The sequence below is a fragment of the Aphelocoma coerulescens genome, chromosome 3 (assembly GCF_041296385.1).
Source record: "Aphelocoma coerulescens isolate FSJ_1873_10779 chromosome 3, UR_Acoe_1.0, whole genome shotgun sequence".
Taxonomy (NCBI): domain Eukaryota; kingdom Metazoa; phylum Chordata; class Aves; order Passeriformes; family Corvidae; genus Aphelocoma; species Aphelocoma coerulescens.
Genome location: NC_091016.1, coordinates 15,184,943 through 15,253,999, shown reverse-complemented (window position 1 = coordinate 15,253,999; position 69,057 = coordinate 15,184,943). Strand labels below are relative to the sequence as shown.

The 69,057-nt window shown below is 52.2% G+C and overlaps 3 protein-coding genes across 3 annotated transcripts; 1 reads left to right on the top strand and 2 right to left on the bottom strand.

Annotated features, from left to right (window-relative positions):
- Positions 1-3,976: 3,976 nt before the first annotated feature.
- On the bottom strand, positions 3,977-6,731 carry LOC138106998 (serine/threonine-protein kinase pim-1-like; the record flags this gene model as incomplete). The annotated part of the gene is made up of 5 exons (XM_069008329.1): positions 3,977-4,826; positions 5,122-5,298; positions 5,511-5,880; positions 6,094-6,144; positions 6,237-6,731. Coding segments are annotated over 5 exons (1,233 nt in total), but the record flags the coding sequence as incomplete, so codon positions are not given.
- A 16,068-nt stretch (positions 6,732-22,799) lies between these two features.
- On the bottom strand, positions 22,800-25,028 carry LOC138106997 (serine/threonine-protein kinase pim-1-like; the record flags this gene model as incomplete). The annotated part of the gene is made up of 5 exons (XM_069008328.1): positions 22,800-23,123; positions 23,419-23,595; positions 23,808-24,177; positions 24,391-24,441; positions 24,534-25,028. Coding segments are annotated over 5 exons (1,233 nt in total), but the record flags the coding sequence as incomplete, so codon positions are not given.
- A 9,298-nt stretch (positions 25,029-34,326) lies between these two features.
- Positions 34,327-65,609, top strand: LOC138106996 (TOG array regulator of axonemal microtubules protein 2-like). Its single transcript, XM_069008326.1, has 18 exons — positions 34,327-34,457; positions 35,738-35,784; positions 44,523-44,804; positions 46,202-46,290; positions 47,237-47,387; positions 48,481-48,642; positions 50,652-50,784; positions 51,621-51,726; positions 52,461-52,696; positions 54,186-54,338; positions 55,511-55,628; positions 56,588-56,691; positions 59,440-59,644; positions 60,821-61,037; positions 62,375-62,461; positions 64,644-64,893; positions 65,017-65,093; positions 65,551-65,609. Exons 1-18 carry the CDS (start codon positions 34,327-34,329, stop codon positions 65,607-65,609), a joined length of 2,607 nt encoding a protein of 868 aa, XP_068864427.1.
- Positions 65,610-69,057: the final 3,448 nt, after the last annotated feature.

Here is a 69,057-nt window from a genome sequence, read left to right as displayed (position 1 = left end):
GAGCACAGAGGGCCTGGCCCTGGGCCAAGTCCCAGCTCCGAGGAGACCAAAGGGAGAGCTCTTAACACTTTCCCAGGTTTTTTCTCCACAGCGAGAGATTTTTATTATTTAGCATTATTTTCCTTTTCCCGTGTGTTTGTTAAAGAAATAGTTTTTATCTCTTTCCCTTTCCTTTGAGGAAAATTTATTTTTTCCTGAAGCTGGTGGGGGAGGGGTGGTGACCTGCCTTCTCTCAGGGGATATATTTCAAAATTTGGCCAAACCGGTACAACTAGGTTTGTCTTCCTCCGTGCCTTCCTCTCAGCAGCCTTGGGGTTGTTCCTATGTGAAGCCATCTGTCTCAGTTTGAGAAAACTTAGGGCAGTCTGGAATAAGTTGTCTCCTCTAAACTGTTCCAACAATCCCTTTCCAGCAATAGGAAATGAATACTAATAGATGAAAGTGGAAAAAACCCAACACTTTATTAACAAACAGAATGCCCACAAGGCAAGGAAAAATAAGTAAGTAACTTGTAGATATCAAACTGTCAGACCTCACCGTCCTCCCACTGGAACAAAGACCCAAAATGCCAGAGGAAAACCCGCCCATGACACGCGTTACAAGATGGCGCCGGCTTCTCTCTCGGGAAAAACAGGAGCTATCACGGAGTAGTTCTAGCAGCAGATGAAAGCTCGGTGGCTCGCCCAGCGTCGACTTCCCCCCCACGGCAGAGCTCCGCAGAACGGTCATGGCAGGTGAAGTGGCTGGGCTGGTGCCCCTCGGTGTCTTTTCTCCCCAGCGTGGCTCAGCTCACAGACTCTTGGGCTGGGAGCGGGGCCACTCCACTTCTGCAGGCACGATGTCCCCGGTCTTGGACAAACAGTTTTCTCCTAGGAGAGCCCTGCATACTGTTCCACACATCTTTCATAAAGGCCCAAACCAACTCCAGACACTGTACCTACAGCAGGTTTCCATAAAGGACTGCAGAAGTCCAGGACAGCTGCAAGTGAGTGTTGGAAGGGTTTTATCCTGGTCCTGACAACAGAAATCTTAATAATCTGAAGGAATTTCATTCAGATGTAGTATAGGATCGGAGTTTTTTCTATGGATATGTTTCACGATGACTAACAAGCCGGTACAAGGCTGCCATGTGAAAGCATGAGCATGTCCTCCAAAGTGACCAGATTAATTGTCCATTTTATTATTCTTCTGGTTTTTTCCCCTCTAATAAGCCAAGGCAAGCTTTTCCTGGAGACAGAACATGTGTGGGATGAACTGTGGTCCCTCGCAGGGTCACAGGGCTGGCAGTGACAAAGCAGGCAATCTGCTTCATTGGGAACCACTACAGAGCTACATCCCAGTGTGGGTTTCAGTAGCAGGGTATTATTAAGAGCTCCTTTCCTGCATGAGATACAAAAAGAAGGTCCCTGATGATCATCTTGCAGCCATGCAGTAAAGAAGTGATCCTGCTGCCCTAATTAAGCTTTGGCTGTGGCAATTACACTCTTCCCACTCACCTTTTCACACAGACACTTCAGGTTTTGCCCCACACTCCTGCAATACTGGCAGTCGCTGTTTCCTATTGACTGTTCTTCCCCAGAGAGTGACGGTATAGCTGCAGCTTGGAAACAAAATGCCCTGAGATCTGGGTATCTTGAAGGAGCATGAAATGCTAATTAAATGTTAATCTTGGTAGCTACCCAGATCTGCACTTACCAGTATTCTGAGGCACCAGCAGGAGGATCATGCGTCATTCCCGTTTGTTGGTGTTCCTGTTTCTGATGTGCAAGAGCAATGACTTAGCGGAGAGACAAAAATGCCCCTATTCAAACAGTGGGTGTGCAAGTAGACATGAAGTTTCACTGTCTTTTCTAGGATATTTTAGAAAGATCTAAGAGAATATTGCAGGAGGGAGCAGGTGCCTAATTTTGTCTCCAGAGGAATCCCCAAAGGACACATCACTCTGCTGGTGATGGCAGGAAACCCCATAAGCTCACAGACTAGTTTTCCCTGACACATACCAGCCTTCCCAGGCTTTACTAGGCTGGGATTTAAACCATAGCAAAGCAAACACACGCAGCCAAGTGACACAGAGTTTTTCCTCCAGAAATTGGAAGGAAAACCTGAGGAATTGGCAGCTAGCCCCTCAGAAACATGAGGAGCAAAAGCCAGTCTTCTACCTGAGAGCTGCCTGGGCAGGGGCAATTCTTCCGATTGCATCAGCGTGGCCGTGGCTAGAAAGGGCAGCGAGGAGAGGAATTCAGCGTCTCCTGGCAGCCCCTGAAATCCCAGCTCTCACTTGCGTGCACCGGGGATTCTGCTTCAGACTCTGAACTTGCGCAGCCGCTCCTTGGGCGCTGTTTGCCCCCAGGCACAGCGGTGGGTGCTGCAGCAGCTGTCCCGCACACAGGGCTCTGGAGCCTCCCCGAGGCCGCCAAGGACTGGAGGAGGCCACGTGCCCGGGATCTGGTGCAGCACCATGGGGCTGTGGGGGATGCTTTGGTCTCTTTGGGGCGGGGGGTGGGGAGCAGGGCAAATGGAATCAAGATGAGACAGGGATCAACCAGCGCCACGCCAGGCAGCGTTTTTTCCTACCGGGGCTCCTCTGAGTTTAGCGAGCTAATGAGGCCTGTGGAGCAAACGAGACCCGGAAGCGAGGAGGGAAGGGCTGGCTGGGAAGGAGTCAGATAAAGCCCTTGCAGGCATTTCTCTTTCTCAGGGGCTCCTGGGGAGACAAAGGAGACAAGAAGGATGTCCCATCTCGTGACACTTCCTTTTTTCCTTCAGGAGCTGTACCGCAGTCACTGCATACGAGAGTTTCCATCGTGATCCCTTTGATGCCAGGGAGCACAAAGAACTTGGAACCTTGCCGGAGTCCAGCCCTGCCTGCCTATCTTGGAGCAGAGGGGAAAGATGAAGAAGTATTTGGGCGGGGCTTGAGCCGAAATGGCATTTTGCCGCTTCTGATTTCCTCCCAGCTTTTGCAGCGGGGCGACCACTGCGTCCCTGCAAACCGCTCCCCTTTCCAAAGCACATGCGGGCCTGGCTGGCAGCTCCGGCCTCTCGAAGGGGCTGCTGCCGTTGGCAACAGGAGCTGTTGTTGAAATTTTCGCGTTGCTTAACCCCCCCTGCCAAAGGCCACCGAGTGGCTGAGGAAGGACCCAAAAAGATTACCCTGGAGGAAGGGGACCAAAAGCTTGGAAAAGGATGAAAGAAAGGCTCCGATGACAACGACAAGAACAAGATTTATTTTTGACAGCAAATTAACACCCGCCGCCCTCCAGCCCTCCCAGATTCGCAGGCCGAGCGGTGCTGCTTCCGTGCCTGAGGTGCTGGCACCCTGGGGAGAGAAACCAGAAAGCCGCGGTCAGCCGGACAGGGCTCCTGTCCCCCCTGTCCCAGCACGGCCTGTGCCCGGGCCAGGCTGCTGGCGGTGCCAATTCTCCGTTTCTAGAGGAGAGCAGCATGGCAGGCCACGTTCCACCTCCTCCACTTAAACACGGCAGAGCAGTCTCCTCAGCAGCTGCAAGAGCGGGATGCTCGTGTGCCCGCTGCCGTCTGCCGGAAGCCCTTCTGCCACCCGTTGCTGTGAAGCCGGGTACCCACCTCTGGAGACCTGCTGCCAGGAGAGGAGCCGATCCCGCACGAGGTCCTCGTCCGTCTTGAAGGCGATGGCCCCGCAGACCGCGGCCCCCCGGGGTAGCGCCGGCACCGGACGCACTCCACACACAGGGGGCCAGCGCTTCCCCACGCAGTCCGGGCACCCGGTGCAATCTTCCTGGAAAAAGCAAAGAACGATTGCATGAAAGTCAATTCAAAACAAGACCTGGAAGCAAGAAAAAGCGTCAAAGGTTATCACCGTTTCACGGGCCTGGGGAGGGTCTGAGCACTCCATGCAAGCATTAAGGCTCTCCCACGGCTGGGAAAAACCCCACCTTTCCCACGCGTAAGCCCACCCCTTCCTCAAGGGCCCGCAAAGCAGACCAGCTGGGGCACGCCTTCGGAACCTGCCCCCCTCTGCTGCCCCCCGTCCCTACGGACGGATGCTTTTGCCAGGCTGGCTCCCCCCGCCCCAGCCCGGGCCAGGCTGGGTGGCAGAAGCTGTCAGCAAGGCCGGGCGCTGGCTCCCCCTGCACAGCATCCGTGCCCTGTCCCGCCAAAAAGCAACTTGGCGGCCGGCGGAAAAATTAATATTCCCCGGTGCCGCCAAGCGGGGAAGCTCCGGCGCCTGGCCCGGCCGAGCCCTGCCACGCCTGGAACCACGAGCATCCCCCCATCCCTCCGCCGGCTGTGGACTCATCTTGATTCCGTCGGGGCGCAGAGCGTGTCCTCCAGGAAGGGGCCGCAACCAAAGCCAACCGGCTTTGCCCCGCCAGCGGCCAGCTCGAGGACGGTGTTGTCCGGCTCCAGGTCGTGCTCCAGAAGAACACCCCGGCGGTGCCTCGGCTTGCGGGGACATCACGATGCCATTGAGCTGCAGGGGGATGTTTCCCCTTTTCCAGTCCGTGGCAACTTCACCGCACTGCCACGACTTCTCCAATAGGATGGGGAGCACTGAGCCGCTTCCTCCACAAGGCGCCGAGGACCAGCAGAAGCATCTCCTCGGCTGCGCTCTCTCCTCCGTGCCACGGCCGCAGGGAAACGCTCTGCCGTTTTCTTCGAGCGCCCCGAGACGCGTGCAGCTGGTGCTTGCTGGGCTCCTGGATCCTACTGTGCAGAGGGATGGATCTCTGCTCTCTCCTGGGCCAGGTGACGGTCCTGCAGCCAAGAATGCTCAAACAGGTCTTCCAAGGACGGCCTGTGCGCGGGGTCCATGGATAAACACCACCGGATGAGGTGCTGGCACTCTGGGGAGAGAAACGGGAAAACGCTGCTCAGCGGGACAAGGCTCCTGCCCCTGCTCTCCCAGATTCCACGGCGCCCAGGCCACACTAGGAGCGCTCGGAAGCTGCACCCCAACCTTCCCGTCGATCCTCCCTTTCGGACGAGAGCAGCCCAGAGGCACACGTGCCACCTCCTCCAGCTAACCCCAGCAGATCAGCCTCCTCCCTAGCTGCAAGAGCAGGACGCCTGCGTGCCACCTGCCCTCTGCCAACCACGTCCTTCCCCCCGTCCCCCCGTGCCGTGAAGGCGCATCCCCACCTTGAGACACCCGGGGCGGGAAGAAGAGCTGGCCCCGGATGATGTCCTCATCCGTGTTGAAAGGAAGGTGCCCACAGACCAGCTCATAGAGCAGGATGCCCAGGGACCAGATGGTGGCTGGCTGGCCATGGTAGCAGCCAAAGAGGATCCACTCCGGCGGGCTGTACTCCGGCGTGCCTACGGGACACGGGCGCAGCTCATCAGGCCCTGATGAGTGCTGCTCCCTCCCAGCCAGCTCCCGTTCCACAACAGGCAGCCCTCGCCCCGCCGGAAAGCAACTTGGCTGCAGCCGGCTGCAGAAGGATTTCCCCTCGCTCCCTCCCTCTTCCCCCTCTGCCAGCAAAGGGGGGAATCTCTGCTGCCCGGCTGGGCCCCGCCTTCGGGCTCACCTGACATTCGGGTGTAGAAGGTGTCCTGGAGGACCGTGCCGCACCCGAAGTCGATGAGCTTTGCCTCGCCGGTGGCCAGGTCGACGAGGACGTTCTCGGCCTTGATGTCGCGGTGCAGGACGCCGCGGCTGGTGCAGTGCCGCACGGCCTCCAGCACCTGGCGGAACAGCCCCCGCGCCACGGGCTCCGTCAGGAACCCCCGCTCCTCCAGGAAGTACCAGAGGTCCTGACAGCGCTCTGGACGCTCCATGACCAGCGCGAAGCCGTCGGGCAGCTCGAACCAGTCCAGGAGCCGCACCACGCCGCGGAAGCCAGGGCGCGACACCATCCAGAGCAGCGCCAGCTCCAGGGGCACAAGGGCGCCGTTGTGCTGCGGGGGGGACCGCGATGCCGTCAGCGGGGCCGATGCTGCGCCGAGCCTTCGGCACCCCGGCCCGGCCCCACCGCCGCTCGCCATTGCCCGGCCCGGGACGCTCCGCGGCCCCCGCTCACTGCACGCTCGCTCCCCTCGCAGCGTCCCGGCTCCCACCCTCCCGGGCCTCGCCCTAGCCCCGCCCGCCACGCCCTGCCGGCTTTCACTCACCAGCCGCGCCCACTCCGGGATGCGATCGCGGGACACTCGCTTGATGGCCACCTGCAAGTCAAGGCGAGCGGCGGGCTGAGCTCGTCGCCCGTCGCCCGTCGCCCGCCGCCCGCCGCCCCCCTCCGACCCGGCCCCACTCTTACCGGGGCGCCGTCGGCGAGCCGGGTCCCGGAGTAAACGCTGCCGCAGCCGCCGCTCCCCAGCAGCGGGCCCTGCCGGTAGAGCTGCTCCAGGGGAGGCTTCTCCGCCCGTGCGGGCGGCACCGCGCTCTCGGCATTCTGCCCGGGGCCCCCGGGCGCTGCTGCTTCCCGAGCCGCCCCGGGGCCGGCGGCCAAGCTGACGAGCGGCGGAGTTCGGAGCGGGGAAGCTGCCGGCGATGCTGCGGACGACGCTGCCGGGGACGGGGCGGGAGCCGGGCGGCAGCGGGGCGGCTCCGGGCGGAAGCGCCGGAGGGGCCTCGTTCGGGGCCGGGGCCGGGCCAGGGCCCGCGCCAGGCGGAGCCAAAAGAGCGTGCTGCTCCGCCAGCACCAGAGCGAGCGGCACTTCCAGCGGCGCCGCTGCCAGTACGGAGAGAGCCCGGCGGAGGCGGCACCGCGGCGGGCCGGGCAGGGGCGGGCAGGGGGCGGCCCCGCCGAGGGGCGGCAGCGGGGCGGCTCCGGGCGGAGCCGCGGGAGGGGCCTCGGCCGGGGCCGGGCCAGGGCCCGCGCCAGGCGGAGCCAAAAGAGCGTGCTGCTCCGCCAGCACCAGAGCCGCTGCCAGGACGGAGAGAGCCCGGCGGAGGCGGCACCGCGGCGGGCACGGGGCGGCCCCGCAGAGGGGCGGCCCGCGGGACGCGGCATGAGCCGCGCTGGGAGAGGCGGAGACAGGGACGGGACGGGAGTGAGTGGAGTGTGAGAGGGAGAAGGGGACGGAGAGCGAGCGGAAATCCGAGTGGAAAACCGATCGAGAGAGGCGCTGCTGCTGCTGCTGCCGCTGCTGCTGCCGCTGCTGCTGCCGCTGCTGCTGCCGCTGCTGCTGCCGCTGAGCCGCCGGAGCGCGCGGCCGTTCCGTTCGTCCGTTCCCTGCGCGAGCCCACCGGAGGAGCCGGCGCGCGCCCCGCGGAAGGGAAGAAGCAAACAAAGAAATAAATGCCCGTGAAAGAAATAACCTAATAAATCAATACAGAAATAAAGAAAAGTGTGGGCTTGTAGCTTTCTTCTTCCTTGGGTGAGATGAAGCATTTCACCGGGAAGAGTTCCCTGTCCTGATGGTTGTGCGAGAGTGGACAGGAGTGGAGCCTTTAATTTTCAGGTAGAAAAGATAAATCGTGTCAGTAATGTCATCTCTTTTCATCCTCTGTTGAGACAGTTGCAGGCTGCCAAAAGACAGAGTCTGCAATGTGGAACTTGGTCCCAAGCTTCTTTTTCTGCCAGAGGATGAGGAGGGGAAGTATCCCAGAATCACGGAGTCACGGCATGGTTTGGCTTGGACGGGACCTGAAAGATCACGTCGTTGCAAGCCCCCCTGCTGTGGCTAGGGACCCCTGGCACTGGACCAAGGGCTTGTCTAGAGCTCCATCCAGCCTGGCCTTGAACACTGCCAGGGAGGGGGTAGCCACACCTTCTCCGGGCAACCTGTGCCACGAGAGTCATTTTTCTGAATACCTCATCTAAACCTACTCTCTTTCCGTTTGGATCCATTCTCCCTTGTCCTGTCCTTGCCTGCCCTTGTCCAAAGTCCCTCTCCAGCTTTCTTGTAGGTTGCCGTCAGGTCCTGGAAGGCCACGGTTCCGTCGAGCCTAAGCCTAAGTGTCTTTTGCCGGCTGAAGAAGCCCAGCTGTCTCAGCCTTTCCTTGCAGGAGAGGTGCTCCAGCGCTCGCTAAATCTCGGTGTCCCCCGTCCGCACGTGCTCCAGCCCGTCCGTGTCCTTGCCGTCCGTGCTGGGGAGCCCGGCAGAGCCGGATGCAGCGCTGCAGGTGCAGTGTCGCCGGCGTGGAGGAGACACGGCCCTGCCAGCGGCTCCGGGAGCCAGCAGTTGGCGACTGGCCGCCCGCTTGCCAGAGAGCCGGGGCCTTTGTGCCTCCCCTGCTCCCCGCGCCTTTCCCCGCCGCTCCCTCGCTCCCTCGCTCGCTCGGGGGAAATCCACCCTCTGCCGCCCCGCCCCGCTGCCCCGGGGGCTCCCCGGCGCCATCTTGAGGGCCCCAGGCCTCGGCCTCACCAGGCTCACCCGAAGGCCGTGGGGACACAAACACACGCACAGAAAGTGCCCTAGGGTTCCAAGGTCAAGCTTTTGCCTACGGCATCAGTTTGCTTTCAGACTGTGGACGAGATTATAAAATCACCAGGAGGAAAGAGCATGAAAAAGTTCTGCTTGGGCAGTACCTCAAGGCTTTGAGGGAGAGGGTTTGTGGTGCTTCCTCGCTCACAGGGAGCTGCAGGAAGTAAAACTAGAAATAAACTAGTAATAAACTAGTAAAAATAGTCATAACCCCGTATTAATTGGAAGGAAAACCTGAGGAATTGGCAGCTAGCCCCTCAGAAACATGAGGAGCAAAAGCCAGTCTTCTACCTGAGAGCTGCCTGGGCAGGGGCAATTCTTCCGATTGCATCAGCGTGGCCGTGGCTAGAAAGGGCAGCGAGGAGAGGAATTCAGCGTCTCCTGGCAGCCCCTGAAATCCCAGCTCTCACTTGCGTGCACTGGGGATTCTGCTTCAGACTCTGAACTTGCGCAGCCGCTCCTTGGGCGCTGTTTGCCCCCAGGCACAGCGGTGGGTGCTGCAGCAGCTGTCCCGCACACAGGGCTCTGGAGCCTCCCCGAGGCCGCCAAGGACTGGAGGAGGCCACGTGCCCGGGATCTGGTGCAGCACCGTGGGGCTGTGGGGGATGCTTTGGTCTCTTTGGGGCAGGGGGTGGGGAGCGCCCACTCCGGGATGCGATCGCGGGACACTCGCTTGATGGCCACCTGCAAGTGGGGAGAGAAACCGGAAACAACGCCCATATTTAATGTGACTCCTCCTGGGAAATCATAGAATCACAGAATGATTTATATTGGAAAGATCCTGAGAGATTTTCTACTTCCAAAGCCCTGGCTGTGGGCAGGGACATCTTCCACTAGACGAGGTTGCTCAGGGCTCAATCCAACCTGGCCTTGAATGCTTCCAGGCTTGGGGCATCCACAGCTTCTCTGGGTAACTTGTTCCCTGTACCTCAGCAGCCTCCCAGTAAAGAATTTCTTCCTAGAAACTTGCAAAAGAGAGTAGAACTATTTCTGTAAATACAACAGCAACAAAAGGAGGGCTGAGGAGAATCTCTGCCTTTTACTGGATGTGGGGGGAAACATAGAACAAAGCATGAAGAAAAGCCTGAAGTACTTAATGTACTCTTCCTTCCCTGGGTGAAGACTGTCAGGATGGGCGAGCCCAGGGAGTGGTGGAATTAAATGCAGTTGGTGGCTGGTCCCAAGTGGTGTTCCCCAGGGCTCAGCACTGGGGCCAGTCGTGTTTCATATCTTTATCAATGATCTGGAGGAGAGGATCAAGGGCATCTCAGCCAGTTTGCAGACGACGCCAAGCTGGGTGGGAGCGTTGATCTGCTGGAGGGTAGGAAGTCTCTACAGAGAGATCTGGCCAGGCTGGATCATGGGCTGAGGTCAGTTGTATGAGGTTCAACAAGGTGAAGTGTCCCGTCCTGCACTTGGGCCACAACAACCCCACGGAAGGCTACAGGCCGGGGGCAGAGTGGCTGGAAAGCTGCCCAGCAGAAAAGGAGCTGAGGGTGCTGCTTGGCAGTGGCTGAACGTGAGCCAGCGTGTGCCCAGGTGGCCAAGAAGGCCAATGGCATCCCGTCCTGGGATATGCTTTAGTGGTGGCCTTGGCAGTGTTAGCGGCCTCAGGTTATTGGGGGGACTCTGTGATCTTAAAGGTCTTTCCCAATGGAAACAGTTCTGTGATTCTAAACCTCCATTCCTTGTTTTGAAGGATGCAGTCCCAAACAGACCCACATTTGTGTTCTTAAGGAATTTAGCATCTACCTTTCCGTGCAAGTAAGAGGAATCAGGCTTTAAATGCTCTCGAAACACTTTTATTCCTTGATCTTAAGCTGTGTGTTTGAATTGAGGAGATTTTGTACAGAAAGGTTGGACCAGAAGATAAATGCAGGCAATTTAGCTTCAATGGCACTTGTTTCATCTGCTTTTCTGCTTCCTTTCCCCATGGGGGGCAGATTTGGGAGTATTTGTCTTGTGCTTTTGAGTTCTGGCCCAGACTTGCTCATGGATGTGCTGTAAAACCTTAGCTACCCCTTTCTACTGACAAAATCTTGCAGGCTGGTGGGAATTGCTAGAGACAAGGCTTATAAAGCAGTCCCCAGTATGATTAGCCCAGTGTCCCTGCTTAAATCCAGGCCTGCTTGTATTAAAAAGGAGCAAACTCTTCTAACCACCCCGCCTTTTATTTGTAGCTCTTGGGGCAAGTCCTGTGTGCCATTCCAACTCTTTCTTATCAAATGTGTGAAGTGATGTTGCTGCTGTAGCAGCAGCCTGAGTTCCGTGGGAACAACTCCAAAGCACTGTCCTGGGTGCCACTGCAGTGGGGCAAGGTCAGAGACTTGCCTCTGCTGCCATGGGCATCCTGCCATGGGGAGAGCAGCTGCTGGGGCTTCCCCCATTCTGCTGACAGCAGTCTGCCTCCAACATGTGGACTGTATGGCCATGATTTTGACAGAATGTGCAAAATGCATCATTTGAACATTTTTTATGTTGCTCTAACATGACCTGACTCGAGCAGTTTGGTAGGCAGGACGCCCTGTGGGCAGGGCCATGGCAGGGATGGGTGGCTGTCACTTGCACTGGCAGTGTTATTTTTCCATGCAGGCTCCTGATGCTGCGGGGCAACGCACCAGCAGCTGTGTGGGGCCCAGCGACCAGCAGCACACCGAGGAGACCCTCATCTGCACAGAGCCCATCGCCCCTTTGCTCCCCCCATGGCGGCACAAGACAATTCCGCCCCAGGTGAAGGGCTGCAGCAGACTGGAGACTCCTTCAGCCAGGACTCGTTGCAATCTCCTTCCTGCAGCTGTGCCCGGAGGATGTTGGCCTGCAGCGGCGGTGCCGATGGCCAGGAATGCTGCTCGGCTCAGGGAGGCGGAGTGGGTACAAAAGCTGCACTCAAAGCGCTGATCGCGAGACCCCAGAGCCGCTGGCAAGTGCAGCAGCTCTTCTTCATTCCGTGCAAGTGAGAGCCCAGCCTTAGAGCCTGTCCCGGGGGACAGGGAAACGCTCTGTGTATAGTTTTGAATGTTCAGGGACAGCCAAGATGAGAATTGTTTTGAGGCAGGTGATGTTAATGTTGGGTTTGGGTGTGTCTGCAGGAAAGAAAGCAGGAATGAACCCCTGCCACAAGGAAGGAGAACATTTGCATGGCCAATTTACACCCTACAGATACACGGATCATATCGGCCCGCTGAATACTGGGAGCATCTATTGCAGGGGGCAAAGCTTCCTTTAATAGATGGGAAAGATGAGATTTGAACAAATAATTTTGCTGATGCAGAAAAAGGGATGAGACCCACTGATCCCTTGCCTCAGGGTTAGTTCTGCCAAATCCTGGGCACGGCCCCTTTGGAATGATTCCTTAATTGCTGATATGCAGCTGGAATGCTGAATGCATCTGGGGAGAAGAATTGCTGAGTATGTAAGGTGGCATTTTTGCTGGATTAATTCTGGACTAGGAGTGTGTAGGTACAAAAATACTGTTAGCGAGGATTTTCTTGCTATTTTCTAAGTCTGTGAGAGACTTTTCTCTCTCACAGAAGAGGTAGCAGGGAATGTAAACACCCAAGACACCTGCAACCTTGAAAAGTCTTGTTTATGGTATAGTAGAAAAATATTTTGACAATGGATGTTTTAGGATTTTAGCCAATCACCCCCAAGGGGTGGCTGGTCCTTTGTCCAATTAGACTATGAAGAAAAAAGTCTATAAAAGACTTTGTAAAATAATTCAATGAATCAATCTTGCTGCACAATTCCTGCCTGCTGGATCTTCTCTCCTCCGCCTCCCTATGGCTGTGGGACACAGTGATATACCGTAGGAACCAGGCCTGCGGTAATAGGAGTGAGCTATCTCATTAAAGCTTATCTTTCTCTCTTTTACTATTGACTGTAATGTTCTACAGGGGGAAAAAAAATCCTGATTTCAGAAAGTTATTCTTTTTTTTTTACCGCTTGGCTGCCACATGATTTTATCATCGGTGGAGGACTGTAGAGAATGATTAGTTCTCTGAGTTTTAGGAGCTCTGTTGGAGAGCATTTCAGAATGACCTGCCCAGTGGTTTTTCCATTAGGAAGATTTTCAATTGTTAGGATTAGCCAAGATCAGAAATATTTTGAGGCAGGTCATGTTTATGTTGGGTTTGGGTGTCTCTGCAGGAAGGAAAGCAGGGAATAAACCCCTAGAAAAATGAAGTAGAGCAAAAGTGGATTGTTTGGATAGGCCAGTTTGTTCCCTACAGATATGGGCTGCTTGAATACTGGGGATATCTAATGGAGAGTGCAAAGCTTCTTCAACTTCTAACATGGGGTACCACTGTTCATGTGCCAGCCCTTCGTTTGTTGTGAACAGAAAAAATCAAATCCAAAAAGTGCAAAACCCAGCCCAGATCTGAGTGGGAGTTACAAAAATAAATGCCTTGAGAAGTAGCTTTGGAAAGTGCCTTTCCTCCTAGACAGTGTCAAACCCACAGGCCTAGCCTGCTGGGGCTTAGGGCTGGCTGCCCTTGGGAAGGGAAGGGGATGGTGTTGGGATGGGGGTTTTGCGGCCATGGAAACGAGAGAACCACGGGCGAGCGTGTCACAAAGGGGCAGCCCCGCGCTGAGGTTGTGAAGGTCGCGGGTGTCACAGGCACAGCGGCAGGAGACGCGTCCGGCTCTGCCTCTCTGCGCCGACTGCTGGCGATTGGAGTCCCCCGACCTTGTTCTAAGGCTGGGTACCAAGCTCCCGTCGCTGTCTACGCCGAGAGCGTTCCCAAATTCAAACCCAGATACTTCTGCGAGGCAGAAGCACGGGTTCGAACATGGACTTCACTGGAAAAGGAAAGACCGCTGAAGAAAAAGGTGAGGATAGAATGGAGATGAAAGGCCTCGGCCAAATGGAAAAAAATCCCAGCAGATTTCAGGGAAGACTGGTCGATGGTGGTCAGTGCGGGCTCTGTGTCAGAGTAGGTGGCTGACAGGTACAGATGATCCTGCAAGGATGCCCAAGGCATCACAACATTCTGTCCTTGGTTTACTCTGCTTTCTCCTTTTTCTCAGTAGCCAAATCACTCATACTGCCAGTAAGGACAGGGACTGTGGCCACAGCAGACCACAAAGTGGACATGGTCATAAGATGCAAGGCCTGTTTCTATCTTAGCCATCAATGTCAGGTCTCACTAAAAATAAATTTCCCCTTCTTCGTCTGCTGGCTGATCAGCTCAAACCCTGAGGATGTTATAACGGTGCTATTAAAACACCAGCAAGGCCTGCCTGCTTGCTGAGAGGTCTTGCTGGTTTGCAGGAACAGCAGTCAGGACTGTGTGGGTCTGTACTTGGTATGCACAGAAGCCCAGTCTCAAGAAGGAATGGGTTTTTTCCCCTCTTATCATTGCAGCCTTCCACCTTGCCCTTCAGGCTTGCCAGGTCCATACTGTTAAGAACAATCACAGTGATGCTAGTTTCATGAAAGATAAAAACAAAGCAAACTTCTCAATACTTAAAAAATCCTTGGATGACTTACCCATTCAATGAGTAGATAGCAGAGGCTGGAGTTCGACTAACTCACTTCTTCCCTTGTACCTGATCTACAGCTTCTTCTGGAGACAAAACCTCAAGGAAGAAGTGGATGGAGACCATGCCTAAGGAGGGCCCTGTGTGGCCTCCCCACCCTGGTGCCCTCCCGCCTCTGCCTGGCTGCAAGGATGCTGTGCAGACCCCCAGGCTTGGCAGTGCAGGTCTCCGCTCGCAGCCTGCTCAGGGGGCCTTGGCCCAGGAGCCCCGGCAGGGGCAGCTGAGCAGCGCTGCCCCCGGGGTCACTGCCAGGGAGGACACGGTGAAGGCTGAGCATGGCTCAGCCTCACAAAGAGGTAAGGCGGGAGCTGGGCCGCTCTCTGGCGGGAGGAAGGCTCTTGTGCCAGCCTAGAGAGCCTGGGCACATTGCCAGGGAACAGTTCTGCCCTGCATGTGCCCCCTGCAATGAGCTGTGCAGCTCCCAGTGCCCCGTGTAGCTGTAGGGCTGCTCAGCTGTGGGGCCGGGAGAGGAGCAGGAGGGTGCGTGTGCAGCTGAGCCATTCCTGGAAAGCACAGGGCTCTGGGCTCCCTGCTGTCCCAGGGCAGCCCGGAGGCCAGGCTGTTCCTGTGCTGGCTCTCTGGAAGTGGGTCAGGGTGTCTCCCTGGTCTGCCTCAAGTGGCTGCTGGCAGGAGCGTGTTTCCCTGTGCAGCTCTTTAGAAGTTTCCAGGTGGTCTGTCCCATTAAATACGTAGCTTCAGATGCTTTAGGTTTGCATTGCGGCCTCTCTTATATTTTGTGTCTCCACTTTGCAGGCATGACTGGTACAGTCTTATCAAGAAGTTTTCCTTGGACATTTCCTATGTTCCCTAACCGTCAAAGCCCTTGCCTCCTGTCCAGAAGAGCTCTCTTTCCTCAAGCTCAGGAAGAGGGTTCTGCCTGTCTGAAGAATGTTTGAAGATTTGGATTTTTACATTAGGCTTTGTAGTTACAGATGTACATATGTTCTGACATGTAGATGTAGGTTTGAATAAATGTGTTGTAATTTTATATTTTAAAATTTGAAAATAGATTTTCAACTGTATATCTTTTATTTTGAGGGGTTTTTTTTCAGTTTTAAATAAAATAATTTTTAAAAAAAACAAGCCGAGAATGTGAGACCTGCTGGCCTAGAGGTTGTCAGAGTGCAGCTGACTCAACAAGCCATTGTCTCACGGTATTCTTTCCTCACAGGGCCTCTCCTCTTCCTCTTTTGCCATGTTTTCTTCATGTCATTTGTGCTGCTGTTTGTTAGTTAGCATTCCAATGGGGCCACCTATTACCATGTTTGGGGGACAATGGACCCAGAAGATCCTGTGTAGTCTACAGTTTTCTGCCTCAATGTATTCTGTGCTCACAAAAGGCCTGAGCAAAGCAACAAAGAGAATGTGCCCAAATCCCAAAGCTTTGCTCCTTTGCAATCTCAGACAGATCTGGCTCAGAGGTGTCTTCAATCACAATTCCATAGGTAAGAAGAGGACGTGTATTTCACTGGCAAAAGAGGCACTGCTTTGGAAAAGGCATCTGTATGTATATTTACCCAGGACAGCAGTCCAACAGCGTTGTTTGCGACTTGTTTGCAGAAGGATGAGCGAACTGTGAGGTTATTGAACAGGTGACAAGGGTTCCTCAAATCTGTACTGCAGCCTGGGTGCCATTCAGCCCAGAGTTATGGGATAATGGCGTAGTACGTCCCACACACATTCTGCCTCCAAGAAAAGCTTGGCTTGGCTTAATCGAGTGAAATAAATAGAAGAGCAATGAAATGGACATTTAAACTCGGCACTTTAGAGTGATTCTCCTGCTTTCCAATGTCAGCCCTGTAGCTCATGCTCCCAAGGCTTGTTATGAACGAGTGTCTGAGATTGCTTAAAAATTCACTGTCAAGGTTATCAGTAAAACCAGATTGAATATGTCCTAGGTTACAGTGTAAGATGCAACCAACAGTATGTATTCTATTGTCACCTTCACAAGCTGTTAAAAGAGATGGGGCTGTGTTTGTTATCTCCTACCATGACTCATCCTTGCTAAATCCCTCTGGAGGCTATCTCTGTTTAATGGGCAAGCAATGACCCACTGCATGACTCATAGAATTACATCAGCCCCTTGGGAGATGCTCCACCCAGGGGGAGGAGCCAAGCATTCCCACCTGGATATAATCAGGTAGGATTGAAGCACAAGCAGCTCTTCCCTCCTGGGTTCCCAGAGGATAAGAGTTACTACTGGACCTTCAGCCGAAGACCAGACCCTTCAACAGGATCACTGCTTCAATAGGACCACTTCATCTGGGCTGCTACCACCACCCTGATTAACAGGGTGTCAGGTTGTATCCTGACTCTGTCAGTGTTCTTGTACTATTGCAATTATTTTCATTTTCCTAGTAAATTACAGTTCTGTCTTGTGATTTCTCACTGGTTTGCTTTCAAACTAGTGCAGAATATGAAGTAACAGCTCAACAAAATTTGTTGGCAACATTCACACTATTACTTACTAGTCCTTTAAGGCACAACAAGGGAAAAAAGCAACACACAAAATGCAGTCAATCAAACCAGACATGAACTGAGAACTCTGTGTGTGTGTGTGTTGTGTGTGTGTGTATGTTTAGACGGGTTTTGACAAAGGGAGAGAAAGGACAAGGATGAAAAGGAATGTGGCCTAAAAGCTTAACAGCACTCAAGCTTAACAGTAGTTAAACTGGAGCCGTGAGGAGTGGGGGGATTGGCCCAGGATCCATTGTTGATCGACGATCCTGTGAGTACAGGAAACTTGAGCTCGCTGGCTCTGAGAGGCCCCACTGGAGGTTGCCAGTGGCAGCTGCTGTGGTCCAGGAGAGCTTCGAGGGCTTCCTTTTGGGCCGCTGTTGATGGGCCACAAGACAGTGGGCTTCAGTCATAAAATGCTTCCTCATGGCCGCACTTTGGGTCAGCAGCCTGTCTTTGGAAGTGCGAGAAGAAGGATGTTATGGCATTCAGGCAAGAAAAGTAGTTTCCAAGACTGTTCATAGAAAACCCCAGGATCTGGTTAGACAGCACAAGTTCCTGGGAGCACTCAGTGTTTTGGGCAAGCTCAAGAGGAGCTTAGTCCAGGGGCTGTTCATCAAGGCTGAGGCCTAACAAGCATTTCTGAGATCACAGTGTGGCCTGATAAGGCCAGGGAAGATTCACCACCCCAGTGTGAAGCATGAAGTTTTGATGTAAAAAGCCATGGCCCAGTGGAACCCCGGGGCAGTTTCCTCAGGCCTGCGGGAGAATCCTACTGCAGATCCTTGTGCCACTGATTCCATCTCTCCCCACTTTTCTCAGTTCTTAGTGGCAAGGTCACTTAGGTTAGACACACAGCTCACAAGAAGTGCTCCTGTGTTTCTCTATACAATGAATTAAAGTGAGACTACACATCCCAAATCTGCGTTTTCTTTCTGGCAATCTGACTGATTGCAGGAATTTCTGGAGCAGGAAGCTTGCTTCCTCAAATATTTACTGTGCATGGTAATGAGCACAGAGAAAAGATTTAATGTTAAAAGCTTTGCCCAGGCAATGCTCCTTTGACAAGTTCTCTCCTTAGCTCTCCTTGGGAAGATCTGAAAGGTTCAATGACCCCAGCAAAAGCTCCTGCAATGGCTGCCTGCCAGCAGAGCAGGGCTGTCAGCTGTGAACCAAGTGTTGCCACAGGCAGCAGCTTAGCCAGGGCAGCAAATCAGGAGCTAGGAAGGAGCTGATCTGAAGGCCAAACCTCCTTAGCTCCTTCCAAGAGCACTGCAACAATTCCTCATTCCAAGGAGGTGCAGTGCTGGACACCAGAGCTCTGTGTGAGGACTGGACACAAGTTTGCTCCCACGGAGTGCCGTGATGGTTTCTGCAGGAGCTGTGGGCTCCTGTGCCTGCCGGACACCATGAGGAGAGAAGGAGCCGAGTACACTGACACACCTTTGCCTTGAGCATAGCCCGGCCTTGACCAAACACACTGAAAGGTTCCCCCTTGGCCCATGTCTCGAAACGCCAGGTCAGCTGTTTGATGACTCCAGTTGGTTTGGTGTAAAAAAATTTCCCTCAGAAATACTAGTGTCTTGGGGTGACTTTATGATGTGTATTCCTTATCGCTGCCCTATGCCCAGAAATTAATTTTTGTGCCTTTTTATGCCTTTAAACTGAGCCTGAGAAGGGGAAGGAAAAACTGAGCAAAACTTTTTCAAAGCAGTTTGCAGCTTGTTCAAGGTCACACAGAGATAGCGACTTTTTTTCCAGCTGTGGCAGGGGAGGGAGGAGGCACCCGGCTCGCGGCTGCCCGGTCAGTTTTTGGCCAGTTGTTCAGTTTCTTTTTCTCCAGAGTGAGACTGAGAGTTGAACATTTTTTCCTGCCCTGGCATTTCAGATTTTCTCTCTTTTCTACTGGACTGCTTCAATATCAGTGCACGTCGAGAGGACTTTCCATCGAGCACAGAGGGCCTGGCCCTGGGCCAAGTCCCAGCTCCGAGGAGACCAAAGGGAGAGCTCTTAACACTTTCCCAGGTTTTTTCTCCACAGCGAGAGATTTTTATTATTTAGCATTATTTTCCTTTTCCCGTGTGTTTGTTAAAGAAATAGTTTTTATCTCTTTCCCTTTCCTTTGAGGAAAATTTATTTTTTCCTGAAGCTGGTGGGGGAGGGGTGGTGACCTGCCTTCTCTCAGGGGATATATTTCAAAATTTGGCCAAACCGGTACAACTAGGTTTGTCTTCCTCCGTGCCTTCCTCTCAGCAGCCTTGGGGTTGTTCCTATGTGAAGCCATCTGTCTCAGTTTGAGAAAACTTAGGGCAGTCTGGAATAAGTTGTCTCCTCTAAACTGTTCCAACAATCCCTTTCCAGCAATAGGAAATGAATACTAATAGATGAAAGTGGAAAAAACCCAACACTTTATTAACAAACAGAATGCCCACAAGGCAAGGAAAAATAAGTAAGTAACTTGTAGATATCAAACTGTCAGACCTCACCGTCCTCCCACTGGAACAAAGACCCAAAATGCCAGAGGAAAACCCGCCCATGACACGCGTTACAAGATGGCGCCGGCTTCTCTCTCGGGAAAAACAGGAGCTATCACGGAGTAGTTCTAGCAGCAGATGAAAGCTCGGTGGCTCGCCCAGCGTCGACTTCCCCCCCACGGCAGAGCTCCGCAGAACGGTCATGGCAGGTGAAGTGGCTGGGCTGGTGCCCCTCGGTGTCTTTTCTCCCCAGCGTGGCTCAGCTCACAGACTCTTGGGCTGGGAGCGGGGCCACTCCACTTCTGCAGGCACGATGTCCCCGGTCTTGGACAAACAGTTTTCTCCTAGGAGAGCCCTGCATACTGTTCCACACATCTTTCATAAAGGCCCAAACCAACTCCAGACACTGTACCTACAGCAGGTTTCCATAAAGGACTGCAGAAGTCCAGGACAGCTGCAAGTGAGTGTTGGAAGGGTTTTATCCTGGTCCTGACAACAGAAATCTTAATAATCTGAAGGAATTTCATTCAGATGTAGTATAGGATCGGAGTTTTTTCTATGGATATGTTTCACGATGACTAACAAGCCGGTACAAGGCTGCCATGTGAAAGCATGAGCATGTCCTCCAAAGTGACCAGATTAATTGTCCATTTTATTATTCTTCTGGTTTTTTCCCCTCTAATAAGCCAAGGCAAGCTTTTCCTGGAGACAGAACATGTGTGGGATGAACTGTGGTCCCTCGCAGGGTCACAGGGCTGGCAGTGACAAAGCAGGCAATCTGCTTCATTGGGAACCACTACAGAGCTACATCCCAGTGTGGGTTTCAGTAGCAGGGTATTATTAAGAGCTCCTTTCCTGCATGAGATACAAAAAGAAGGTCCCTGATGATCATCTTGCAGCCATGCAGTAAAGAAGTGATCCTGCTGCCCTAATTAAGCTTTGGCTGTGGCAATTACACTCTTCCCACTCACCTTTTCACACAGACACTTCAGGTTTTGCCCCACACTCCTGCAATACTGGCAGTCGCTGTTTCCTATTGACTGTTCTTCCCCAGAGAGTGACAGTATAGCTGCAGCTTGGAAACAAAATGCCCTGAGATCTGGGTATCTTGAAGGAGCATGAAATGCTAATTAAATGTTAATCTTGGTAGCTACCCAGATCTGCACTTACCAGTATTCTGAGGCACCAGCAGGAGGATCATGCGTCATTCCCGTTTGTTGGTGTTCCTGTTTCTGATGTGCAAGAGCAATGACTTAGCGGAGAGACAAAAATGCCCCTATTCAAACAGTGGGTGTGCAAGTAGACATGAAGTTTCACTGTCTTTTCTAGGATATTTTAGAAAGATCTAAGAGAATATTGCAGGAGGGAGCAGGTGCCTAATTTTGTCTCCAGAGGAATCCCCAAAGGACACATCACTCTGCTGGTGATGGCAGGAAACCCCATAAGCTCACAGACTAGTTTTCCCTGACACATACCAGCCTTCCCAGGCTTTACTAGGCTGGGATTTAAACCATAGCAAAGCAAACACACGCAGCCAAGTGACACAGAGTTTTTCCTCCAGAAATTGGAAGGAAAACCTGAGGAATTGGCAGCTAGCCCCTCAGAAACATGAGGAGCAAAAGCCAGTCTTCTACCTGAGAGCTGCCTGGGCAGGGGCAATTCTTCCGATTGCATCAGCGTGGCCGTGGCTAGAAAGGGCAGCGAGGAGAGGAATTCAGCGTCTCCTGGCAGCCCCTGAAATCCCAGCTCTCACTTGCGTGCACCGGGGATTCTGCTTCAGACTCTGAACTTGCGCAGCCGCTCCTTGGGCGCTGTTTGCCCCCAGGCACAGCGGTGGGTGCTGCAGCAGCTGTCCCGCACACAGGGCTCTGGAGCCTCCCCGAGGCCGCCAAGGACTGGAGGAGGCCACGTGCCCGGGATCTGGTGCAGCACCGTGGGGCTGTGGGGGATGCTTTGGTCTCTTTGGGGCGGGGGGTGGGGAGCAGGGCAAATGGAATCAAGATGAGACAGGGATCAACCAGCGCCACGCCAGGCAGCGTTTTTTCCTACCGGGGCTCCTCTGAGTTTAGCGAGCTAATGAGGCCTGTGGAGCAAACGAGACCCGGAAGCGAGGAGGGAAGGGCTGGCTGGGAAGGAGTCAGATAAAGCCCTTGCAGGCATTTCTCTTTCTCAGGGGCTCCTGGGGAGACAAAGGAGACAAGAAGGATGTCCCATCTCGTGACACTTCCTTTTTTCCTTCAGGAGCTGTACCGCAGTCACTGCATACGAGAGTTTCCATCGTGATCCCTTTGATGCCAGGGAGCACAAAGAACTTGGAACCTTGCCGGAGTCCAGCCCTGCCTGCCTATCTTGGAGCAGAGGGGAAAGATGAAGAAGTATTTGGGCGGGGCTTGAGCCGAAATGGCATTTTGCCGCTTCTGATTTCCTCCCAGCTTTTGCAGCGGGGCGACCACTGCGTCCCTGCAAACCGCTCCCCTTTCCAAAGCACACGCGGGCCTGGCTGGCAGCTCCGGCCTCTCGAAGGGGCTGCTGCCGTTGGCAACAGGAGCTGTTGTTGAAATTTTCGCGTTGCTTAACCCCCCCTGCCAAAGGCCACCGAGTGGCTGAGGAAGGACACAAAAAGATTACCCTGGAGGAAGGGGACCAAAAGCTTGGAAAAGGATGAAAGAAAGGCTCTGATGACAACGACAAGAACAAGATTTATTTTTGACAGCAAATTAACACCCGCCGCCCTCCAGCCCTCCCAGATTCGCAGGCCGAGCGGTGCTGCTTCCGTGCCTGAGGTGCTGGCACCCTGGGGAGAGAAACCAGAAAGCCGCGGTCAGCCGGACAGGGCTCCTTTCCCCCCTGTCCCAGCACGGCCTGTGCCCGGGCCAGGCTGCTGGCGGTGCCAATTCTCCGTTTCTAGAGGAGAGCAGCATGGCAGGCCACGTTCCACCTCCTCCACTTAAACACGGCAGAGCAGTCTCCTCAGCAGCTGCAAGAGCGGGATGCTCGTGTGCCCGCTGCCGTCTGCCGGAAGCCCTTCTGCCACCCGTTGCTGTGAAGCCGGGTACCCACCTCTGGAGACCTGCTGCCAGGAGAGGAGCCGATCCCGCACGAGGTCCTCGTCCGTCTTGAAGGCGATGGCCCCGCAGACCGCGGCCCCCCGGGGTAGCGCCGGCACCGGACGCACTCCACACACAGGGGGCCAGCGCTTCCCCACGCAGTCCGGGCACCCGGTGCAATCTTCCTGGAAAAAGCAAAGAACGATTGCATGAAAGTCAATTCAAAACAAGACCTGGAAGCAAGAAAAAGCGTCAAAGGTTATCACCGTTTCACGGGCCTGGGGAGGGTCTGAGCACTCCATGCAAGCATTAAGGCTCTCCCACGGCTGGGGAAAAATCCCACCTTTCCCACGCGTAAGCCCACCCCTTCCTCAAGGGCCCGCAAAGCAGACCAGCAGGGACACGCCTTCGGAACCCGCCCCCCTCTGCTGCCCCCCGTCCCTACGGACGGATGCTTTTGCCAGGCTGGCTCCCCCCGCCCCAGCCCGGGCCAGGCTGGGTGGCAGAAGCTGTCAGCAAGGCCGGGCGCTGGCTCCCCCTGCACAGCATCCGTGCCCTGTCCCGCCAAAAAGCAACTTGGCGGCCGGCGGAAAAATTAATATTCCCCGGCGCTGCCAAGCGGGGAAGCTCCGGCGCCTGGCCCAGCCGAGCCCTGCCACGCCTGGAACCACGAGCATCCCCCCACCCCTCCGCCGGCTGTGGACTCATCTTGATTCCGTCGGGGCGCAGAGCGTGTCCTCCAGGAAGGCGCCGCAACCAAAGCCAACCGGCTTTGCCCCGCCAGCGGCCAGCTCGAGGACGGTGTTGTCCGGCTCCAGGTCGTGCTCCAGAAGAACACCCCGGCGGTGCCTCGGCTTGCGGGGACATCACGATGCCATTGAGCTGCAGGGGGATGTTTCCCCTTTTCCAGTCCGTGGCAACTTCACCGCACTGCCATGACTTCTCCAATAGGATGGGGAGCACTGAGCTGCTTCCTCCACAAGGCGCCGAGGACCAGCGGAAGCATCTCCTCGGCTGCGCTCTCTCCTCCGTGCCACGGCCGCAGGGAAACGCTCTGCCGTTTTCTTCGAGCGCCCCGAGACGCGTGCAGCTGGTGCTTGCTGGGCTCCTGGATCCTACTGTGCAGAGGGATGGATCTCTGCTCTCTCCTGGGCCAGGTGACGGTCCTGCAGCCAAGAATGCTCAAACAGGTCTTCCAAGGACGGCCTGTGCGCGGGGTCCATGGATAAACACCACCGGATGAGGTGCTGGCACTCTGGGGAGAGAAACGGGAAAACGCTGCTCAGCGGGACAAGGCTCCTGCCCCTGCTCTCCCAGATTCCACGGCGCCCAGGCCACACTAGGAGCGCTCGGAAGCTGCACCCCAACCTTCCCGTCGATCCTCCCTTTCGGACGAGAGCAGCCCAGAGGCACACGTGCCACCTCCTCCAGCTAACCCCAGCAGATCAGCCTCCTCCCTAGCTGCAAGAGCAGGACGCCTGCGTGCCACCTGCCCTCTGCCAACCACGTCCTTCCCCCCCTCCCCCCGTGCCGTGAAGGCGCATCCCCACCTTGAGACACCCGGGGCGGGAAGAAGAGCTGGCCCCGGATGATGTCCTCATCCGTGTTGAAAGGAAGGTGCCCACAGACCAGCTCATAGAGCAGGATGCCCAGGGACCAGATGGTGGCTGGCTGGCCATGGTAGCAGCCAAAGAGGATCCACTCCGGCGGGCTGTACTCCGGCGTGCCTACGGGACACGGGCGCAGCTCATCAGGCCCTGATGAGTGCCGCTCCCTCCCAGCCAGCTCCCGTTCCACAAGAGGCAGCCCTCGCCCCGCCGGAAAGCAACTTGGCTGCAGCCGGCTGCAGAAGGATTTCCCCTCGCTCCCTCCCTCTTCCCCCTCTGCCAGCAAAGGGGGGAATCTCTGCTGCCCGGCTGGGCCCCGCCTTCGGGCTCACCTGACATTCGGGTGTAGAAGGTGTCCTGGAGGACCGTGCCGCACCCGAAGTCGATGAGCTTTGCCTCGCCGGTGGCCAGGTCGACGAGGACGTTCTCGGCCTTGATGTCGCGGTGCAGGACGCCGCGGCTGGTGCAGTGCCGCACGGCCTCCAGCACCTGGCGGAACAGCCCCCGCGCCACGGGCTCCGTCAGGAAGCCCCGCTCCTCCAGGAAGTACCAGAGGTCCTGACAGCGCTCCGGACGCTCCATGACCAGCGCGAAGCCGTCGGGCAGCTCGAACCAGTCCAGGAGCCGCACCACGCCGCGGAAGCCAGGGCGCGACACCATCCAGAGCAGCGCCAGCTCCAGGGGCACAAGGGCGCCGTTGTGCTGCGGGGGGGACCGCGATGCCGTCAGCGGGGCCGATGCTGCGCCGAGCCTTCGGCACCCCGGCCCGGCCCCACCGCCGCTCGCCATTGCCCGGCCCGGGACGCTCCGCGGCCCCCGCTCACTGCACGCTCGCTCCCCTCGCAGCGTCCCGGCTCCCACCCTCCCGGGCCTCGCCCTAGCCCCGCCCGCCACGCCCCGCCGGCTTTCACTCACCAGCCGCGCCCACTCCGGGATGCGATCGCGGGACACTCGCTTGATGGCCACCTGCAAGTCAAGGCGAGCGGCGGGCTGAGCTCGTCGCCCGTCGCCCGCCGCCCGCCGCCCGCCGCCCCCCTCCGACCCGGCCCCACTCTTACCGGGGCGCCGTCGGCGAGCCGGGTCCCGGAGTAAACGCTGCCGCAGCCGCCGCTCCCCAGCAGCGGGCCCTGCCGGTAGAGCTGCTCCAGGGGAGGCTTCTCCGCCCGTGCGGGCGGCACCGCGCTCTCGGCATTCTGCCCGGGGCCCCCGGGCGCTGCTGCTTCCCGAGCCGCCCCGGGGCCGGCGGCCGAGCTGACGAGCGGCGGAGTTCGGAGCGGGGAAGCTGCCGGCGATGCTGCGGACGACGCTGCCGGGGACGGGGCGGGAGCCGGGCGGCAGCGGGGCGGCTCCGGGCGGAAGCGCCGGAGGGGCCTCGTTCGGGGCCGGGGCCGGGCCAGGGCCCGCGCCAGGCGGAGCCAAAAGAGCGTGCTGCTCCGCCAGCACCAGAGCGAGCGGCACTTCCAGCGGCGCCGCTGCCAGTACGGAGAGAGCCCGGCGGAGGCGGCACCGCGGCGGGCCGGGCAGGGGCGGGCAGGGGGCGGCCCCGCCGAGGGGCGGCAGCGGGGCGGCTCCGGGCGGAGCCGCGGGAGGGGCCTCGGCCGGGGCCGGGCCAGGGCCCGCGCCAGGCGGAGCCAAAAGAGCGTGCTGCTCCGCCAGCACCAGAGCCGCTGCCAGGACGGAGAGAGCCCGGCGGAGGCGGCACCGCGGCGGGCACGGGGCGGCCCCGCAGAGGGGCGGCCCGCGGGACGCGGCATGAGCCGCGCTGGGAGAGGCGGAGACAGGGACGGGACGGGACGGGACGGGACGGGAGTGAGTGGAGTGTGAGAGGGAGAAGGGGACGGAGAGCGAGCGGAAATCCGAGTGGAAAACCGATCGAGAGAGGCGCTGCTGCTGCTGCTGCCGCTGCTGCTGCCGCTGCTGCTGCCGCTGCTGCTGCCGCTGCTGCTGCCGCTGAGCCGCCGGAGCGCGCGGCCGTTCCGTTCGTCCGTTCCCTGCGCGAGCCCACCGGAGGAGCCGGCGCGCGCCCCGCGGAAGGGAAGAAGCAAACAAAGAAATAAATGCCCGTGAAAGAAATAACCTAATAAATCAATACAGAAATAAAGAAAAGTGTGGGCTTGTAGCTTTCTTCTTCCTTGGGTGAGATGAAGCATTTCACCGGGAAGAGTTCCCTGTCCTGATGGTTGTGCGAGAGTGGACAGGAGTGGAGCCTTTAATTTTCAGGTAGAAAAGATAAATCGTGTCAGTAATGTCATCTCTTTTCATCCTCTGTTGAGACAGTTGCAGGCTGCCAAAAGACAGAGTCTGCAATGTGGAACTTGGTCCCAAGCTTCTTTTTCTGCCAGAGGATGAGGAGGGGAAGTATCCCAGAATCACGGAGTCACGGCATGGTTTGGCTTGGACGGGACCTGAAAGATCACGTCGTTGCAAGCCCCCCTGCTGTGGCTAGGGACCCCTGGCACTGGACCAAGGGCTTGTCTAGAGCTCCATCCAGCCTGGCCTTGAACACTGCCAGGGAGGGGGTAGCCACACCTTCTCCGGGCAACCTGTGCCACGAGAGTCATTTTTCTGAATACCTCATCTAAACCTACTCTCTTTCCGTTTGGATCCATTCTCCCTTGTCCTGTCCTTGCCTGCCCTTGTCCAAAGTCCCTCTCCAGCTTTCTTGTAGGTTGCCGTCAGGTCCTGGAAGGCCACGGTTCTGTCGAGCCTAAGCCTAAGTGTCTTTTGCCGGCTGAAGAAGCCCAGCTGTCTCAGCCTTTCCTTGCAGGAGAGGTGCTCCAGCGCTCGCTAAATCTCGGTGTCCCCCGTCCGCACGTGCTCCAGCCCGTCCGTGTCCTTGCCGTCCGTGCTGGGGAGCCCGGCAGAGCCGGATGCAGCGCTGCAGGTGCAGTGTCACCGGCGTGGAGGAGACACGGCCCTGCCAGCGGCTCCGGGAGCCAGCAGTTGGCGACTGGCCGCCCGCTTGCCAGAGAGCCGGGGCCTTTGTGCCTCCCCTGCTCCCCGCGCCTTTCCCCGCCGCTCCCTCGCTCGCTCGCTCGGGGGAAATCCACCCTCTGCCGCCCCGCCCCGCTGCCCCGGGGGCTCCCCGGCGCCATCTTGAGGGCCCCAGGCCTCGGCCTCACCAGGCTCACCCGAAGGCCGTGGGGACACAAACACACGCACAGAAAGTGCCCTAGGGTTCCAAGGTCAAGCTTTTGCCTACGGCATCAGTTTGCTTTCAGACTGTGGACGAGATTATAAAATCACCAGGAGGAAAGAGCATGAAAAAGTTCTGCTTGGGCAGTACCTCAAGGCTTTGAGGGAGAGGGTTTGTGGTGCTTCCTCGCTCACAGGGAGCCGCAGGGAGTAAAACTAGAAATAGACTAGTAATAAACTAGTAAAAATAGTCATAACCCCGTATTAATTGGAAGGAAAACCTGAGGAATTGGCAGCTAGCCCCTCAGAAACATGAGGAGCAAAAGCCAGTCTTCTACCTGAGAGCTGCCTGGGCAGGGGCAATTCTTCCGATTGCATCAGCGTGGCCGTGGCTAGAAAGGGCAGCGAGGAGAGGAATTCAGCATCTCCTGGCAGCCCCTGAAATCCCAGCTCTCACTTGCGTGCACCGGGGATTCTGCTTCAGACTCTGAACTTGCGCAGCCGCTCCTTGGGCGCTGTTTGCCCCCAGGCACAGCGGTGGGTGCTGCAGCAGCTGTCCCGCACACAGGGCTCTGGAGCCTCCCCGAGGCCGCCAAGGACTGGAGGAGGCCACGTGCCCGGGATCTGGTGCAGCACCGTGGGGCTGTGGGGGATGCTTTGGTCTCTTTGGGGCAGGGGGTGGGGAGCGCCCACTCCGGGATGCGATCGCGGGACACTCGCTTGCTGGCCACCTGCAAGTGGGGAGAGAAACCGGAAACAACGCCCATATTTAATGTGACTCCTCCGGGGAAATCATAGAATCACAGAATGATTTATATTGGAAAGATCCTGAGAGATTTTCTACTTCCAAAGCCCTGGCTGTGGGCAGGGACATCTTCCACTAGACGAGGTTGCTCAGGGCTCAATCCAACCTGGCCTTGAATGCTTCCAGGCTTGGGGCATCCACAGCTTCTCTGGGTAACTTGTTCCCTGTACCTCAGCAGCCTCCCAGTAAAGAATTTCTTCCTAGAAACTTGCAAAAGAGAGTAGAACTATTTCTGTAAATACAACAGCAACAAAAGGAGGGCTGAGGAGAATCTCTGCCTTTTAGTGGATGTGGGGGGAAACATAGAACAAAGCATGAAGAAAAGCCTGAAGTACTTAATGCACTCTTCCTTCCCTGGGTGAAGACTGTCAGGATGGGCAGGCCCAGGGAGTGGTGGAATTAAATGGAATTAAATGCAGTTGGTGGCTGGTCACAAGTGGTGTTCCCCAGGGCTCAGCACTGGGGCCAGTCGTGTTTCATATCTTTATCAATGATCTGGAGGAGAGGATCAAGGGCATCTCAGCCAGTTTGCAGACGACGCCAAGCTGGGTGGGAGCGCTGATCTGCTGGAGGGTAGGAAGTCTCTACAGAGAGATCTGGCCAGGCTGGATCATGGGCTGAGGTCAGTTGTATGAGGTTCAACAAGGTGAAGTGTCCCGTCCTGCACTTGGGCCACAACAACCCCACGGAAGGCTACAGGCCGGGGGCAGAGTGGCTGGAAAGCTGCCCAGCAGAAAAGGAGCTGAGGGTGCTGCTTGGCAGTGGCTGAACGTGAGCCAGCGTGTGCCCAGGTGGCCAAGAAGGCCAATGGCATCCCGTCCTGGGATATGCTTTAGTGGTGGCCTTGGCAGTGTTAGCGGCCTCAGGTTATTGGGGGGACTCTGTGATCTTAAAGGTCTTTCCCAATGGAAACAGTTCTGTGATTCTAAACCTCCATTCCTTGTTTTGAAGGATGCAGTCCCAAACAGACCCACATTTGTGTTCTTAAGGAATTTAGCATCTACCTTTCCGTGCAAGTAAGAGGAATCAGGCTTTAAATGCTCTCAAAACACTTTTATTCCTTGATCTTAAGCTGTGTGTTTGAATTGAGGAGATTTTGTACAGAAAGGTTGGACCAGAAGATAAATGCAGGCAATTTAGCTTCAATGGCACTTGTTTCATCTGCTTTTCTGCTTCCTTTCCCCATGGGGGGCAGATTTGGGAGTATTTGTCTTGTGCTTTTGAGTTCTGGCCCAGACTTGCTCATGGATGTGCTGTAAAACCTTAGCTACCCCTTTCTACTGACAAAATCTTGCAGGCTGGTGGGAATTGCTAGAGACAAGGCTTATAAAGCAGTCCCCAGTATGATTAGCCCAGTGTCCCTGCTTAAATCCAGGCCTGCTTGTATTAAAAAGGAGCAAACTCTTCTAACCACCCCGCCTTTTATTTGTAGCTCTTGGGGCAAGTCCTGTGTGCCATTCCAACTCTTTGTTATCAAATGTGTGAAGTGATGTTGCTGCTGTAGCAGCAGCCTGAGTTCCGTGGGAACAACTCCAAAGCACTGTCCTGGGTCCCACTGCAGTGGGCAAGGTCAGAGACTTGCCTCTGCTGCCATGGGCATCCTGCCATGGGGAGAGCAGCTGCTGGGGCTTCCCCCATTCTGCTGACAGCAGTCTGCCTCCAACATGTGGACTGTATGGCCATGATTTTGACAGAATGTGCAAAATGCATCATTTGAACATTTTTTATGTTGCTCTAACATGACCTGACTTGAGCAGTTTGGTAGGCAGGACACCCTGTGGGCAGGGCCATGGCAGGGATGGGTGGCTGTCACTTGCACTGGCAGTGTTATTTTTCCATGCAGGCTCCTGATGCTGCGGGGCAACGCACCAGCAGCTGTGTGGGGCCCAGCGACCAGCAGCACACCGAGGAGACCCTCATCTGCACAGAGCCCATCGCCCCTTTGCTCCCCCCATGGCGGCACAAGACAATTCCGCCCCAGATGAAGGGCTGCAGCAGACTGGAGACTCCTTCAGCCAGGACTCGTTGCAATCTCCTTCCTGCAGCTGTGCCCGGAGGATGTTGGCCTGCAGCAGCAGTGCCAATGGCCAGGAATGCTGCTCGGCTCAGGGAGGCCGAGTGGGTACAAAAGCTGCACTCAAAGCGCTGATCGCGAGACCCCAGAGCCGCTGGCAAGTGCAGCAGCTCTTCTTCATTCCGTGCAAGTGAGAGCCCAGCCTTAGAGCCTGTCCCGGGGGACAGGGAAACGCTCTGTGTATAGTTTTGAATGTTCAGGGACAGCCAAGATGAGAATTGTTTTGAGGCAGGTGATGTTAATGTTGGGTTTGGGTGTGTCTGCAGGAAAGAAAGCAGGAATGAACCCCTGCCACAAGGAAGGAGAACATTTGCATGGCCAATTTACACCCTACAGATACACGGATCATATCGGCCCGCTGAATACTGGGAGCATCTATTGCAGGGGGCAAAGCTTCCTTTAATAGATGGGAAAGATGAGATTTGAACAAATAATTTTGCTGATGCAGAAAAAGGGATGAGACCCACTGATCCCTTGCCTCAGGGTTAGTTCTGCCAAATCCTGGGCACGGCCCCTTTGGAATGATTCCTTAATTGCTGATATGCAGCTGGAATGCTGAATGCATCTGGGGAGAAGAATTGCTGAGTATGTAAGGTGGCATTTTTGCTGGATTAATTCTGGACTAGGAGTGTGTAGGTAATGTAACTGTAATGTTCTACAGGGGGAAAAAAATCCTGATTTCAGAAAGTTATTCTTTTTTTTTTACCGCTTGGCTGCCACATGATTTTATCATCGGTGGAGGACTGTAGAGAATGATTAGTTCTCTGAGTTTTAGGAGCTCTGTTGGAGAGCATTTCAGAATGACCTGCCCAGTGGTTTTTCCATTAGGAAGATTTTCAATTGTTAGGATTAGCCAAGATCAGAAATATTTTGAGGCAGGTCATGTTTATGTTGGGTTTGGGTGTCTCTGCAGGAAGGAAAGCAGGGAATAAACCCCTAGAAAAATGAAGTAGAGCAAAAGTGGATTGTTTGGATAGGCCAGTTTGTTCCCTACAGATATGGGCTGCTTGAATACTGGGGATATCTAATGGAGAGTGCAAAGCTTCTTCAACTTCTAACATGGGGTACCACTGTTCATGTGCCAGCCCTTCGTTTGTTGTGAACAGAAAAAATCAAATCCAAAAAGTGCAAAACCCAGCCCAGATCTGAGTGGGAGTTACAAAAATAAATGCCTTGAGAAGTAGCTTTGGAAAGTGCCTTTCCTCCTAGACAGTGTCAAACCCACAGGCCTAGCCTGCTGGGGCTTAGGGCTGGCTGCCCTTGGGAAGGGAAGGGGATGGTGTTGGGATGGGGGTTTTGCGGCCATGGAAACGAGAGAACCACGGGCGAGCGTGTCACAAAGGGGCAGCCCCGCGCTGAGGTTGTGAAGGTCGCGGGTGTCACAGGCACAGCGGCAGGAGACGCGTCTGGCTCTGCCTCTCTGCGCCGACTGCTGGCGATTGGAGTCCCCCGACCTTGTTCTAAGGCTGGGTACCAAGCTCCCGTCGCTGTCTACGCCGAGAGCGTTCCCAAATTCAAACCCAGATACTTCTGCGAGGCAGAAGCACGGGTTTGACCATGGACTTCACTGGAAAAGGAAAGACCGCTGAAGAAAAAGGTGAGGATAGAATGGAGATGAAAGGCCTCGGCCAAATGGAAAAAAATCCCAGCAGATTTCAGGGAAGACTGGTCGATGGTGGTCAGTGCTGGCTCTGTGTCAGAGTAGGTGGCTGACAGGTACAGATGATCCTGCAAGGATACCCAAGGCATCACAACATTCTGTCCTTGGTTTACTCTGCTTTCTCCTTTTTCTCAGTAGCCAAATCACTCATACTGCCAGTCAGGACAGGGACTGTGGCCACAGCAGACCACAAAGTGGACATGGTCATAAGATGCAAGGCCTGTTTCTATCTTAGCCATCAATGTCAGGTCTCACTAAAAATAAATTTCCCCTTCTTCGTCTGCTGGCTGATCAGCTCGAACCCTGAGGATGTTATAACGGTGCTATTAAAACACCAGCAAGGCCTGCCTGCTTGCTGAGAGGTCTTGCTGGTTTGCAGGAACAGCAGTCAGGACTGTGTGGGTCTGTACTTGGTATGCACAGAAGCCCAGTCTCAAGAAGGAATGGGTTTTTTCCCCTCTTATCATTGCAGCCTTCCACCTTGCCCTTCAGGCTTGCCAGGTCCATACTGTTAAGAACAATCACAGTGATGCTAGTTTCATGAAAGATAAAAACAAAGCAAACTTCTCAATACTTAAAAAATCCTTGGATGACTTACCCATTCAATGAGTAGATAGCAGAGGCTGGAGTTCGACTAACTCACTTCTTCCCTTGTACCTGATCTACAGCTTCTTCTGGAGACAAAACCTCAAGGAAGAAGTGGATGGAGACCATGCCTAAGGAGGGCCCTGTGTGGCCTCCCCACCCTGGTGCCCTCCCGCCCCTGCCTGGCTGCAAGGATGCTGTGCAGACCCCCAGGCTTGGCAGTGCAGGTCTCCGCTCGCAGCCTGCTCAGGGGGCCTTGGCCCAGGAGCCCCGGCAGGGGCAGCTGAGCAGCGCTGCCCCCGGGGTCACTGCCAGGGAGGACACGGTGAAGGCTGAGCATGGCTCAGCCTCACAAAGAGGTAAGGCGGGAGCTGGGCCGCTCTCTGGCGGGAGGAAGGCTCTTGTGCCAGCCTAGAGAGCCTGGGCACATTGCCAGGGAACAGTTCTGCCCTGCATGTGCCCCCTGCAATGAGCTGTGCAGCTCCCAGTGCCCCGTGTAGCTGTAGGGCTGCTCAGCTGTGGGGCCGGGAGAGGAGCAGGAGGGTGCGTGTGCAGCTGAGCCATTCCTGGAAAGCACAGGGCTCTGGGCTCCCTGCTGTCCCAGGGCAGCCCAGAGGCCAGGCTGTTCCTGTGCTGGCTCTCTGGAAGTGGGTCAGGGTGTCTCCCTGGTCTGCCTCAAGTGGCTGCTGGCAGGAGCGTGTTTCCCTGTGCAGCTCTTTAGAAGTTTCCAGGTGGTCTGTCCCATTAAATACGTAGCTTCAGATGCTTTATGTTGGCATTGTGGCTTCTGTTATATTTTGTGTCTCCATTTTGCAGGACTGACTGGCTACACTCTTGCCAAGAAGTTTACCGTGGCATCTCCCTCTATGCTCCTTCCCTCCAAGCCATTGCCTCCCATCCAGAAGAGCTCTCCTTCTTCTAACACCAACAAAATATGTAGCGGAGAGCAGGAGAATGGGAAAACTATCACTGGCAATGGTGACGACAGTAGAAAACAGCAGGAGCTGAGTTCAGAGGGAAAAGGACATACGGTAAGGACCAACCTAAGTCCTGTCTGGTGGATTTCCAGTTTATGTGCTGTAGGCAGAGCTCTGAGAGCTTTTGCTGTGGTGTGAGCCCAGGGAAGCAGCTGAGCAAAGGGAGAGCTCAGCAGGACACTGCACTTCAGGCTGTCTTTGCAGTGGGTGTGTAGGGCAGGCGTCATGTCCTCAGCGTGTATCAGTAGCAGGGGAGGTCTTTGAATGGTTTTGGGGCTCTCTTGTGGCTCCTGCTCTGTCTTATGGCTGAGAAAACACCAACAGGCAGTCAGAGCAGCTGAAGTTGGCCAATCTTGTGAACCAATCCTTCTACATTTAGTGAACTACGGGTATGTGTGAACCATCTGTGTGTCTTGGTGGTGTTTTCTGTCAGCTGTGTCCTGTTTGGACGGAGAAAGGTGTTTGCTGGAACAGGCAGACCTGCAAAGTCAGTTCCAGGTTGTGTCAGCTTTTGAGTTGTACAGCCATGCCCTTGTGCCCAGTTGTCTCTGATGCTATTTCTAGACTTCATCAGCTTCTGGGCAGCTTTGTGCAATCTGGCATGGCTTTGTCCAGAGGGAAGGGATGGCAGGTGGCCATGGGGAGAGCAGTCCAGAGCCCACCCCCACGATTGCCTTTGCAGCAAGGCCAGGACCTGCAGTTGTTTTGGGTTTGCCGTGGGGTGCAGGAGGAGGCGGATGAACAACAGCTTTGGTAAACAGAATGTCCAACCCAAGGCTTGTGTACTTGATTCCAGCCTTGCTGAGAAAGGGCCCAGCGTATCCCTGACAGGAAGTGATCCTTCCGCTGAAGTTTGAACAGGGCCTGGTTTGGCTCTTTAGCTGTGCCAGGGGCAATGGGATACTAAGGAAGGGTGTGCATCTGCCCCCGCTGCCTCCACCCACCTTGCTGGACATGGCATGGGGGCCCTGGAGCAACTTGGGCCGGCAGAGGCCTTCCAGAGAGCAGCAGGGCAGGGAGCTCTGTGGATCTTCCTAAATGCCAGTGAGCCTGAGATGATGGATGTGTGGGAGCTGGAGAGCACCGAGCATCCCCAGAGCTCAGCAGCATCGGGGCTCAAAGGCTGCTGGGGAACTGTACGAGGGAAGGGAAGCAGCAGCAGAAAGGAGGGGCTTGAGAAAAGCAGGTTTGGACATCCTGCAGAATGGCTTTGTGGGGGCTTGGCTGGAGATCAGCACTGGCTGTTAGGTGCTTTAGGGACAGGGATCCAAGCCCATTCCCATACGATCCAAAAGGCCAGTGGAGGCAGTGGCACCACAGGACATCTTGGTGCCAAACATGTGGATGCCAGCTGGCAATCCAGCCATATTTCCAGAGAAGTGAGCACAGGGATAGAAGTGGCAAATGTGGGACATGGTCTCTCACTCACCACTTCCCTTTCCATTCCCTGTCCTAGACCAAGCTGCTCCATCAGTTTGACATTTCTGCCAGGTCCCAGCTAACAGCATGGCTAAATGTCTTCAGGCATGAATGGGGGCAAGGCTGGATGCTTGATCTGAGGAGTACTGTGTTCTACTCTTTGCAGGCTTCCTTGCTGTTTTCCAGCGGTGGGGATATGAAGAAGGGGTCATTGGGACCACCTTTGATCCCCCCAATACGCAAGGCAGTGAGTCCCCCTGTGAGCAGTGCGGCAGCGTCTGTCCCAAGCTCTCTGCAGCTGGATTTCCAGGAGTCCCCGGAGATGAGGTAAGCCAAGGTGTCTGCTGCTCCAGTGTGCTGTTCCTCTCGCTCTTTCAGTCTTGTGAGGTTATTTTCCACAGTCATCTCTCCCATGTATTTAGGCAAACCTCCGTGTATTCCCCATTTTGCCCATCTGTGGTGATCCAGCGCAATGGCAAACCCAACACCATATGCCCTAAGAGCAGAGGTGGTTGTGGGGAAGAGGAGGCAGGGCTTAAGAGCTCCTCAAAACAGGTCCTCTGCTGGAGGAGAAGACTTGGCTGCTGATTCCCTCTGTGGTGTTTGTGGTGTCATTTGGGAACTGTATTGCATGGATCTGGATACTGCAGTTCTTTGAATACTGTGATCCTTGACTGTCAACTTCTGCGGCCATGAGAATATGTCAGGGCAAATATTGGCTACTGAGGAGGTGTCTGCAAATTCAGGTGCTGCTTCTGTAAATGTCAGGCGTGACTTCTCTGTGCCTGGGCCTCCACCGTGAAACCAGAGCCCAGATAAAACTTGGGGTACAGATGTATAATCTGATCGATGTCTAGTATTTCGATCTGGGCTTAAGATCAAAGAGGGCAAGGTGCTAGAGAAGAGTTATAGGACTGTACCTGATGCAAAGATATTAGCTTGGATATAGGTGTGAGAAAATGTAGCTGTCAAGCTTATCCTAGTGACAAGGATAAGGAAGGAGTCACAGAAGTATCATTCCAATTGAAAAGCATCCGTAGGGCTTTTAAAGTGCAATCTGAATATCCTTACCTAGCAGCTGAGTTGGAAAAGGCCTTTTTGTCCTTGAAAGAGCAAGCAGGTGTACTGTCATTCTCAGGAGAGAGCAGTGCTATGACCCCATGTAGCCCGAGACTGTCACCAGTGTAAGGCATGAGCAGGCAAAGTCAAGCTTTGTCAGGAGAACAAAAGTAGCTGCCCTCCATACAGACTTGTGTCTCAGCTCAGCAGCTCTTGCTGCTTCACAGAGGCTGTAGGAGCCACTTGGCTCCAAAAGGAGAGAACTGGGCAGGTCTGATGCAAGTTGAAGAATGACTGCTGTGTTTCAGCCGGAGCTTGGCAAGCTCTGTGGGACTCCAGCAACTGAAAGCTTAAGGACAATTCATCAGCTTTGCAACTGGGTTTGCAGTTGGGTTGGTTTGCAGTTTTGCAGTTGGGTTTATGTGTTGCATTTCCTCCTTCATCAGGGGGACCGTGCTAAGAAGGTTTGCCTCCTTTGTTGCTACACACATTCCATGCCCTTCTCTTTCTACCTGCTCATATGTTCTTTTCTCCTTCATTTTCTCAAGGCCAAGATCCAGCAGCAGAAGCAAAGAGAAGAACTCTGAACATGCAAGTAGGTACAGGGCATGTCTGTCCTAAAATGACCATTGGAATGCTGACCCAGGGGTGGCATTGGGACAGTTTGGTTGAAAACCATCCTGGTTTAAATTTCTTCAAATTCCTTTGAATTCCTTGATGGGCTCAGTGGACTCTCCCAGAGCCTGGTCACTGGGAGTGTGCTCCGGTGGTGCAGTGAAAATTACTCCAGGAGCTGCACTGGTACCTTGGGGCTTGGGAAATGTGCCACAGGAAAAGAAAACATTCCTCTCCATCCTGCACATGCCTTTCATCTCCCTGCACCCTTTCTAAGGTCATAATTAGTAGAGAAAAAAAGACATTTAGCATGAAAGGAGAAATGTTCCCACTCCTTCCTCCTGCCTTTGAAGGAGGACACCTTCCCTTGGGGCAGTTTCTGTGCTGAAGCCTTTGCGATCTGAAGGAGATTCATGGACATTGCCTGGTTTTGCATGGGGAGAAATAGGGAAACCTCCTTAGACAGAAAGGCCTTGTTAATGTTCCAATTAAGGGGAAGGAGACTTCCAAATGGATGCAGCCTATGCAGGACCAGAGTTTGTCATCCTCTGACAGCACAAGCCTAAAGCCACCTATGGCAGGTTCACGATGGCAAATCTCTTCCCCGACTCTCTCTGCCCGTGTCAGTAGTGCAGGCTGAGGCTGGGGGAGGAGATGGCTTCTGCCCTGTCCCCCCTCCCTGCCTTGCCTGAGCCCTGACAAGAAGAGTTGTGCCAGACAAAATGCAGTGTCTGGTGCATGTGTGTCAGCCCCTGCTTTCAAGTTCAAAGCCTCAATGACAGTGGTGTTGTTCCTTTGCCATCTCTGGGCGTGGAATGATAGGAGAGGTGAGATTTGAAGGAACAATTTTGCTGATGCAGAAAAAGGGATCAGATCCACTGGTCCCTTGCCTCAGGGTTAGTTCTGCCAAATCCTTGGCAAGGCCCCTTTGGAATGACTCCGTAATTGCTGATATGCAGCTGGAATGCTGAATGCAGCTACGGAGAAGTATTGTTGAGTATGTAAGGTGGCATTTCTGGATTAATTCTGGAGTAGAAATGAGCTATCTCTTTTAATATTGACCTGACCGTTCTACAGGAGGAAAAAAATCCAGATTTAAGACAGGTCTTCTTTTTATGACCTGCCCTATGCCACTTCCATTGAGAAAATTTTGAATTGTCAGGAACCGCCATGATCAGAAACATTCTGAGGCAGGTCATGTTTGTGTTGGGTTCCAGTTTCTTTGCAGAAAAGAAAGCAAGCAATAAATGCCTGGAACAATGAATTAGAGCAAAAGTGGGATGTTTGGATGAGCCATTTGTTCCCAACAGATACAGGCTACTTAAGTATTGGGGACATCTCATGGGGAGTGCAAAGCTTCTGCAGCTTCTAACATGGGGTGCCATTGTTTGTGTCCCAGCACTGCCTTTGTTGTAAAGAGAAATAAAAACCACCAACAAAACCCAGCCGAGAACTGAGGGGGAGTTACAGAAACAAAGGCCTTGAAAACTGGCTTGGGAAAGCAATTACTTCCTAGACTGAATTGTCAAATTTTAGAGACCCCTGTGGGTTGCCAACTGTTTGGAAGGAAAGGGATCCCAAAATAGTGGATGAGCTATGAGCAGCACAGAACTAAAAGTAGTGGAATGTCTCTCTCCTGTCCTGCCAGCTCCATAGAGTTCAGAGCAATTATAGTGATGCTAGCCTCATGAAAAATAAAAGGGATCTTCTCAATATTTAAATATCCCCTTGAATGCCTCACCCATGATTGTAAAGGTGGGAGTTGAACTAACTCACTTCTTCCCTTGTACCTGATCTACAGCTTCTTCTGGAGACAAAACCTCAAGGAAGAAGTGGATGGAGACCATGCCTAAGGAGGGCCCTGTGTGGCCTCCCCACCCTGGTGCCCTCCCGCCCCTGCCTGGCTGCAAGGATGCTGTGCAGACCCCCAGGCTTGGCAGTGCAGGTCTCCGCTCGCAGCCTGCTCAGGGGGCCTTGGCCCAGGAGCCCCGGCAGGGGCAGCTGAGCAGCGCTGCCCCCGGGGTCACTGCCAGGGAGGACACGGTGAAGGCTGAGCATGGCTCAGCCTCACAAAGAGGTAAGGCGGGAACTGGGCCGCTCTCTGGCGGGAGGAAGGCTCTTGTGCCAGCCTAGAGAGCCTGGGCACATTGCCAGGGAACAGTTCTGCCCTGCAAGTGCCCCCTGCAATGAGCTGTGCAGCTCCCAGTGCCCCGTGTAGCTGTAGGGCTGCTCAGCTGTGGGGCCGGGAGAGGAGCAGGAGGGTGCGTGTGCAGCTGAGCCATTCCTGGAAAGCACAGGGCTCTGGGCTCCCTGCTGTCCCAGGGCAGCCCGGAGGCCAGGCTGTTCCTGTGCTGGCTCTCTGGAAGTGGGTCAGGGTGTCTCCCTGGTCTGCCTCAAGTGGCTGCTGGCAGGAGCGTGTTTCCCTGTGCAGCTCTTTAGAAGTTTCCAGGGACTCTCTCCAGCGAAATAGTGTAGCTTCAGATGCTTTATGTTGGCATTGTGGCCTCTGTTATATTTTGTGTCTCCATTTTGCAGGACTGACTGGCTACACTCTTGCCAAGAAGTTTACCGTGGCATCTCCCTCCATGCTCCTTCCCTCCAAGCCATTGCCTCCCATCCAGAAGAGCTCTCCTTCTTCTAACACCAACAAAATATGTAGCGGAGAGCAGGAGAATGGGAAAACTATCACTGGCAATGGTGATGACAGAAGAAAACAGCAGGAGCTGAGTTCAGAGGGAAAAGGACATACGGTAAGGACCAACCTAAGTCCTGTCTGGTGGATTTCCAGTTTATGTGCTGTAGGCAGAGCTCTGAGATCTTTTGCTGTGGTGTGAGCCCAGGGAAGCAGCTGAGCAAAGGGAGAGCTCAGCAGGACACTGCACTTCAGGCTGTCTTTGCAGTGGGTGTGTAGTGCAGGCGTCATGTCCTCAGCGTGTATCAGTAGCAGGGGAGGTCTTTGCATGGTTTTGGGGCTCTCTTGTGGCTCCTGCTCTGTCTTATGGCTGAGAAAACACCAACAGGCAGTCAGAGCAGCTGAAGTTGGCCAATCTTGTGAACCAATCCTTCTACATTTAGTGAACTACGGGTATGTGTGAACCATCTCTGTGTCTTGGTGGTATTTTCTGTCAGCTGTGTCCTGTTTGGACGGAGAAAGGTGTTTGCTGGAACAGGCAGACCTGCAAAGTCAGTTCCAGGTTGTGTCAGCTTTTGAGTTGTACAGCCATGCCCTTGTGCCCAGTTGTCTCTGATGCTATTTCTAGACTTCATCAGCTTCTGGGCAGCTTTGTGCAATCGTGCATAGCTTTGTCCAGAGGGAAGGGATGGCAGGTGGCCATGGGGAGAGCAGTCCAGAGCCCACCCCCACGACTGCCTTTGCAGCAGGGCCAGGACCTGCAGTTGTTTTGGGTTTGCCGTGGGGTGCAGGAGGAGGCGGATGAGCAACAGCTTTGGTAAACAGAATGTCCAACCCAAGGCTTGTGTACTTGATTCCAGCCTTGCTGAGAAAGGGCCCAGCGTATCCCTGACAGGAAGTGATCCTTCCGCTGAAGTTTGAACAGGGCCTGGTTTGGCTCTTTAGCTGTGCCAGGGACAATGGGATACTAAGGAAGGGTGTGCATCTGCCCCCGCTGCCTCCACCCGCCTTGCTGGACATGGCATGGGGGCCCTGGAGCAACTTGGGCAGGAAGAGGCCTTCCAGAGAGCAGCAGGGCAGGGAGCTCTGTGGATCTTCCTAAATGCCAGTGAGCCTGAGATGATGGATGTGTGGGAGCTGGAGAGCACCGAGCATCCCCAGAGCTCAGCAGCATCGGGGCTCAAAGGCTGCTGGGGAACTGTACGAGGGAAGGGAAGCAGCAGCAGAAAGGAGGGGCTTGAGAAAAGCAGGTTTGGACATCCTGCAGAATGGCTTTGTGGGGGCTTGGCTGGAGATCAGCACTGGCTGTTAGGTGCTTTAGGGACAGGGATCCAAGCCCATTCCCATACGATCCAAAAGGCCAGTGGAAGCAGTGGCACCACAGAACATCTTGGTGCCAAACATGTGGATGCCAGCTGGCAATCCAGCCTTATTTCCAGAGAAGTGAGCACAGGGATAGAAGTGGCAAATGTGGGACATGGTCTCTCACTCACCACTTCCATTTCCATTCCCTGTCCAAGACTGTGACGAATGAGACAACTCTTAGTAAAAATTAAAATAATTTATTAAAAATAGAAAAATTGAAAAATTACAGAAATTAGAAAAATATAAAAATTTGGGATCCTAGTGGCTCAGGAGGTATGCCCCAGGAGCGCAGGGATTAAGAGATCTTCAGGCTTTAACAGCTCTGGACCTCTGGTGGAAAGAAAACTTGCAGTGCTGGGCTGACTTTTAGCTAGTCTAAAAGTCAAAAGGAAAAAAAAAATTATTAAAGGCTCCTAGATAGGAGTCAGGCTTAAGTACCCAGCACTGGCACTCACCACAGCTGATCTGCAGTGATCTGCACTGCTCTGATGGCTGCCTCGTTGTTTTCTAGTGCCTTTGCTCCGCCCCAATCCGCCCACAGCCCGCCCACAGCCCGCCCATAGCACACCCCTTTGGTCTCAAGTGATTGGTGCTTTCTTTTTGACAGATCATCTCTGTCTACCAATGGCTTGTCGTCGTTAGGGGGGTAGCAGCAGTTGAAGTAAGGGTGGTAACATGCCCTCATTAAGATTCAGGTTGCTATGGAGCTTACTTGCAGAATAACGGCTATGGGGCTAAAAATAGCAATTGGCTGTTAGGAACTGGGGTTTTGGAGTTAGTCCCAAGACTAAAGTGCAAAGCAAAACTTTAAAAAAACCATTAAAATACATTCAATACTTCTTAAAACACTTATAAAAATAAACAATGAACATAGGAAAAACAACTCTTACTGTGTACAAGTAGTTTGGAGTTTGAAAAAGGGATTTTTAACTAGTAAACTTTTAACTGGGAATTTTAACTGGGACTAGTACAGACAAACTGCTTTGAACAAGTAAAAACACTACTAATAAAGCTTGATTTTTGTACCTGGGCTGATGGGTTAACTTTATCATTTAATCTAAAGAACTGTTTAATTCAAAATTAACTAATTAAGGCACTTAACATGCAAAGACCAAACTTAATTAGGGACTTCATGTATGACAAAGACCAAGCTGCTCCATCAGTTTGACATTTCTGCCAGGTCCCAGCTAAGAGCATGGCTAAATGTCTTCAGGCATGAATGGGGGCAAGGCTGGATGCTTGATCTGAGGAGTACTGTGTTCTACTCTTTGCAGGCTTCCTTGCTGTTTTCCAGCGGTGGGGATATGAAGAAGGGGTCATTGGGACCACCTTTGATCCCCCCAAGATGCAAGGCAGTGAGTCCCCCTGTGAGCAGTGCGGCAGCGTCTGTCCCAAGCTCTCTGCAGCTGGATTTCCAGGAGTCCCCGGAGATGAGGTAAGCCAAGGTGTCTGCTGCTCCAGTGTGCTGTTCCCCTCGCTCTTCTTGTTTTGTGAGGTTATTTTCCACAGTCATCTCTCCCATGTATTTAGGCAAACCTCCGTGTATTCCCCATTTTGCCCATCTGTGGTGATCCAGCGCAATGGCAAACCCAACACCATATGCCCTAAGAGCAGAGGTGGTTGTGGGGAAGAGGAGGCAGGGCTTAAGAGCTCCTCAAAACAGGTCCTCTGCTGGAGGAGAAGACTTGGCTGCTGATTCCCTCTGTGGTGTTTGTGGTGTCATTTGGGAACTGTATTGCATGGATCTGGATACTGCAGTTCTTTGAATACTGTGATCCTTGACTGTCAACTTCTGCGGCCATGAGAATATGTCAGGGCAAATATTGGCTACTGAGGAGGTGTCTGCAAATTCAGGTGCTGCTTCTGTAAATGTCAGGCGTGACTTCTCTGTGCCTGGGCCTCCACCGTGAAACCAGAGCCCAGATAAAACTTGGGGTACAGATGTATAATCTGATTGATGTCTAGTATTTCGATCTGGGCTTAAGATCAAAGAGGGCAAGGTGCTAGAGAAGAGTTATAGGACTGTACCTGATGCAAAGATATTAGCTTGGATATAGGTGTGAGAAAATGTAGCTGTCAAGCTTATCCTAGTGACAAGGATAAGGAAGGAGTCACAGAAGTATCATTCCAATTGAAAAGCATCCGTAGGGCTTTTAAAGTGCAATCTGAATATCCTTACCTAGGTGCTGAGCTGAAAAAGGCCTTTTTGTCCTTGAAAGAGCAAGCAGGTGTACTGTCATTCTCAGGAGAGAGCAGTGCTATGACCCCATGTAGCCCGAGACTGTCACCAGTGTAAGGCATGAGCAGGCAAAGTCAAGCTTTGTCAGGAGAACAAAAGTAGCTGCCCTCCATACAGACTTGTGTCTCAGCTCAGCAGCTCTTGCTGCTTCACAGAGGCTGTAGGAGCCACTTGGCTCCAAAAGGAGAGAACTGGGCAGGTCTGATGCAAGTTGAAGAATGACTGCTGTGTTTCAGCCAGAGCTTGGCAAGCTCTGTGGGACTCCAGCAACTGAAAGCTTAAGGACAATTCATCAGCTTTGCAATTGGGTTTGCAGTTGTGTTGGCTTGCAGTTTTGCAGTTGGGTTTATGTGTTGCATTTCCTCCTTCATCAGGGGGACCGTGCTAAGAAGGTTTGCCTCCTTTGATGCTACACACATTCCATGCCCTTCTCTTTCTACCTGCTCATATGTTCTTTTGTCCTCCATTTTCTCAAGGCCAAGATCCAGCAGCAGAAGCAAAGAGAAGAACTCTGAACATGCAAGTAGGTACAGGGCATGTCTGTCCTAAAATGACCATTGGAATGCTGACCCAGGGGTGGCATTGGGACAGTTTGGTTGAAAACCATCCTGGTTTAAATTTCTTCAAATTCCTTTGAATTCCTTGATGGGCTCAGTGGACTCTCCCAGAGCCTGGTCACTGGGAGTGTGCTCCGGTGGTGCAGCGAAAATTACTCCAGGAGCTGCACTGGTACCTTGGGGCTTGGGAAATGTGCCACAGGAAAAGAAAACATTCCTCTCCATCCTGCACATGCCTTTCATCTCCCTGCACCCTTTCTAAGGTCATAATTAGTAGAGAAAAAAAGACATTTAGCATGAAAGGAGAAATGTTCCCACTCCTTCCTCCTGCCTTTGAAGGAGGACACCTTCCCTTGGGGCAGTTTCTGTGCTGAAGCCTTTGCGATCTGAAGGAGATTCATGGACATTGCCTGGTTTTGCATGGGGAGAAATAGGGAAACCTCCTTAGACAGAAAGGCCTTGTTAATGTTCCAATTAAGGGGAAGGAGACTTCCAAATGGATGCAGCCTATGCAGGACCAGAGTTTGTCATCCTCTGACAGCACAAGCCTAAAGCCACCTATGGCAGGTTCACGATGGCAAATCTCTTCCCCGACTCTCTCTGCCCGTGTCAGTAGTGCAGGCTGAGGCTGGGGGAGGAGATGGCTTCTGCCCTGTCCCCCCTCCCTGCCTTGCCTGAGCCCTGACAAGAAGAGTTGTGCCAGACAAAATGCGGTGTCTGGTGCATGTGTGTCAGCCCCTGCTTTCAAGTTCAAAGCCTCAATGACAGTGGTGTTGTTCCTTTGCCATCTCTGGGCGTGGAATGATAGGAGAGGTGAGATTTGAAGGAACAATTTTGCTGATGCAGAAAAAGGGATCAGATCCACTGGTCCCTTGCCTCAGGGTTAGTTCTGCCAAATCCTTGGCAAGGCCCCTTTGGAATGACTCCGTAATTGCTGATATGCAGCTGGAATGCTGAATGCAGCTACGGAGAAGTATTGCTGAGTATGTAAGGTGGCATTTTAGCTGGATTAATTCTGCTCTAGAAATGAGCTATCTCATTAAAGCTTACCTGTTACGCTTTTATAATTGTGCTGACCATTCTACAGGGGAAAAAAATCCTGATTTAAGACAGTTATTCCTTTTTACTGCCCTGCTGCCACATGATTTTATCATCGGTGGAGGCCTGTACAGAATGATTAGTTCTCTGAGTTTTAAAAGCTCCGTTGGAGAGCATTTCAGATTAACCTGCCCCGTGCCATTTCCATTAAGAAAATTTTGAATTGTCAGGATCTGCGAAGATCAGAAATATTTTGAGGCAGGTCATGTTTATGTTGGGTTTGGGTGTCTCTGCAGGAGAGAAAGCAGGGAATAAACCCCTGGAGCAACAAAGCAGAGAAAAGCTGGAACGTTTGCATGAACAATGTGCTCCCTACAGATATGGGCTGCTTGAATACTGGGGACATCTAATTTTGATTGCAAATCTTCTGCAGCTTCTAACACGGGGTGCCATTGTTTGTGTCCCAGCACTGCCTTTGTTGTAAAGAGAAATAAAAACCACCAACAAAACCCAGCTGAGAACTGAGGGGGAGTTACAGAAACAAAGGCCTTGAAAACTGGCTTTGGAAAGCAATTACTTCCTAGGTGGAATTGTCAAATTCTAGAGACCCCCCTGTGGGTTGCCAACTGTTTGGAAGGAAAGGGATCCCTTCCAAGTAGTGGATGAGCCATGAGCAGCACAGAAGCAAAGTAGTGGAATGTCTCTCTCCTGTCCTGCCAGCTCCATAGAGTTCAGAGCAATTATAGTGATGCTAGCCTCATGAAAAATAAAAACAAAGCGATCTTCTCAATATTAAAACACCCCTCGAGTGCCTCACCCATTAGTTGTGGTGATTGTAAAGGTGGGAGTTCAACTAACTCACTTCTTCCCTTGTACCTGATCTACAGCTTCTTCTGAGTCTACAACAAAAGCCCAGAGGAAGAAAAAAAATTCATGGTGTGTGATAGGACCTGGGATGCCTCTGTTCCCAAGGGACCTGGCTGAACTTTTCGGCTTGGTGCCAACTGACGTGCGGAAGCCCGGCCTTGGCAGTGCAGGTCTCCGCTCGCAGCCTGCTCAGGGGGCCTTGGCCCAGGAGCCCCGGCAGGGGCAGCTGAGCAGCGCTGCCCCCGGGGTCACTGCCAGGGAGGACACGGTGAAGGCTGAGCATGGCTCAGCCTCACAAAGAGGTAAGGCGGGAGCTGGGCCGCTCTCTGGCGGGAGGAAGGCTCTTGTGCCAGCCTAGAGAGCCTGGGCACATTGCCAGGGAACAGTTCTGCCCTGCATGTGCCCCCTGCAATGAGCTGTGCAGCTCCCAGTGCCCCGTGTAGCTGTAGGGCTGCTCAGCTGTGGGGCCGGGAGAGGAGCAGGAGGGTGCGTGTGCAGCTGAGCCATTCCTGGAAAGCACAGGGCTCTGGGCTCCCTGCTGTCCCAGGGCAGCCCGGAGGCCAGGCTGTTCCTGTGCTGGCTCTCTGGAAGTGGGTCAGGGTGTCTCCCTGGTCTGCCTCAAGTGGCTGCTGGCAGGAGCGTGTTTCCCTGTGCAGCTCTTTAGAAGTTACCTGGGAATCTCTCCAATGAAATAGTGTACCTTCAGATGCTTTATGTTGGTGGCATTGTGGCCTCTGTTATATTTTGTGTCTCCACTTTGCACTTGGGACTGACTGCACTGCTCCCAAGGAGGTTACCCTGGAGTCAGTAGTTTTTCCCTATTAACTTCCCAGATGCTCTTACCTTCCAAGGCCTTGCCCCCAATCCAGAATAGCCCTCCTTCCTCAAAGCCCATATCTAACTCTTTTTTATTATTAAGCTGACCATTTTGCAGGGAAAAAAATCCTGATTTAAGACATTGGTTTTTTGCTACTTTGCTGCCATGTGATTTTATCCTCTGTGAAGCCATGTAAAGAGTGACTCATCCTCTGAGTTTTAAGGGCTCTGTTGGGGAGTATTTCAGAACGAGTTACATTGTTCCACTTCCATTAGGAAAATCAGCCTTTAGTCAGACTGGCCTGAAAGTGGCCCAATCTCACACAGTTTAGAATGAAAATCCTCGGGAAAAGCAAATGATCCCGTTTCAAGAACACAATTCACATTTGGCTAACACTCCTGCAATCCTAAGCTTTTCTTTTCATGTCCTCTAAAATATTGCAACAAAGAGAAGAAAATATTGATCTAAATGCTTACAGGTATTAGAACCCAGGAGTTCTTTTAGGACCCAGGAAGAAGATGTGTACTAAAATCAGCATGAATTAGGGCAGATAAGAATCTCTGTCAGGAGCAAGCTCCGTCTCTGCCCTTCTCTATCAAACACAGCGGCTCTCCAGCACCCAGGGGTGAGGCCTTCATCATGCAGGAGGTTTCACTCTGCTGGCCAACAGAGCAATGCCATGTCTGCTGCCAGTGCACTGTGGCAGTAGCCCATCCATTGGGAGAGGTTCTAGGCATATGTACCTTGCTGCTCTCAGACACAATCTCTGGGCCTTATCAGAGCTCAGCAGTCTGGAAGCTGTCTTGCCTGTTGCCCAGCGTGGCGCTGTTGGGGGCTTGAAGTGTGCCAGAGATTTACAGGAACCTTTGCTTCCATTAACAGGCCTCCCACTGAGCCAGGCCAAGGAGACGGATCACCCCACCGGTGCTGGCCTTACGAATGCCGAAGCCCTGAAGGATGGCTTTCAAAAGGTGAGGGATAAGGACAGGCATGAGCAGACTTCCTTTCCAGTGACTGTTTAGTGTTTGGCCCAAAATGTCCCTGAAAATCATAATCTTCCACTCTTGGGGGATGGGGATTCTCTTGGGAATATATTTGACAGCTCCAGAGCAATTGCTTGGCTATTTCCAGTGGTGGCAAGGTCACTGGTTTGGAGATGGTGCTAAGGTCATGCCAGAAGCATTCTTTATGTGCAAAGGCCCTTGTAGAGAAGTTCTGAATGGCAGAGCAAGCTACACATCAGTGAATGTGGGCAAAGTGCATCCTCGGAAGCACAGAAGCAAGGATTCTAATGCTGAGTGTAAGCAAGGCTGCAAAATAAAATGGGAGAGTTTGATTTTTCCTGGTTACCTTTCTTGCTGTATCTCACAGCCCTCTCATTCTCAATTTTTCTGCACATTAACATCAATGTTTCTGCAACTTGTTTTCACGTGACTCCTCTTTTTGGCCTCACGATCTCCGAGAGCAGCTGAGTCCTTCAGAAGCCAGAAGTGAGAAACGGCTGCAATTCCTGGCCATGAGTGTTAAGCAACAGCTAATTACCCCTCCTTGCTGCGTATTGCACATGGTTTTTATTCTTTCTGCCATGTAGGAAGGGAACTGCCTGCCCAGCGGTCACGTGGGCTCTTCATCTGTCTTGGAGCACTCCTGTGATTTTCTTGCTTCAAGCAGGGCCTCTTGACATAGGCTGAGAAACAGTACCTTGGAGCAGTGGAAGGTTATGGCAATAAAGCGTTCCACCTCACTGTGTGTAATTGCCAAGGTGAGGACAGGAGACATTCTTCAGAAACCATTGGAGTGTACATGGAGCTGCATCAAGGACTGTGGAACTCGATGGACTCTGTGCTCCTGATGAGATGTTGTGTCTGGTTTGTGTGTCTCTGCTTACAGTCTCTGATGCATTCCCATTGCATGTAGATCCGTGCTGCATTGTGCATTTTGGCTCAAAGGAACTTAGAGCGGAATCCAATGGGGCCTTTGGAGACAGAGATCAAGACAAAGAGAGAAAAGGAAACGTCCTTGCAGCTGCTTCCACAGACAGTTGACCCCGGGGATGCAGCTGCAGCAAGTAAGTGGTTGCTACACCTGGGGTCCTTTCTGATCACTCGCTTGCCCTCTGCACAGTGTTGCCCTCAGACCGGGGGGCTGTTACACTTGCATCCAAGTGGGAGTTTGCATAGGATGTATTTCCGGTCCCCAAAGAAAAATGGAGAGGCATGAAGTGTCTTGCCCAGGGCCTCACTGAGTCAGTAACAGAATATCAGCTTCCCACCTTCCCCTCTGAAGTCCTTCAGAGTGTAAAATTCTGTCTTGCAAAGTACACTGGGGCTTCAGACTCTCTCCTGGCTAGCAGCCTCCAGGAAAAGCGGGTCCAAAAGAATGCTTTTCAACCAAGGTGCAACCTGGAAGAAACAAAATTCAACTCCTTCTAATGAAAACCCCAGAGACCCTTCTCCCACCACTCCCTGCTGAGGAGCTGGCGCTGTAGAGCTGTGCTGAAGCCCCGAGCCAGTGCTTCTGTTGTAGCCCCAGGAGCAAGCAGCGTTCCCGACTGAATCCCGGCTGAGGGGCTCTGACTGCAGTGCTGTGTGCGCTGCCCCAGGGCAGCAGCAGGGACCTCAGGAGGCAGCACTCAGCCCGAGGGCATCACGCAAGGTTATCTGCACTTTCTTTTGGGAACTTCCCCAGCCAGCTTCGGAAACAGGGAAACAAAAGAAAAGCAATACTGGGGTTTCCTTGTTTCTTCAGGGAAGCATCCCTGCAATTTGCTTTGAAACCAGAAGAGGGTAGATTTCGATTAGATATTAGGAAGAAGTTTTTTATAATGAAGGGGATGAAACACTGGAAGAGTTTGCCCCGAGAAGCTGTTGTTGATCGATCCTTGAAGGTGTTCAAGGCCGTGTTAGATGGGGCCCTGAGGAACCTGCTCTAGCTGAAGATGTCCCTGCTCATGGGGGCTGGACTAGATGGTGGTTAAAGGTGCCTTCAGACCCAAACTCTTCTAGGAGTCTGTGATTCTGTGATCACTTTCCCATGGTACTGTGCCACTGTTATACTTGAAGTTCATTGGGATAACAAAGAGACGTTACCCAGCTCCAGCAAGTTTTCTGGGCCTTTCCATTGTCAGCCTCCACTCCCAAGCTCCTCTTTGGTCCCTGCAGGCTTTAGCCTACTGCCTGTCAATGGCACAGCTTCCAGTGTGCAGAGAAAACACCCTGGTAGTGCCTTGAAGGAGAAGGTCTTGAGGAAGCAGGACAATGTGCCCTTACTGCCCAATAAGCCCATCATCCATGGAGACGGCAGCTTCCCACGCAACTCCTCAGGTAAGCCTGCTCCACAGCAGCTTTTTCCTGCACCGGTTTTCCTTGCACAAGGAGCGCAAACCGCCTCCTGCCTCAGCCACCACAGCTGGGATCTTGGGTTCATAGCCTGTGCTGAGAATGGACAGCAAATCTACTCTTGAGTTACTCCAGCTCGGCAGTACTGGAGCACTTGGTTCTTAGAGATCCATTGGAAAGCTGAGCTGCATAAAGTAGTGGTAAAGACCTAAGCTCTGGCTTTTGCCCATCCTGATAGACCAAACTACAGCACTGGTGCCAGGAGGCAGCTGTAACTGCAGGGATGAGCTCGGGGCAGTCTGGCAGGGTGTGCTCACTGTGCACCTCCGAGTGCCACCACGATCAACTGTCCACTCTCCATCTTGGCCCTCTGCCTGTGCTGCTGTCCGGCTCTGCAGCCAGCTTTCCTGCTCTCCCAGCAAGGGTTGTCTCTGCATGGCAGTCAGCCACTTGGTGCAGCCGTGCTGCTGCTCCCAGAAGTGCCCAATGGCTTCTCGCTGCTGCCATCCCACGGCCTGCAATGCCAAGAGGGAACAAGCAGCGCCTCCTGTGTCACCCCACCCAAATACAGCGGCCTGTGTAGCAGGTGACAGCCAGGAGGGGCTGCCTGGTGCTCCCAGGCTGTTTGCTGCCCGCCGTGAATACACAGCACATAGTCCCTAGTGGCTCTTGCCTCTCCTTTGAGGGCAGCCTGCCTGTGCTATGATCCTGAGTAGGGTGAGATAAGAAGAAGGGAGCTAGGAATGATACTTTGAGTGCTCTTTTCTAGTGATGCTACTTCCATGGTCACAATTGACCAGAACTAGCCTGACGTGGCTCCCCATTCATATTGTATATAGATGTGTACATCGACATCCTGCTGCAGTGACACCGCTGATGGCAGTGACAGGGCTACATCAGTGACAGCCAGATTAGCTCCCATCTGAATATTCTAGATTCTGTGCAATATTTAAACTCCATCATTTGAGACAGCTCAGATGTTTCCATGTACACATTAGAAAACGACCTGTTGAGTGCATGAAGTGAAATTTATGATCAACAGTCCTTCTGATGACAAATGGGTTTCATAAGAAATGCATTTATCGTCTGAATTTTCTCATACCTTGTAAACTGACTATCAAGAGATTGTGTCTGCCCACAATTTGCATCTGTATTTAGGTATTCTTATCATCAATTTGCATTTGGAAGGCTTTTTTATCAACCATCTGGGCTAGAGATTCCATTTTTCCACAAGAGAAAGCTTAGGCTTGCACAGTGTGCACACAAGTCCATTTGATGGCAAACAAATTTCACCTCAGCATCTTTGAAATACAGCCAGTGTGTACTTTACTGAAATAGTAAAGATTCCTGATGCTTAGAAAGAACAAACTCCATGAACTACTCCCTTCCCAATAGCAGGCTGAAATGTAAGTGCACTCAGCTGCCCTCTGTCTAGAGCAGTTGAAGTCAATGGGAACAGAGGCGCTGTGAGGTGTGAAGGGTCAGGTATCGCTGTTCCCTGGTAGTTGCTCTGAGGGGATTCAGCCGGGCCCAGCAGGGCTCGGTTGTTCAGGCTCGGCTTGGTGCTGTCACGAGGCAGCTGCAGGTCTTTCCTCAGGGAGTTGCAGAGTGCCTCTGTCCTCAGGGCTCGGGGAAATCAGGGCACTGAGACAAGAGAGGCAGCTGAGGGGTCCCTCCTGGGGTAGCAAGTCCTGCTGGTGGGCACTGTCTCACAGGGAGTGGGAGCTCTGCGGCCTCAGGAAGGTGCCGCTGGCTGTGGTACCTGTGGCACTCGGGAGCTGGCGCTGTGTGGGCAATTGTCAGGTTTAGCCAAGGAGCTGTGCCCAGCTGGGGGGGGCTGGGAGAAAGCAAGGAGCCAGAGAGCAGGGAATTCTCTGAGCCAGTGCCAGTTTGTACCTCATGGAAGCCTGGCTGGGAGATGGGGCTGCAGGCCGCTCCATGGCGGGGTGCCTTGCCCGGGGCTGCAGCGCTCAGGGCTGACCCTCTCCTTACAGTGACCCCGCAGACGGCCACTGGTGCCGAGCGCCGAGAGGAGCCGCTCCGTGGGAAGGGGCAGAAGGACGGAGCCTCTTTGGAGCCACAGCAGTCCTTGCTCGAGGCACTCTCCTTGCTCAGCAGCGATGACTGGTAAGAAAGGCCCCGTTCCCTCTTTCTCCCTCTTAGCGTTAAGGTAGGTGAGGAGAGTATCTTGCTAGTGCCTCTGAGCCCCAACAGCCCAGAGGGCCGAGGGGCACCAGTGAAACCACTCCAGAGCAGAGAGAGGATAAAGATTTGAGAGCAGCCTTTTCTTGGCCTTGCTCTGCAGCAGTGCTCCAGCTGCAGCAGGTCCGTGCTGTTTCCTCGCTTTGCCTGCTGCTCTGTGGAGCTGCAAAGGAAATCTTGAGGGAAGAGAGAAAGCTGTGGGACAAGATGATTTGCTGGCTGAAGCCAGAAGCAGGATGGCAGCAGTTTGGAGTGTAGAGATTTGGGTGCCTCGGGGCCCAGTGGGACTGAGTAAGATTTGTCTCTGGCCCCACTGCTGGCAGCAGTGGCAGGAGTCGGGGTCTGCCTGTGACCTTCCGCATGTGAGTCCCAGGAGCAGCTACAGGGAGTTCTTCTTTCTGAGAAATGCACTGAGTTGTGCCATAGAGTCACAGGGAGGTGACAAGAAACAGCAGCATGGCATGGTCTCACAGCTTCCAGGAAGCACTGACATAGGGACTTCATGTGCCAGAGACTTCAGAAAGGCTGCCTTGTTAAACGGCCACAAACGAAGACTCTGAAACCCCTCTATTTGCCTCTTGGATTTGTGTATGCTTTTGACAGCCACAGCAACCTGTGGCAGCGAGTGCCACGATTTCATCAAGTACTGCTTGAAAAGCACCTCCCTTTGTTTGACTGAGCCGCCAGCCTGGTAATTTCAGAGGGTGCTGCCCAGTTCTTGGGTGGAGAGAAAGTCAATCTTTTTGGTACTTGCCTTTCAGGGAGCTGAAGGAGAAGGGACTCTTCAGCATCAAACACCTGGCTGAGTCCCACTCAGAAGTCCTTCTTTGTAGACTTCGTGAGGTTTGCTTGGCACTTACCAACGAGGTAAGAACACTGTTCTGAATCGTCCTCCGTGCCTCATACACGGTGTGTAGAATAGATATGTGCCTGTTCATCTCCCTGTGTGCTCAGGGACTGCCTTCATTTCTGTCAGCTCTCTATAGGATCTGTGTGCACGTGTAGCTCTATTTACTGCTAGGTCGGGCACTCTCGGGCACTCTCCTCTTGGAGCGAGCTGCCATTATCATGCAACGTGCAAATGCAGAAACGGAGACACCAATTATGTTATTTGCTGCAGTCCAAATCTCTGCCCAAGCTGTGATTCAACACTGCCAATTAGTCTGTAGACTTGAGCCTGTGTTTTCTGTTTCCTGGCTGAGGGCTTCAACTGCTGCTGTTGCTTTTTCAAACAGGAGTAAATGACTCCTTTGTCTTTATGGCTTGTGCCTTTATGGTTTGAGAGCAGCCCTTGCTTTAATTTGTTTCTTTGTTTTTTGAATAAAAGGGCCTAAAACCAAAGCAGTGGACATTACAGGAGAGTTAAGTAGAACACTTTAAGTGAAATAATATGTTTCAGGCCTGCAGTAAGCAGGCCTGAGGCCTAGCACAAGTTGGTGCCAGAGTAAGTGCCTTTCTGTGCTTGTGCTCTTCTGCTCTGCCTGTGCTTTTGTGTTCCCCTGGACACAGCTGGAAGTGTTGTCGTTTCCTGGGACTTTTGTCTAAGGCAACTGGTTTTCTTTTCAAGGTGATTCTTATGTTTCCCCTCATGACTTCCCCAGGTGACCAACCTTCGCTCAAAGGTGTCTTACAGTGCAATCGTCACTCTTGGAGAGCTCTTTGTGACCTTGCAGAAGGACATGGACTCGGAGGTGGATGAGGTTGCTCGGGTCCTTCTCCAGATGGTGTGGAACTCCCCAGAGTTTGTTCAGAAAGCAGCCAGTCAGACCCTGGGAGTCATGGTGGAGCATGTGACTCCTGCACGAGCAATGACTGCTCTCATGGACAGTGGAGTCCAGTAGGTTCTTCTTGTCTTAGTGGTATTCTTCACCTTCTATTGTGTGGGGGGGAGAAGGGCTGAGAGAGAGAATGGGAATGGTGGGAGGGAAGGGTCCTGTATCCTGCATCTTCTGTGAACTCAGTGACTCTCCGATCAACCTCACTTCTTTCCTCTTGTCACCTATTTCTGCCCTCGTGCAGCCCATTAGTTGACAGAATCACAGAGCTGTAGAATATGCTGAGTTGGAAGGGGCCCATCAGGATCATCGAGTCCAGCTCCTGGCCTTGCACAGAACACCCCAAGGGTCCCACCATGTGCCTGAGAGCGTTGTCCAAAGGCTTCCTGAGCTCTCTCAGGCTTGGTGCTGTGACCACTGCCCTGGGGAGCCTGTTCCAGTGCCCAGCCACCCTCTGGGTGAAAAACTTTTTCCTGATATCCAACCTCAACCTCCCCTGACTCAGCTTGCTGCTGCTTCCTGGAGTTCTCCCAGTCTGTCCGAGTTGCCTAGATGTGGTGAATGGCGGGCAAGTGAAAGTGCCTGCAAAGGCTAAGGATAGAGCCCTGTGGTTTTGTGGGAAGAGGGACAATTGCAACTGCAGCTGTGAGCGCTCTTTGATATTTCACAGCCCTAACCACAGAGGCCCTGGGAAAAACCATGCATCCTCATTATGCCATTCCCTTGAGAAGTAAGGAGGGTTCTTGCTGGGGCATGGAGCACATGGGGGACAACGTGCTGGGTGTGGCACAGCCTGCACAGCAGGTGCAGCTCCTGCCAAGAGGAGTCTTGTATGACTGTCCTGGCCTTAGAGCCCCCCTTTCTATTCAAACTGATGTCTCATGTTAGCCTTGAGATGATGAATCACTGTACAGGCACCTTCACAGGCCGACTGCCATGGGACAGCTGAACCAGGTGCTGCCTTAAGTGTTGGTGCTGGGCCTGACAGTCCCCAAGAGACACTCTCTAGAACAGGACAACCTGGCTAAACTGACTGCCACCCTTTCCTCAGCTTTGGAAAAGGGGGAAACGTTCAGATGTATCTCTTGCCAAGCCTCACAGAAGAAACCGGCTGCATTGCTGGATATTCTGCAACTTCATGTCCCACAGCGTGTTTTGCCTGCATTTGTTTTTTTCCCAAGGTCTGCAGATTTGGGGGTAAATGGGTGGAAATATCCTCAATCCTGCTGCGGCTGTCTGTGTAGCAGCTGGCCCCTGATGGGTCAGCCTGGCTTGTCTTTAATTTCCCTCTTTCTCCGAGTGAATTTGGGGAAAGACATTGAGTATCAGATAGTGCAGGGAGACTGAGTTCCTCGCTCTTGCTTGCAGGCAGTCCTTCTGTACAGGGCTAACTTTGTGGTTCTCTGAGGACAGAACCTTCTACAGGTGTCCCAAGTGTCAGGGAGAATCCAGGCCTCCTTCCCCCAGCAATGACAGGGAGCATGCTCTGGCCAAGGCCTGCGCTGTGTCCCTCTGCTCCCTGTGCCCCAGTGTTTGCTCTCTTCTTCCCAGGAGCCGCCACGTCCAGGTGCGGAAGTGCGCGGCCCAACTCCTCCTGTCCTTGATGGAGAAAACTGGAGTCACGAAGCTCGCAGGAACGCCCAGGGCTGAGAGGCTGGCGCACGCGGCAGGGACGCTTGCTCAGGACTGTCACGAGGACACGAGGTAATGATCTTCATTTCCCCTCCTAAAACAGGAAAACTGTTGGGTGTCTGGCTGTAACGGGCAAAACCACAGAAGAGTGGAAGCTAAAGGAAATATTAAGTTACCTCACTGTGTGGATGAGGTTCACAGAGTCACGGAATACGCTGAGTTGGAAGGGACCCATCAGGGTCATCGAGTCCAGCTCCTGCCCGTGCGCAGGGCCCTCCAAGGGTCACTCCATGTGCCCGAGAGCATTGTCCAAACGCTTCTTGAGCTCTGTCAGGCTTGGTGCTGTGACCACTGCCCTGGCTTGTCTGGGGAAATGACTGTGCTGGGGAACCTGAGGTTGTCCCGCAAGAGGGAGCATTGCCAGCTTCCTGGGACTGGAATGAGTCTTTCCTGAGATCAAAAGAGCCATCAGATGAGGCAGTCAAACAGTTTTGCTTGGCCTTAGGTGCACAAGACAAAGCCAAAATGTTGGCTAATGTTCATCACTGAAGGATCCCATACATCTCTTTCTCATTAACTTAAGACTTTCCTAGAAATATTCCAGGGATCTTTAGCCAATGTATTCAGTCTTTCTAAACCTCTTCTGCAGATTTCTATAATGCTGTTATCTGGGGCTGAATGACCTCCAAATTGCTTCTTGAAGAAAACTGTGGTTTCCTAGTGGCAAAATCAACCCAAACCACCAAAATCCCCTTACTTTGAGGATTAAATTCCCATTAATAGCTGCCAAGAACGCATGAGCAACTAGCTGCCCCTGTGCATACATATGGTATAGAATAATCAAAAGCAAGCATGAGGCATTTGGTCCTGGCTTCCCTGCCAGTTAAAGAAAGGCAAATTACTGTGCAATGGCAGCAAGGCACTGCTAATAAGCTCTGACTCAAAGCAGAGGTGTTTCGCTTGTTCCCTGGGATCCTTCGATGCCACAGAAGCGCACCCACAGTTTCAGAGTGAGATTGTATTTTTCTGTTGCCCCACGTTCTCCTCTTGTCTCTTGTGTTCAGCTGACAGCACTGTGCAGTGACAAGTGGAGGTAAATCTCTCTCTTTGCTGAGTAGGTAATGCCTTCTCATGCAGGTATGGCAGCTGCTGAGTTTAAGGTATCAGCTTATTCTGTTAACACTCCTCCTTTGTTTGTTCACCTTTCTTTCTTTCTTTCTTTCTTTCTTTCTTTCTTGTGTTAGGCATTATGGACAGGAGATGGTGAAAATGATGCTGAATCACCAAAAATTTAACAGGCTTTTGGAACAATCTTTTTCCACCCGTGACCTGGAAGATATTCTGACAAGAATTAAGAAGAAAGTAAGTGCTTGGTAGGAGACATGTCTCCTTTGTGCAAGTATTGCCACTGCTGATATGAGATCAAACATACCTAATCTTATCTCATTCCTTTTCTGCCGAATCCTTTTGCTCCTGGGAATGAACTGTTGATCCTCAACCTGTTCATCTGCAGAGCACAAAGGAACTGATAGTATTAGGGGAAAAGTGTAGTATTGGATATTTTGAATATCGGCCACAAACAGGGAAGGGAAAGAGGAGAAAATGGGTTTACATTTAAGCATAACCCCCCACCCCACTATCCCTACTCTGCCCCCAGTGACGCAATTAAGTGAGAACAGTGCTTCTGGAGATAACAGAGTCTTTGCAAAAGACACAGGAAGCAGTAGTGCCAAGAAAATTTCCAAATATACAAAAGATGTCCCAGTCAATCCCAATTACTACAATTACTGTCTGTCTTCTGGCAATACTGCCCTGCTGTCATGCCCTGTGGAGCTGGAAGAAGCTTGGTGAATTCAGCAGCATCCAGTGGAAAATCATTTGTTTGCCTGGAGGTTTTTTTATTCTTTTTACCTCCATTATAGAAGGGAGTGTGCCTTTGTGCAGCAACAGGGAGAGTGAGTGTGGAACCAAATCAACTTCCAACACAATGGGCCAACCTCCAAAGAGTCCAAATTTTTCTGCAGCTTCCTTTAAGAACATTCGTTCCCTACCAGTTTGCATTATTCCCATTTATGCTCAAGAGTAATGCATTTGGGATTTTAGACTGCTGCTCAGTATGGTAGCAGCCACAACCTGCCTTGGGCTATTGAAAACAAAGAGTTGGCATCACTGAATGAACCTCTGGCCTGTTTCCTTCTGTAAGTTCCGAAATGTTTGCCTAAGCCTTGGTAGCAGTGATCCTGGTTCTAAGTTGTGTTTTAAACAGGTAATTTCCTATTTTACATTCTAAAGATCCATGGGGTTTCTTTATGCCTTTGTAGGGGATGGAAACGCAGAAGGCTGAGCACCCATCTGTCCAGGAGCCTGTGAAGAAGAGGAGCGATGGCTCGAAGAAGCCCCAGGCCACATTGCCTTCTAGTAAACGGTACTGAGCACTTTAGTTAGATGTGACAAAGCACATGACAAGCTTTACATGTCTCTTCCTCAGGAAAATCTTTCCGGTGGAGATGACCTGTGCCAGAGATTGTTTCCTTTCCCTACAAATGCTCTATCAAAAAATATGTCTCCTTCTGCATTACTCTGAACACAACTTCTCTGGAAGGGTTTCCACAAAAAAATGGGCGACAAAAAGACACCCATCGGTTGCAGCTCAGAAGATCCAGTGCAGTGGCAAGGACAGTGCTGTGGAGGCTGTGAGAGGGCCATGTCTCCACTGCCTCACTTGGGACAAGTAAATTCAAGCAGGGTTTTTTTCCTCTGAGAGCAGTCTTTTTCAGATGGGGGTTTTGATGAGAAGTCCCAGTCTTGAAGCAAGATGCCGTTCCCCAAAATAGCACTTCCCATGCATGTGGTTTGGCCTTCCTGAATCATGGTTTTCTTACCCTCAGACAGTACCAAGATGAGTAGTAAGTAGCAAGCCAGTTCCTGAGCAACTTTGGTCAACAGGTGTCTCAATGTGGACGTTTTGTCTTGACATTCCTGTCCTTCATACCGTTTGCTTGATGGGCAGCATGTTTGGTTTATTTCCCCCTGTGCTGCAATCAGCATTTGAGACAGGAATTTGGTCCTTGCTGTCTCTTCCTGCCAGTGGGAGAGCTACTTGTACCTGTTGTCCTCTGATAACAGAGGGGATTTATTTAGCTCTGTCATGCTCAGCGCTGGCAGGAGAGTGACCACATGGCTCAGTAGCATAGTCAGGATCTTCCCATGCTCATGGAAGAGACCGGCTGATCCAAGAGAGTTGTTCCCAGTGGGCTTGTTAAGCTGTGGATCTAGTCTCTAGGGAAGCAATCATGTGAGCGTAGTGCTGGGATGTCTGGCTTCTGTTTTTATCCCTGTTACTGATTTTCTGGATCCTTCAGATATGCCCCTATCCATCTGTTCAGATGCATCTGAGCTACTTTTCCAGATTGTCATGCCTGCTGTAGAGACACTTCTCCAGAGGGATGAGTTTCCTTATTATAAGACACACACCTCCCTCATGACGAGGCATTTAAACTTGGAAGTAGCGTCTCTCTTTCCTCACAAAGCAGTGCGACATGTGTACCTGGGAAGCTGTCTGGAGATAAGTGAGATGCATCTCATCCTTGGTTTTCCTGAGTAAGCACTGGTGAGAATGTTGCTTGCAGATTGTCTCCTGTAATGATTGTGTAGCGGGATTGGTTTGTAACCAGGCAGAAACACCAATTTAGTGTAGTGGTTTGGTCCAAAATACTCATTACTGTTTACCTTCTGTGAGATAAGAATTAGGAGAAACGCAAAGCAGGCACCAAACTTGAAAGAATATAAAGAAGTTTATTAACAGACCTAAAAGAAGAAAAAAAAAGTCATACCACACCTTCAGAACACTTCTCCTCCCCCCACCTTTCTGTCTTCTCCCAGTGACAATGTAAAAAGACAGCCCTTGAGATGTTCAGTCTGTTTACCACTTCCATAATAACCTTGTTCAGTCCATTTAGGAAGAGGAGTCTCTCTTGCCCATGCTATGAAAACATTATCACAACGAGCCAGCCGCCCGCGTTGGTTCTCTGCTCGCATGCCAGTCCCTTCCCCCCGACTTGCATCTTTTCCCACAACTGCTTTTGAGGGTCCACTCCTGAATTACCGGGGTAAAATTTTAAGGTTGAGCCGTTCAGAAACAAAAGTTCTCTTCACCCATCTCTGGGAGCATTTCATCTCTAAGAATAGAGGCCCTTCTCCTTCCCTGGGAGCAAAGGGTCTTCCTCATCTTCCTCTTTAGGATTATCTCTGGGAGTATCTCTAGGAACTGAGGTTTTCTCCTTTTCCATTTGGAGCAAAAGTCCTCATCACTTCCATCTCTCCCTGTTCAAACTTCTCATGAAATTACAGCTGCGTCAGCATCTGCTTATCTCAGCGCAGGTGCTTTTGCTCACAAGTACAAGTTGAACGCTCCACCCCCCATGCCTGCATGAAATTACAAGGGGTACTCTGATCTACCATAGCTTCATAACAGAATTTCAGCTTTAAGCATCTCCTCTTTCTCTTCCCTCCAGTTTTCAGCTCTTCATAGCACTAAAAGGCTTAATCTCACCTAGGCCTTGCAGCTGGAATGTGGCTTATCACTGTTGGTCACATGACCTCTGCCAGAAAGCGGTGCAGCTTTAGCTGAATCTTGGCAGCACTGGAGAGGGGGAGCCCAGCCGCTCCGGCTGCCCACAGCCCTGCTGTGAAGGGGGAGGGGGGGGTTCTGTGGGTGGAACAGGGCCCACCGGCTCCAGGATGGCCGTGGCCTGGCCCGGCCTGGCCCGAGCAGGGCCTGGGCCGGGCCCGCTGTCCCCTGCACAGGGCCCGCAGCCACCTGTCCCAGCACTGGAAACAAGAGAGAGAGAGTCTGCCTCGGGGTTTCCTATTCTTAAGTGTGGGCCACAGAGGTGGTCACAACTTTAAGTGGCTTAAAGAATTGTCCATATTCAAACTGGCCAGCTGATAGGTTCTGTTAGGTCACAGAGGAAGCTGTAAGCACCCCTTTGCAAGAACTTCCGGGACTATGCTTGCTAACCCATGACAGATTGTCATGAGGTCTCACATTGTTTTTTAGATCAGGATTTTCTAGCTTGAAATCACATCATTAGGAAACTTCCCCAAGATGTTCTGCTCACAATTAACTGAAGGTATGATCACCAACAGGTCCTAATTTGGTTTTATTTTCCAGGGTGAAGTCTACCTCTGATGAGCGCCTCCTATGCCGCCCAAAAGCCCAGGTCACGTTACCTCTGGCTGTGAAAGAAACGGAGCCACTCCAGAAGCTTTACAATCTCCTGGAAGCCAAGGAGTTTAAGACACGGATGGAAGGAGTGGCACTCCTCCTAGACCTGTGTAAAACCAGCCCCCAGCTCGTCTCCACTAACACTGTCCAAGTATGTAGGGTGTCTTCATTGTTCCTTTCCTTTAGCTCCTTTCCCAAGCCTGTAGCAGGAAAGTTAATTCAGTGTGTCTTGGCACTACATCCTGGCTGTGTGGGACAGGCTGGTGCCTCTTACCCTGAAATATTTAATTCAGCTCCACGCTTCAGGACAAGTTATTTCAGTCCAGATATATTTGTCTGGCAGGTGCCTATTGATGTTGTTCATCAAATGAGGACAGAGTTTTCTGCTGGTGTAACTTCTGCTGTCTCCTACTCCCACTTGGGTTAAGTGAAGGGAATGCAGCCACTGAAAGCGTGGCAATTATTCTCTAGACAAAAAAATGGGTTTGGATGGGGAAGAGAAGTATCAGGCTGGGCAGGTTTAAACCAATTTTTTTCAAAGGATACTTCTGTAAACTCCGACTTGTCTTGCACAGGCACAACTCTGGCTATTCGTTTCCATCGGCATCCCTATTCCTCTTGGTAAAGACGGTGCTCACCCTTCTTGGGGGGGTCGTTTTTTTCTCTTTGGAAAAGGAGGGAAATGGCTAGGGACAGATCTCTTCCTTCTCCTCCCAGGAGCTGCTTTTTCCCTTTGTCCAGAAAATGGTGCCTGATAATGTGGCTGTCAAGGGACTGAACCTGCTCTAATGAGAGCGGTACAGCACATTAAATTTCAGAAGTCTACCTGCTAGGTAGACAATTGGTCTGGATCCTGGAAGAGTTGATCCGAGCCCTGCACTTCTCCAGACACAGGTTCTGAGACAGACGGAACAAAACCTGGATCTCCTCCAGCCATAGTTTTGGCAAAATCATAACTGCCCTCAGAACTTGAGACAACTGTGTAGAAAAACGGGCATTGTAAATATCTGGTTCCATACTTGGAAAGCAAAGATACTGTTTTGCATCAATAAATGGGATTAATTTAATGATTTAAATGTGGAGGGAAACACCATAGGAACTATTCTGTCCCCGCCCAAACCTCTTCAAAATATATGAAAATCTTTCAACCAGCATGAGGTTGCGCAACCATTCCAGTGAGTGGCCCACAGGAAAATTGTGCAAGCAAGTGCTGACCTGACAGGAAGGATCACTTTCATCTTTTACATTGCTGAGTGCTCATTTCTACATCCCTTCCTCAAACAAGGACATTTTAATCCAGCTTTCATGTTGTTTGTTCTCTTCACAGATTTTTGATTATTTTGTCCCGAGACTTGGTGATACGCACAAGAAAGTGAAGCAGAAGGCGCTGGACGTGCTGGCTGAAATCATAGGCGTCCTGAAAGATGCCTTAAACCCGGTGATCATCTGTTTGGTTGAAGGAATAACAAACAACCTAAACTCAAAGGACCCCGGGGTTTATGCCGCAGCTGTGAAAGCGCTGGAAGCATCCATGGCTCACTTAGGTAAGGCTGAGCCCTGGCATGGACTCTCCTCAACTGTGTCTCTGCCTCTGCAAGTCAAGAGAACGCTGAGTGCCTTGACAGCTGTTGTTGTCTGTGGAAACCTCCAGCTGACATCCACCAGAAGCTGTGCAGGTGCAGTCCTTACGCACCAGTCCCCCAACAGGCCTGAATGTGCATCGGCATTTCCCAAAAGTCCCAGGAGCCCTTGGCTCTGTGCTGCTTGTCTGAAGAGGAAGTGCTGGACTACAGCTTTGCTGGAATTCAGGGCCAAAGGGATGTTTGGAGTTTTCCTGGTCCCCATTTGACTTCCCAAATGAATAGCTTTGCTGTTGGCATGAAGGGACACCGGCGCATCAGAACCTCTGCAGAGCAGCCTCCTGGGAGGCTCCACATTATAGGCATTAGCTTCATTAGGACAGCAGGATCAGTTCTTTACTGCATGCTTGCATGAAGATAATTTGGGACCTCCTTTTTGTATTTCATGCAGGAAAGGAGCTCTTAATAATACCCTGCTACTGAAACCCACACTGGGGTGTAGCTCTGTAGTGGTTCCCAATGAAGCAGATTGCCTGCTTTGTCACTGCCAGCCCTGGTGACCCTGTGAAGGACCACAGTTCATCCCACACATGTTCTGTCTCCAGGAAAAGCTTGCCTTGGCTTATTAGAGTGGTAGGACTGGAGGCTTGCAGGATAATGCAGGCAACAGCGTCTAAACTCAAACAAGACCCCCAAAACCGCAACAGATAGGCACAAGGAAAACTAAAATACATACGACGGTCAAGTATTGGGAAATCAGTTCATTTTCCAGTCTCTCTGCCAAGATCTGATTTCACAGATGTTACCGAAACCCACAGGATACTGAGGCACTGAGCAGTAATAGCTCTTGTATGAGTAACTTGGTGTCTTGTCCCTAGATCCACACAGGTAACCTGCAATTTAAAAACAGCTTATCCTTCAGGTGGGAATGGATGTGTGAATTTTGGAGCCTTCTCACCCTTTTCCATAGGGGAGGGAGAAGATCACTTCTGCAAAGCTCTGGGATGCAAAACCTTTTCACTGCTTACATGTGATTGAACTCTTGAGGTCCCTGATGTGAAATGTTTTACATAGCTCCTGGTACAGCAGACAACTTTGGATTTACAAATGTGAAAGGAGAGCTTTTCTTTTGGAATTTAAAATCCTCCCAAGTAGGCTGGAAGGAAAGAAGAAAAGGATTCAAAAATCGGCAGGAATTTCCTTTCTTTTACAAAATGTAGTTGCCCCTGCCCTTTCCCTCCCCACTGGCCTTTGTCTTATGACCTCAGAAGAGAGAGCAGAAATGTGTGTTTCCCTTGTAGATAAAGTATCACTGATGAAAGAGTTCAGCCACCGAAGGAGTGAACTGAAGGGCCAAGCTCTGCTGGATGTCACGGAGCATCTCTCAGGTATGGCCTCCCCTTCTAAGCCAAGAGGTCTTCCGAGGCAGAATTTACAGGGAATGCCAGTGAATAGACAGGTCCAAATCAGGAGGTGCTGAGCTTGTCCCTCCTGCCCAATACCCATGGAAGGTGTATTGGGCAGGTTTTCCCTGGCTGCTGCAGAGGTGTGCAGCATCTGAGATGGGGGCGGCGCTCGGCCTCGGGGCTGAGCTCTCACTGGGGCATCTCAGAAGCCGCCTCTAGGAAAGGGAGGGGCTAAAAATTCCCAAGCTGGCTCCTCTCTTGGAAGCTCCGGGACAGCTCTGATCCTTTAGGGAAAATGGTGGCAAATGCTGTTTCAGGGGATCCATTTGTTTTGTCCTCACAGAATTCTTGCTTTGCTCTTGGAAAGTTTTGAGGTGGAAGCCTGCAGTGCCTGGGGGTCACAGCTTAGGTCAAAACTCAGCCCACACGAGCCTAACGAGGCCCGGATTTTGTGCAAGGCAGCCTTTGGGGGCAGAGGGGCAGAAGCAGAGTGCTGAGGCTCCCTGCCTGTGCTGTCAAAGTGCCATTGGACTGAGCATTTCAGGGTGTGCAGTCAGGGTCTTCCTATGTCAGCACTGCCCAAAATGCTCCAAATGCAGCTGATAATTGATTGCTCAGAGGAGCTTGCTATGTCAGCAATAGCCAAGGGATGGAAAAATGATAATCTCAATATATGCTAGAGAAGACAGTGTACAGCCTTGCTTTATTTATAGCCTTGCTTTAGCTGGGGCTAAATCCACTGCTAATTATGCCAGCATCTTTAAATGCAAGGTTTAATACACTTTGTGTCTTCATTCTGAATCTCAAAAGGGCACCTTCAGCGATTGGAGTGTCAAAGGCCCTTTACAGAGCATTTGAATAAAGTAGATCTCCAGGAATAGGGAAGTTAGTTTTGCAGCTATTTTAATCTCTTTTTCAAATAAAGGAATTCAACTGGAATTAGGACTTCTTTAGAAAGAGCAGATGCTCTCTCTGAGATTTAGTGGCAATCTCTCTGAGATTTCTCTGCGCAAGTTGCGTAGTGACCGATGTCTTTAATTGCATGTAAGCTCAAATGAACTCCCATTTTAAAATGGGTACCGTAAGCCTTTTCCTGCTTAGCAGAATTGGTTTTAGGTACTTTCAGGAGCTGTTTAAATGTTGATGACTGCTGGTGGATTAACAGCATAGAGAAAATGAAGTCTCTTCCACCACAGAATAATAAATGGCGACTACATAACATTTTGCCTGGTCAGAAAATAAGAATGGTCCCCAGACCATATCAGGTTTTGATCTCTCAGCCAGATCTGCCATGCAAGGAGCCTGTTGGTAGTAGATTTTTGTCTGTGTTTGATACAGTTCAGAAAATGAGCAGAGAGCAGGCTTTGGAGACAGCGGGAGAGAACACTTGTGTTTTGGTTACATTTCTGTCCCCTGTGTAGCATTCTTCTCTCTCTATTCCCCTATTTCAGCGCACATTGTAAGAAAAAATGCCATTAACATTGTGAGGGGAAATGCCATTAAAATTTGGAGAGGCTCCAATGCCATGGCAATGGGGTCTGGCTAATTACCTAAGACAGCCTGAGGTTTGAAACAGCTGTTTGTTAGAAGCCACAAAAGCCTTCTGCCAAAGACACCGGCTAGTCACTGATGTTTCAAATCCAGCTGTCAAACAGCACCCATCTCTGGTGGGCTGGAGTTTCCAAGTGTGGTCTAATACTGCCCTTTGCCGTGTGCCACCAAGCAAAGGGAAGAGCCAGATGAGACTTTTGGCACTTGACATCAAAGGTCACAACAATGGAATCATCCCTTTTATTAGAAATCTCTCAACTGCCTCTCTATGGTGCATTTCAAAATCTTTGGCATGGGTTTCGACAACTTCTAAATGGAAATAAACGGCAATTTGACATTTCAGTCGCTGTTCATGCAGAAATAAATTGTGGAATGATTTAGTAAAGGTGTGAAGTCTGCCACAGGTACAAGGCTCTGTTTGGAGAAATTAGTCCTGAGAGCTTGGTGGTTCTGTTTCGGGGATGTTCAGCTGCTTTGCCCATTTCTGGATCATGAGGCTCTCACTGTTATTTCACTGATCTTAGCCAGAGAGACTCCCAAAATCACAAGTAGAGGTAGATCCTTGTTTGCATTAAGGCTGGTGGTTAAGAAGTTTGTGTCTCTCTTCCGGCAGCGCTTGTGGGATGGGTTTATCCCAGGAGCCCCGAAGTCGTCCAGCGCTACGCCCTGCCCGTGCTCTGGTCCTTCCTGGGGAACAAGGCGCTGCCTGTCCGAAGCGCCAATGTCTGCACTGTGGTCACCAAGCTTGCCTGCGCCCTCTACAAGGTGATGGGCGCCAAGCTGAGGAAGCATGCTGCCAGCCAGCCTCCGCACGTGCAGGAAAACCTCTCCAACATTTTGGGCTGGTGGAGTGTCGATGACCTGTAGAAAGATGACAAAGTGCTGAGTTGGACACCTCCGGATGTGACTTCTTAGCTGTGCCAAAAATGACAGAATGCAAAGGAAGGGTGTGCACCTGCCCCCGCTCTCTCCACCCCCCTTCCTAGTCGTGGCATGGGGTGCCTGAAGCAACTTCCGATTGAGGACAAGGTGAAGGCTGAGCATGGCTCAGCCTCACAAAGAGGTAAGGCGGGAGCTGGGCCGCTCTCTGGCGGGAGGAAGGCTCTTGTGCCAGCCTAGAGAGCCTGGGCACATTGCCAGGGAACAGTTCTGCCCTGCATGTGCCCCCTGCAATGAGCTGTGCAGCTCCCAGTGCCCCGTGTAGCTGTAGGGCTGCTCAGCTGTGGGGCCGGGAGAGGAGCAGGAGGGTGCGTGTGCAGCTGAGCCATTCCTGGAAAGCACAGGGCTCTGGGCTCCCTGCTGTCCCAGGGCAGCCCGGAGGCCAGGCTGTTCCTGTGCTGGCTCTCTGGAAGTGGGTCAGGGTGTCTCCCTGGTCTGCCTCAAGTGGCTGCTGGCAGGAGCGTGTTTCCCTGTGCAGCTCTTTAGAAGTTTCCAGGTGGTCTGTCCCATTAAATACGTAGCTTCAGATGCTTTAGGTTTGCATTGCGGCCTCTGTTATATTTTGTGTCTCCACTTTGCAGGACTGACTGGCTACAGTCTTATCAAGAAGTTTTCCTTGGACATTTCCTATGTTCCCTAACCGTCAAAGCCCTTGCCTCCTGTCCAGAAGAGCTCTCTTTCCTCGAGCTCAGGAAGAGGGTTCTGCCTGTCTGAAGAATGTTTGAAGATTTGGATTTTTACATTAGGCTTTGTAGTTACAGATGTACATATGTTCTGATATGTAGATGTAGGTTTGAATAAATGTGTTGTAATTTTATATTTTAAAATTTGAAAATAGATTTTCAACAGTATATCTTTTATTTTGAGGGGGTTTTTTTCGGTTTTAAATAAAATAATTTAAAAAAAAAACAAGCCGAGAATGTGAGACCTGCTGGCCTAGAGGTTGTCAGAGTGCAGCTGACTCAACAAGCCACTGTCTCACGGTATTCTTTCCTCACAGGGCCTCTCTTCTTCCTCTTTTGCCATGTTTTCTTCATGTCATTTGTGCTGCTGTTTGTTAGTTAGCATTCCAATGGGGCCACCTATTACCATGTTTGGGGGACAATGGACCCAGAAGATCCTGTGTAGTCTACAGTTTTCTGCCTCAATGTATTCTGTGCTCACAAAAGGCCTGAGCAAAGCAACAAAGAGAATATGCCCAAATCCCAAAGCTTTGCTCCTTTGCAATCTCAGACAGATCTGGCTCAGAGGTGTCTTCAATCACAATTCCATAGGTAAGAAGAGGACGTGTATTTCACTGGCAAAAGAGGCACTGCTTTGGAAAAGGCATCTGTATGTATATTTACCCAGGACAGCAGTCCAACAGCGTTGTTTGCGACTTGTTTGCAGAAGGATGAGCGAACTGTGAGGTTATTGAACAGGTGACAAGGGTTCCTCAAATCTGTACTGCAGCCTGGGTGCCATTCAGCCCAGAGTTATGGGATAATGGCGTAGTACGTCCCACACACATTCTGCCTCCAAGAAAAGCTTGGCTTGGCTTAATCGAGTGAAATAAATAGAAGAGCAATGAAATGGACATTTAAACTCGGCACTTTAGAGTGATTCTCCTGCTTTCCAATGTCAGCCCTGTAGCTCATGCTCCCAAGGCTTGTTATGAACGAGTGTCTGAGATTGCTTAAAAATTCACTGTCAAGGTTATCAGTAAAACCAGATTGAATATGTCCTAGGTTACAGTGTAAGATGCAACCAACAGTATGTATTCTATTGTCACCTTCACAAGCTGTTAAAAGAGATGGGGCTGTGTTTGTTATCTCCTACCATGACTCATCCTTGCTAAATCCCTCTGGAGGCTATCTCTGTTTAATGGGCAAGCAATGACCCACTGCATGACTCATAGAATTACATCAGCCCCTTGGGAGATGCTCCACCCAGGGGGAGGAGCCAAGCATTCCCACCTGGATATAATCAGGTAGGATTGAAGCACAAGCAGCTCTTCCCTCCTGGGTTCCCAGAGGATAAGAGTTACTACTGGACCTTCAGCCGAAGACCAGAGCCTTCAACAGGATCACTGCTTCAATAGGACCACTTCATCTGGGCTGCTACCACCACCCTGATTAACAGGGTGTCAGGTTGTATCCTGACTCTGTCAGTGTTCTTGTACTATTGCAATTATTTTCATTTTCCTAGTAAATTACAGTTCTGTCTTGTGATTTCTCACTGGTTTGCTTTCAAACTAGTGCAGAATATGAAGTAACAGCTCAACAAAATTTGTTGGCAACATTCACACTATTACTTACTAGTCCTTTAAGGCACAACAAGGGAAAAAAGCAACAAACAAAATGCAGTCAATCAAACCAGACATGAACTGAGAACTCTGTGTGTGTGTGTGTGTGTGTGTGTGTGTGTGTGTGTGTGTTTAGACGGGTTTGACAAAGGGAGAGAAAGGACAAGGATGAAAAGGAATGTGGCCTAAAAGCTTAACAGCACTCAAGCTTAACAGTAGTTAAACTGGAGCCGTGAGGAGTGGGGGGATTGGCCCAGGATCCATTGTTGATCGACGATCCTGTGAGTACAGGAAACTTGAGCTCGCTGGCTCTGAGAGGCCCCACTGGAGGTTGCCAGTGGCAGCTGCTGTGGTCCAGGAGAGCTTCGAGGGCTTCCTTTTGGGCCGCTGTTGATGGGCCACAAGACAGTGGGCTTCAGTCATAAAATGCTTCCTCATGGCCGCACTTTGGGTCAGCAGCCTGTCTTTGGAAGTGCGAGAAGAAGGATGTTATGGCATTCAGGCAAGAAAAGTAGTTTCCAAGACTGTTCATAGAAAACCCCAGGATCTGGTTAGACAGCACAAGTTCCTGGGAGCACTCAGTGTTTTGGGCAAGCTCAAGAGGAGCTTAGTCCAGGGGCTGTTCATCAAGGCTGAGGCCTAACAAGCATTTCTGAGATCACAGTGTGGACTGACAAGGCCAGGGAAGATTCACCACCCCAGTGTGAAGCATGAAGTTTTGATGTAAAAAGCCATGGCCCAGTGGAACCCCAGGGCACTTTCCTCAGGCCTGCGGGAGAATCCTACTGCAGATCCTTGTGCCACTGATTCCATCTCTCCCCACTTTTCTCAGTTCTTAGTGGCAAGGTCACTTAGGTTAGACACACAGCTCACAAGAAGTGCTCCTGTATTTCTCTATACAATGAATTAAAGTGAGATGACACATCCCAAATCTGCATTTTCTTTCTGGCAATCTGACTGATTGGAGGAATTTCTGGAGCAGGAAGCTTGCTTCCTCAAATATTTACTGTGCATGGTAGTGAGCACAAAGAAAAGATTTAATGTTAAAAGCTTTGCCCAGGCAATGCTCCTTTGACAAGTTCCCTCCTTAGCTCTCCTTGGGAAGATCTGAAAGGTTCAATGACCCCAGCAAAAGCTCCTGCAATGGCTGCCTGCCAGCAGAGCAGGGCTGTCAGCTGTGAACCAAGTGTTGCCACAGGCAGCAGCTTAGCCAGGGCAGCAAATCAGGAGCTAGGAAGGAGCTGATCTGAAGGCCAAACCTCCTTAGCTCCTTCCAAGAGCACTGCAACAATTCCTCATTCCAAGGAGGTGCAGTGCTGGACACTAGAGCTCTGTGTGAGGACTGGACACAAGTTTGCTCCCACGGAGTGCCGTGATGGTTTCTGCAGGAGCTGTGGGCTCCTGTGCCTGCCGGACACCATGAGGAGAGAAGGAGCCGAGTACACTGACACACCTTTGCCTTGAGCATAGCCCGGCCTTGACCAAACACACTGAAAGGTTCCCCCTTGGCCCATGTCTCGAAACGCCAGGTCAGCTGTTTGATGACTCCAGTTGGTTTGGTGTAAAAAAATTTCCCTCAGAAATACTAGTGTCTTGGGGTGACTTTATGATGTGTATTCCTTATCGCTGCCCTATGCCCAGAAATTAATTTTTGTGCCTTTTTATGCCTTTAAACTGAGCCTGAGAAGGGGAAGGAAAAACTGAGCAAAACTTTTTCAAAGCAGTTTGCAGCTTGTTCAAGGTCACACAGAGATAGCGACTTTTTTTCCAGCTGCGGCAGGGGAGGGAGGAGGCACCCGGCTCG

Coding starts and splice junctions, on each gene's coding strand:
- LOC138106996 (XM_069008326.1), top strand. CDS start 34,327: ATGAAGAAGGGGTCATTGGGACCACCTTTGATCCCCCCAATACGCAAG. Junction 52,697..54,185: donor CTCATGGACAGTGGAGTCCA/GTAGGTTCTTCT, acceptor TCTTCTTCCCAG/GAGCCGCCACGTCCAGGTGC. Junction 61,038..62,374: donor AGCATCCATGGCTCACTTAG/GTAAGGCTGAGC, acceptor TTTCCCTTGTAG/ATAAAGTATCACTGATGAAA.